At 44.1% G+C, this 72,089-nt stretch overlaps 1 protein-coding gene across 2 annotated transcripts; it reads left to right on the forward strand.

Annotated features, from left to right (window-relative positions):
* Window positions 1-10,425: 10,425 nt before the first annotated feature.
* SLC25A46 (solute carrier family 25 member 46) lies at window positions 10,426-29,208 on the forward strand. 2 transcript variants are annotated; one of them, XM_015419332.1, is made up of 8 exons: window positions 10,426-10,762; window positions 12,327-12,369; window positions 14,480-14,537; window positions 14,787-14,864; window positions 16,141-16,241; window positions 22,350-22,406; window positions 23,098-23,155; window positions 27,116-29,208. In XM_015419332.1, the coding sequence occupies exons 1-8, from the start codon at window positions 10,525-10,527 to the stop codon at window positions 27,692-27,694; spliced, it is 1,212 nt and encodes a 403-aa protein (XP_015274818.1). In that variant the 5' UTR covers window positions 10,426-10,524; the 3' UTR covers window positions 27,695-29,208. The 2 variants fall into 2 exon arrangements, with proteins under 2 accessions (XP_015274818.1, XP_015274820.1); XM_015419334.1 differs by having other exon boundaries at window positions 10,632-10,762; window positions 12,332-12,369.
* Window positions 29,209-72,089: the final 42,881 nt, after the last annotated feature.

The raw sequence follows: 72,089 nt of genomic DNA on the forward strand, positions 1-72,089 counted from the left end.
GTGCATTTATAGTAAGCATTTGCTCAGCTTCAGGCTTTAATGAAAACGGATTCCTTGAATACACAGGAAGTTTCACTGGAATGCACACGGGAAGAGAGCTAAACTCATAACCCCAATGGTGCCACTGTGGCTTTCATAACATTATGGGACAAGTTCAGCAGATGGCAAAGTGCTGCACCAGAAAAGCCTTACATGCCAAACGGTTCCTATTGCAGGTAGAAGAAAACAGATTGCTAAATTGCTGCTGAGGTGAAAGGTGTTGTTATCAGGGGTCTTTTGGGGCCGGAGTGCACCGGAGTGTTGCTCCAGGAGCCGGCAAAATGGCGGTGGCAGCAAACCCCGCCCTCAGCTCCCTCCCCCATTACGGCCTGTCGCTGGCATTCCAGGGCCCGCGCTGAAGCGCTGCGGCCCCAGGGAGGCCCTAGGAGGCCCATCACTGCCTTCCCAGGGCCCGCGCCGGAGCACTGCGGCCCCAGGGAGGCCCGTTGCTGCCTTCTTGGGGCCGCACCAGAGTGCTGCAGCCCGGAGGATGCCAGTAGAGCCCCCTCGGCACCTCCCTGGGCCAGCGGCGGAGTGCTGCGGCCCAGGAGGAGGCCAGGAGACCCCCCCCCCGCTGCTTCCCTGGGCCAACCCCAGAGTCCTGCGGCCAGAGAAGGCCAGGAGAGACCCCCCTGCTGCCTCCAGGGGTAAGTGAGGGATCCATGGGGGGGTGATGGAGGCTTGAGTGGGGGGTGGGAAAGCCTCCCCCTCCCCCATCTCTTTGCCCTCTTTCTTTCCCTTTTTCCTTCCCCTTTCCTTTTCTTTTCCTCCTTTTCTTTCTCTCTTTCTCTTCTCTTCCTTCCTTCCTCTTTTCCTTCTCCTTTCCTTCTCTCTCTCCCTCCTTATTCCCTTCTCGCTCTTTATTTCTTTCCCTCCTTTTTTCCCTCCTTTCAATCTTTCCTTTTCCTCCTCCTTTTCCTTCCTTCATTCCTTCTCTCTACTCTTTCTCTCTCTCTTTCCTTCCTTCTTTCCTCCTTCTGCGCCCAACTCTAGTGAGGGGGTTTAAACTTTAAACCCCTTTCTTTGCTTCCCCCCCCCCAGGGAAAGGGAGGCTTTTGAAGATGCCTCCTCCCCTTTTGCTTCACCTTCTGACATCACTTCCGGTAATGTCAGGAGGCGTTGCATATGCTAATGAGCTATTATGCTAATAGCCAATAGCTCGTTAGCATACCATATGCTAATGAGCTCCTGCAGCTCTTTTTCTACGAAAAGACCCCTGGCTGCTATGTATTACCTTGTTGCCCTGGAGCTTTTAGAACTACCATCAGGGAAGCTGAGCAAGGGCAACATCAGTTCCAGCCCACTATTTTAGGAATTGTACCTGTACAAATAATGAAGTTGATGACTAGCCCTATTGCATGCTGAATTTTGCATAACACAGGAACTATATACATCACCTTCCTCCCCAAAGGAGACCTGAAGTGGCTAACATTGTTCTCCTCTCACAACAACTCTTTCATGTAGCTTAGGGTGCCTAAAGGTAAAGGTTCCCTTGCTCGAAAGCCAGTCAAATCCGACTCTAGGGTTGCGGTGCTCATCTCCGTTTCAAAGCCGAAGAGCCAGCGCTGTCCAAAGACGTTTCCGTGGTCATGTGGCCGGCATGACTAAACACCAAGGCGCACGGAACGCTGTTACCTTCCCACCAAAGTGGTCCCTATTTATCTACTTGCAATTTCTTGCTTTCGAACTGCTAGGTTGGCAGGAGCTGGAACTAGAGACGGGAGCTCACTCCGTCATGCGGCACCCCTGGGTCTCGAACTGCTGAACTACTACAGCACAATTTGTCAGGGCATGAAATGAATATTTTAAACAAGCTTTTTTGATGATACCTGAGCCTCCTAACATATGCAGAGCAATCCTAATCATATTTACTCAGAGTTTAAGTAAACTCAGTGGGGGGGTTTCCCTAGTGAATATGCTTTGAATTGCAGCCATAACTGCATACACCAATAATCCCTGGTAGTGACAGTATTCAGATGTAGGTATCAGATGTTCAGTTTTATAAAATCACAAGTTTGAGACAGCGCTGAGCTATTTCACCATGAGTTGTCATGAGCAAATCAATTGTTGGCATTTCTTTTTTGGCCTGTAAAGGTTCCCTTGCTCGAAAGCCAGTCGAATCCAACTCTAGGGTTGCGGTGCTCATCTCCATTTCAAAGCCGAAGAGCCAGCGCTGTCCGAAAACGTTTCCGTGGTCATGTGGCCGGCATGACTAAACACCAAGGCGCACGAAACGCTGTTACCTTCCCACCGAAGTGGTACCTATTTATCTACTTGCAATTTCTTGCTTTCGAACTGCTAGGTTGGCAGGAGCTGGAACTAGAGACGGGAGCTCACCCCGTCTTGCGGCACCCGGGTCTCGAACAGCTGAACTACTGACCTTCCACAGCCTGCAGTTCAGCGTCTTAACCACTTGAGCCACCGCAGCTCCTTTTTGGCCTGACAGACCTAGAAATGATTATTTGTTTCATTTACGTTTTTAAACAAAGCATGAAAAGACATGGAAAATGTCAGAAAGAATATCAGTAATATTGCTGCTGCAGTAGAACTCATGCAATATTAATTAACAAATTATCTTTCCCTGAAAGCTGTTTGTCTTTGAGCATAACACACCAGGAAGTTCTCCTGCATGCAGTGAATAATCCAAGCAGGCTTGCAAAGAAGAACTTCCAGGGAAATTATGCCCTGTATCATTAGGTTCAAGGGGGGTGTTATGTCCTGGGCCCAGCACTGAATGACCAAGCTTGAAACCTAGAATAATAGATAGCTAGGATCATGGAAGGAATCTATAGACCAGGAGGTGCACTGTAAATAGCCTATCACGGGGAGTGTGTGTATGTGGGGTGTGGTGTTGTGCACGGATTTAAGCAGGGCTTCGGTCCTGCTAGAGTTGTCTTGTGTTTACTGGAATCACTAAGAAATTATGATCTGATCACTATACGTGTCTTGAACCCAGTATATTGATGGGCGAGCCAGCTCCAAAAAGCACCGCACCACGCAACGAGCCCATGAGCCCTGCGCCTTGCATCGCTCCAGAGACCATGGCTGCTGCATCAGGACATCTGCCAGAGTTCAACCCTGCACACCCAGAACTGTGGGAAACCTGGGTAGAACGGCTGAAGTACTTCATCTTGTTCCAGGGCATCACCAAGGCCGACAAGAAGAAGGACCTCCTGCTCAGCGCCTGTGGAATCACCACCCTACGGTTAGTCCAGGGCCTCGTCGCGCCAAAGACCTTAGAAGCGTCCACATTCGAGGACCTCCTAAAGGTACTCACCAGCCATTTTGCACCACAGCCCACTAAGATGGCGCGCCGCGTGGACTTCTTTTCACGCCAACAAAAGCCCAACGAAGCAGCCACCGACTTCATAGCCGACCTTCGCTGGCTAACCCTCAACTGTGGGTTTTCAAACCTCGACAAGGCCCTCCTCAACCAGTTCGTCATGGGCATCCAGGAACGGAAACTATGCTGCAAGCTCATTGGCCACGAGGAACTCACCCTGGTAATGGCACTACGCGAGGCCACTGCTTTCAAGAAAGCCCAGTGGGACCGCCAGATCTCCGCCGTGCACCAGGCCTCCGTACCCTCAACTTCGGATGCATCAGACGAGGAAGAGACACATCAGGTCCGCTGCCTGGCTCGCCATGACTCGTGACCTTCGCCCGCCACCACACATCCAGCAAAGGCCACCGCACCATCCCCCTGCGCCAGCTGTGATGAAGACTATGAATGCTGCTCCTGCCATTTCCGCAACACTACCTGCAGGGCCTGCGACAAGACCGGCCACATCACACGTGCCTGCCACTCCAAGGGAAACAGGAGATGCACGACAACGCACCAGGAGTCAGTGGAGCTGCACACCACCGCTGTCCACCAACATGAGGTACTGAAGTTGCCTCGGGACACCCCTGATAAAATCAAGGTAACAGTGTTGATAGAGAGTGTGCCATGTGAGATGGAACTAGACACCGGGTCCTCCATCTCCATCATATTGGAAGAGACTCTCCAGAGGCTCTGTCCACAGGGGGGCCCCCGCCTCAAACCCGCCAGCTTCACCCTCAGAGACTTTCAAAAGAACGAGGTGGCCATCAAAGGGTGGGGCAAGTTCCATGTCAAATACCGCCAATTTGAGGGATTGTTGGACTTGTTAGTGGTGAAAGGGTGGCTCACCAGCTTACTGGGACTATCTTGGTTCTTACCCTTGGGTTTCAAAGTAACGGGGGTGCACCACGTGGCCTCCAAAGACTTTCAGAGGGTGTGCAACGAGTTCTTAGTCGTCTTTGATGGGACACTCAGTCGCTACACAGGACCTCCGGTCTCCCTTCAACTCAACCTGGAGGTGCAGCCAATTCGGCTGAAGGCCAGGAGCATCCCCTTTACCCTGAAGCCTAAGATAGACAAGGAGCTGGATAGGTTGGTGGCCCAATGGGTTTTGGGACTGGTCCCGCATTCCTTATGGGAAACCCCCATCGTGACCCCGGTCAAGCCCAACAGAGACGTCCGCATCTGCGCAGACTATAAATGTACTATAAACAAGGCTCTACAGGATCATGCCTACCTGGTCCCCATAGTCAGCCATGTCCTGGCATCCCTAGCGGGTGCTAAGGTTTTTGGAAAACTGGACTTGGTGCAGGCCTACCAACAGCTCCCAGTAGACGATGCTACTGCAGAGGCCCAGATGACTATAATGCACAGGGGTGTGTTCCAGGTGTGGTGGCTACAGTTCAGGGTCAGTGTAGCCCTGGGAATCTTCCAAAATCCAATGGACTCTCTCCTTAAAAAAATTCCCAGGGTCCAGCCATTTTTCGACGATGTTTTAATCACCGCACCCATGGGCGAGGAACTCGCAAATTGACTGTGCAACATCCTACAGTGGTTCCAAGAAGCCGGCCTCAAAGTAAAGAGGGAAAAATTCCTCCCGGGGGTTCCGCGGGTCAATTTTCTGGGTTTCTCCATCGATGCACATGGCATCCATCCTGCTGCCGACAAGGTCCACGCCATCGCCAGCACCCCAACCCCCACATCCAAGCAGGAACTCCAAGCCTTCCTGGGCCTGCTGAATTTCTATCATTCATTCCTGCCCCACAAAGCAGTGATCGTGGAGCGCTGCACTGGCTTCTCGACAAAGGGGCCCCTTGGATCTGGGGCCAGAAGCAAGCCACAGCATTCCAGGCCATCAAGGAGCTGCTCACCTTGAACGCCATCCTGGCACACTTCGACGAAGCGCTGCCCGTCATCCCTGCCTGCGACGCGTCCCCGTACAGGGTAGGAGCTGTCTTCAGACACCAGTTACCTGATGGCAGAGAGGTTTCCGTGGCCTATTACTCCCGCACCTTGGCCCAGCATGGACAGTGAAATCGAGGACTGTGTTAAGCGCTGCCAGGCCTGCCAAGAAACCTGACTGGAGCTTCCCAGGGCACCGTTATGACAGTGGGAGTCCACCCAAAGACCATGGTCCCGGTTACATCTGGACTTTGCGGACCCTTCCAAGGGCAGATCTTCTTCATTTTGGTGGACTCCTACACCAAATGGCTAGAAATGGTACCGGTCCCTTCCACCTCGTCCAAAGCAGCCATCCACGCCCTCCAATGGATCTTCTGTACCCAAGGCCTACCCAACACCGTTGTGATGGACAACGGGACAGCCTTCACCTCAGGCAAGTTCCAAGACTTCATGAGCCATTATTTAATCAGACACATATGATCCGTGCCCTTCCACCCAGCCACCAATGGCCAGGCCAAAAGGATGGTGAGGACCACAAAGGAATCCCTCCAGTGGATCATCCATGGAGATTGGGATCACTGGCTCGCGGCCTTCCTTTTCGGTCAGTGGGTGACACCAAGCACCTCCACCAGCCACAGCCCAGCGGAACACCTCATGGGACGATGCCTCACCACCTGATTAGACTGAATGCACCCAGACTGTGCTTCGGAACACCATGCAGGCCCCGAGAACCAAGCAGCACCCCGTGGGTTCTTCCCGGGCGACCCCATCTACACCCGGAACTTTCCCAGCAGCCCTGCCTGGGTCCCAGCCAAGGTTATCCGAGTCACCGGGCCCCTGTCCGACAAGGTGTCGACTGACAGAGGTCAGGTACTTTAGAGGCACATTGACCAGCTCCGCCGCCATCTCCTCCCAGCCGAGCCAGGTCTGCCCTCAGTGACCCCATATGATGATGACACGGAGCTGCCAGACCTACAGGAACCAGAGGGCGAGAGGGGGATCCCAGCAGCCAGCACGCAACTCGCAGCTAGTGAACAACCAGAAGAAACATCGGAACAAGCAGCCATGGACAGCCCCAAGATTGCGCCGATGCCCACGAGCACCTCGGATGCTCCGTTGGGACCTGAGCCAGAAACCCCGACCCCTTGACAGAACCACGTTGCTCGAACTGCGAACGACGCAGAGTAGCCTACTTGAGAGACTATGTTTGTTAAGGGGGTTCTGAACTTTGGGGGGAGGGGTGTTATATCCTGGGCCCGGCATTGAATGACCAAGCTTTTTTTTTTTTTAATAAAGGTTTTATTGGCTCCCCTAAAAAGGGGAGGTATTTCGCTTAAAAGAAAAAAAGGGAGGGGTAGACAGTGGGAGAAAGAGAAAGCTGAGTGATATATAAACTGGTAAATTAAACTGTTAGTAGTGTCCAATTAATCTTATTGGGCTTCTTCTGTGTGTTGCCAAACTTCTTTTCTTAGTCCTGTTACATATATTCTCTGTTAGTATGTTAGTAATGTTCCTTTGAGATTCTGTTAATAAAAAGGGTCTCTTCTGTGCACATTCAGAACCGCATCTTGCGTGCTGGGTACTTTTACTATCGATAGTAAATGACCAAGCTTGAAACCTAGAACAATAGATAGCTAGGATCCGGGAAGGAACCTATAGACCAGGAGGCGCACTGTAAATAGCCTATCATGGGGAATGTGTGCACGAATTTAAGCAGGGCTTTGGTCCTGCTAGAGTTGTCTTGTTTTTGCTGAAATCACTAATAAACTATGAGCTGGTCACTATACGCGTCTCGAATCCAGTATATTTTAGGGGGGGGAGGTAGAAGAACCTTTTGAATTCATATTAAACTTAAAATATTCTAAAATTAATTACAAGGCCCAGCTTAAACCTTAAAACTATTACAAATGTTTTGTGCACTCATCACTGGGGGGGTGCTCTTAGTTATGTGCTTGAGCTCTGATTGTCTTGTCGTGTGCAACCAATATGTGCCACACACATAACTTCCAGGAATACCTTAGCCTTTGAGCATGTAAGGGGAAACATCAAACTCAATTTCCCATCCTCTCCATAAAGTACTTTTGTATGACATTTTCCACCTATCCCATATAAGTAAAATGTTGTCACATATTTAAAGGAGTAGAAGCAGCAATACACAGACATACTTGCTCCTTGTAGCACTTTCCCAGTACTTGTAATTGTAAATATTATACTTGACTAAAGGAAGTCCAATTTCCCCAAAAGTGCTTTTATGGATATTTTTATACCCCACTGACCTATGAAGGGGAAAATATTGGGAAGGTGTACACATATGTATTTGGGGACAGCAAAGATGTGCAAGCATGCACATGCCTGAAGCACATAACTTCAAGCAAACACCATAAATAGTAATAATCACTAATAAACTCTAATATTCATTAAATCAGATTGGTTGGGTGCTTTGAACTATGAAAGGTCTGAAGTGGCTTAGTTCCAAGGGACAACAGGATGAGGTATTCCTTTGCTTGGGAGGTTACAGCAGGATTTGGACCAAGATCCTCTTTATTTATTTATTCATATTTCCTGCAAGCAGGCTCAGGGCAGGTAACAACATCTCATCATTAAAATAAAAACGATATTTCATTAATACAATAAATAATTAAAATATTAAAATACTTCCCCGCACAATATCACCTTTTATACTCTACATTAATTAAAGACTGTTACATTAATTAAATTTATGAACAAGCACCCAGTTTTGTCATCACAATCATTACAGATCAGAGTAGTCACTTTTCCCATAACCATACACTGAAAGGAAAAGATTTGTTTGGTTTTGCATCAGTGTCCATAATCCCATTACATAACAACATATTGTTACTTTACAGTGTTCCTAAAACTAAGGTTGAGCTGAAGCCACAAACCCGCTGCCAACTACCGCTGCCAAGACCACGGTCCCTTTCGATCAACTCGAGATCGATCGCTCATCAGGGGAGTAAACACTACAATTTAACCGACGGTTGCTGTATCTAGCCTCTTTTCTCTGCTCTTCTGTACTCAGAGCCAGCGACCTCCCCTGTACCTACCCTCGGCCCGGCTCCGCTTCCTTCCTTTGGGGATCTAGCGCTGCTGAGATGGTTGCTAAGGACGCGGCCAGGCCAGGACTCCACCGGGAGAGGGAGGGAGGGACTGGCGGCTCTTCGCTGCTTGGCGAGGGCAGTCGCCCTCCGGGGAGAGCTGGTAAAGAAGGAGATGATTGACTTGGCTTTATTCGGGTCCCCTGACGACGAGTTACCCGGTAATGTTCGTTAACAGAGGTTTAAGGAGACAATAACATAAGCGGGAGAAGAGGACGTCCATACAGCACGTCACAGTCTCGACAGATGCAGTTTAACCCCCCTCCCCCCCGCCGCCCTCGTCACATTTTGCCCAGTTTTTATCAATGGGTGAACTCTTTGGCTCAGTTTTGTTGTGCCGGTTACCTCTTGATGCCTGATGTACTTTCTAGAGTTAAAGCAGGCGCTGAAGACTAGACAACCTTGTTGAGAGAAGCCAAATTTATCAGCAGTTGTGTGCTCCTGATAAACACTGATATATGGATCTGCTCACTCTAGTAATCCGTGGCCTGTAATGTGTTACAAAAATGGTATCTACTTAAAATAATAAAGGGGGGGGGCCTTTAACAGTATGAATACACCACAGCCCTGAAAGTGCTCCATCGGATCGTCTAGAAGTGTCGAGTTGGTCTGAACCTAAATAAATCCTAGTGGAGACCGAGCAAGATCAGAACTAAGAAAAGGAAATATCGAATGGGAAGTAGGGTTGCCAACCTCCAGGTGGTGGCTGGAGATCTCCTGAGAGATCAGTTCACCTGGAGAAAACAGGCACTTTGGAAGGCTGACTCTAGGCTTAATACCCCACTCCCCGCAACCCCAACCTTATCAGGCTCCACCCCCAAAATATCCAGATATTGCCCAACCTAAGGCTGGCAACCTTAGTGGAAAGACCAGACCGCCCATGGGCTGCATCAGCTGAACTGCCCTTTGCCACAGTCATTAAAGGTACAGTAGTCCCCTCCGCCTTGTACCCGGTCCCGGTGGAAGGTGCGTCTCTCAGTGCCATCTCTATGCATTGCGTACTGAGAAATAAGACCATTTTATTCACTGGAGTTTTCTTCCTGGTCACTGCTCAGAGTCTGTTTCCTATCACTCTTTTGCTCCGCTGAGTGAACAGATCAAATTCATTGCTTGTGGCGGGTGAAGCATGTACAAATGACTTCCTTTTATGGGGCACAGGGGGAACGATCAAAGCGACCAACACCTTTCACTGAGCCACAGGGTTACCAGATGTCCTCTTTTTAGAGGACATATCATCTTTTTTGTGGGCCTGTCCTCTTTTGGGCTCTTTTAAAAAAAAACTGGTGAAAATGTCCTCTTTTGGGGTTGGATGATTAAGAATATTCCTATTCAGTAGCAATTATCACAGCTTAAATCAATCGTAGGGGCATTTAAAATTAAATTTGTCATAGTGATCACTTGTTTGAAGTAGTCAGTCGGGGAGATAGGTCCTCTTTTTTGCTTTTCAAAATATGGTAACTAAGGCACTTTCCTACAGATTGCATTGTATCGTTTGTAAGAAGTTACCCTAAATTCTGATTTACCTTTGAGTGTTATCTATGTAAACCTTGAAAACCAGTACATTATTGCTCTGTTTTACAGTTAAAACAAATAAAACATTATGGTTAAAAAAAAAAACCTAAGACACTTTTCTGCAGATGTCAAATTTGGAAAATCGGAATTAGCGCGCCACTGTAGACGATACGTGTGTAACGGGGAGCAGATTTTGACAGCGGATTCCCTAAAAAATGTTCCGAGCCCTTCTTACGACGTCACCCCTAGAGGTGTACCCGAAATGCCAGACATAAATTAGGTTAACAATCTCATGGACCTCTGCCAACCACAAAGCGTTATTATATGTGCACCTTTTCCTCCAAGGCCGAAGGGCTATGAAGCGAGCCACGCCCTTACCAACTTTTCTACCGTCGCTGAACCCGGGTAAAAATCTCCCGGGGGGGGGGGGGGAAGGCCGGGGGGGGGGGGTTGGAGAAAGAGGGAGGCGCCTGCCTCCGGCCCTCATCATGTGACTCTGCTTGGCTACGGAAGGACTTCCGGATGATGGGGATTACTTCTGGTTGGAACCCGGAAGCGGAGTCCGAGGGCGCAGCTCTGGGTCTTTCGTCTTGCTGTCAATAGTTGGGGGTTCGGGTCTCTTTGCTCGGCTCGATGCATCCGCGGCGCCCTGAAGGCTTCGACGGCCTGGGCTACCGGGGTGGCCGCGAGGAGCAGGGGGGCTTCGCGGCCAAGCCGGACCTAGGCCACTGGGTCAGCACCCCGCCTGACATCCCCGGTAGCCGCAACCTGCACTGGGGGGAGAAAACCCCGCAGTTCCCCGCCGGGACCCCACTAGGGGCTACCGGGCTCAATGAAGACCCTCATTCTGGAGGCGCCGGCGCCAGTTCTGGTACGTAAAGGGAGGAGGGAGTGCTGAGTGTTGGGTAGGCATAGCTGCCCTGTGGCAGAAGTGGACAAAAAAGGCTTTGCGGTGGGGGATTGGCTTGAGGGCACCGGATGCCCCCCCTCCCGAGCCTCAGCATTGAGCTTGCCAGCGGACCCTGTTTTAGGGGACTTTTCCTGATAACCGTAAACCATTGTAGCTAGAAAAGCTGCAATGCGTTCTCTTCTTCTTTAGAGGGGTACAGATTGTTACTTCTGGAGCTTTTTGGTCAGGGGTGTGCATTCCCTACCCCACGTAGTGTTTGTTGTTTTTGAGTATTCTCCTTTGGATATGCTCCTTCTGGTTCAGGGCACTGGTATACAAGGAACTCCTGACATGCAGTGAGCCCTGGAACGTTCCAGGTAATTCAGTGAGTCCCTTGCCTTCTTCCCCTTCGTGTTCATGTATAGGTGTAGAGTTATTAAAATAATTTGTGTTAATTGTAGAAGAAATAAACTGAGCACTTCCATGCAACTTATTTTCTATGGGGGAAGCATTATCTTTGCTCCTGAATAGCATACACTTGTTTTATTGGAAGGCAGGAAAACGTTAAACAGTCCAGAGCAATGCTCCCTCTAAGCTGTGGAGACCTGTGAGCAAAAAATCTACTTTGTGAGCTACTCTCATTAAAGTTGTGAGCAAGCAATTTGGCTACTGCATAAATTAGTTTGCTCTGGAGCCCTCCTTCCTAAACTAAGACAAAAATGTTTGAGCCGGAGGCTAAAAAACTGAGCTAGCTCACACTAACTCAGCTTAGAGGGAACACTGGTCCGGAGCACCATGTTTGAACAATCTGGACTGTAAATATGAACATCTCTGAAATAGTTCTATGTGTTTTAAAATGGACTTGTAAGTTGGGCCTGGCTGAATAACTGTTCATTTTTAGGGGGTATCATTAACAGTGTTTCAGTAGATTGATTGTTTCTGTAAGAGAAGTTACCTTACCACATCTGAATGTAAATGCTACCTTCTTGGCATACATAAAGGTCTAGCTCATTTTCTAGTGGCTGACCAGTTGCTTCCGGGGAGGGAAACAAACCAGAATATGATGGCAATAGCTGTCTTCTGCTGCTTGTTGCCAGCTTCTCATGGTAGTGCTAGTACTAATAATAATGTCATTATTACATTTATATTCCTCTCTTCCTCCATGAAGTCTGGAGCACGGTAAAAGTGGGGTTAGGTTAGACTTACTGTGTGTGATTGGCTCAAGGTCACATAGTAAATTTCAAGACCAAGGAGAAATTATTATTCAAAAATATTTGCTCTAGTTTCTTATACATATGAAGTGTGAAGCTTCATCTAACACAAGAAATCTAAGGCATATCGGCTTCTCGATTTAAAATACCCTTATGGGTATGCATTTAGTAAGCTAATGCAAAGCCAAGCATAAACTACATGTATCTGTGCTCTATGGTATAATTTATGAAACCAAGCACTTAGTAAGATTTGTTTGTATTAGTATTTGATTTTTTTTTTAATTATTGGTGTTTCTTTTAAAATAAACATTAGCATTTATGTATATATTTTTCAGAACAGTTGAATAGGTTTGCAGGCTTTGGGATTGGTCTGGCAAGGTAAGATCTCTGTTGTCTATAAAAATGTTTCATTGATAATGTTGCATTTTCTGTAATCATTACTACATGCGTGTTAAAGAAGTACATACAATTACAGACTGAAATGAAATTCCTGAAGATTGAAACAGAGGAGTAATAATGTAGAACTGCTAAAATAAAAAACATAATAGCTCTAGTTATAACCAAAACTAACATGAATATACAATAGTTCATTTGAAATACAGCCAGCCAGAAAGATACAATATAGTGAAACTGTATCACAGAAGCCAGGGAGATGGTAGGAAATGGTAGAGTGGAACAAACAAGGCAATAGGCAGTCTAGCTCTTGGGTTTCAGGGGCCATGAATTGTGAAACAAACACCAACTGCCACAAACCTGAGGTGAGGACCTTTGCCACCTCTTCGTTGCTGCAGTAGGTAATTTCTGCTCAGTCTAACAAGCAGTTGACTGACATTGTGTCAGCATGGGTGTGTGTGTGTGTGTGTGTGTGTGTGTGCAATATACCAGTACAATGAAAGAAGCATTACATTTTGTAAAAAACCTGTGAGACACATAGCACTTTCCACAGCTAAACAGTTTCTGAATAAGGGGCCAGTAGGTTCTTATTTATTTCTGTGTCACAAATTAAACCAAGTTTCTGAGATTTCATTCACTGGAGCTAAGCTCAAGCTATGTATATTTGCTAGACATGCAATATGAATAGTGGGTTTGGTGAACTGTGGTCATTTTCCCTACCTAGCACACTTGCCACTAAAACCCCTTCCCCCAGGTGTTGTTCTCCAAGTCATGCTTCAAGACCAGATGCTTGCTGAAGGAGGACACAGATTTCTATTCTACTCTAAATGCCCTGCTACCATAGCCACCTCTACAGTTGTGCAATATGACCCACAATGTGAGACATGTCTTGCCCAGTGTTCCCTCTAAGCTGAGTTAGTGTGAGCTAGCTCACAGTTTTTTAGCCTCCAGCTCACACATTTTTGTCTCAGATCAGGAAGGATGGCTCCAGAGCAAACCAATTTATGCAGTAGCCAAATTGCTCGCTCACCACAGCAACTCACGAAGTAGAATTTTTGCTCACAAGACTCCACAGCTTAGAGGGAGCATTGGTCTTGCCACCATTGCATCTGGCCTTCATAGCTCCAATATAACTGTTCCTTGTTGGCCATCTCAGGCATGCTAAACTTTTGATTTGACTTACTGATCTAGCAGTAAGGGCAAATGTTTTCCTCTGTGCTGGCTAGGATATTATTCTGCCCCAAAAGAGAAGGTGTGACCCAGGAGTGTTGCTTGATCCTGTATTGCTGCTTGATGCTCAGGTGGCAGTAATGAGGAAGAGTGTCAGTGCTTTAGTACTGTACTGTTCATATTACTGTGACACATCCCAACTCCTTAAAATGGTTTGAAAACTATTGTTAATACAGGATTTTGCAGCTTTAAAAGGAGAGCTAAAAAGCAACACTGACTTGCCTGTGTTGGCATCTCGGCTCAATTCAAGATCTTGGTCTTGTATACTCCCACCACCAAGTTCCACCCTATGATCTAAGCAAGAGGCCCTACTTGTCTGTCCTTTGCCAAAATATCTGTCTGAAGCTGAAACAATGGCTTCCTCGTTCTTGAACTTATACAGTGGAATTTAGTTCCAAGAGGATTCACCTGGCTATAGCTTGGATTTTTCTGCTAGACAGCAAAGACATTTTCATTTAAAAATGCTGATTTTAGGTAGAATTTTATGAACCTGCTGTTCTCTGCTCATGTGGCTGCTATTAGTTGGGATGCTGCCTTTACTGTTAGCCATTTTGCCTTGCTTGTTATATTTTAGGTGTCTTTAATATTTTGCGGTATTAACTGCAGTGCTTCAATAAAGAGGCAACTCATAAGTATTAGAAATCATTATGAAGATGGCATTTAACATGAAGTGGTCTCTGAGTTGTTTTAATAGTTTGTAAAGCTTAACATTTTAATTCTTACTAGTGTGCAAGTTACTGTACTAAATAACTTTAATTTTGAGATGTCTAAAGCTTATTAAAATAGTGTAGTTTAGTAAAGGAAAAGATAGATTTGTGTAAGAATTAGTGAAATGTCAATAAATTTTGAAATCATTTTTCCGAAGTTTGTTTACAGAGAATGTGTTGGCCCATCCTTGTATTGTTCTGCGTCGGCAGTGCCAGGTAAGTAATTCAAATTACTGTATCACATTTGTCTATCACTTTTAATACTGAACTTTCATTACATTTAAAATACTGTATTGGTTTGACAACTGATATTCTTTATTGTAGTTAAAAGTGGTACAGTATCTGGATAGTACTTTGATGGTAATGATTTTTAGGGAAATGATCAGGGTGTTATTGATGAACAGTGGCAGAAATGATGATGTACGATGGTACAGCTTTTTATAATCTAGTATATTCTTTTTACAGGTTAATTATCATGCCAGGAACTATCATCTCACTCCGTTTACTATTATTAACATAATGTATAGCATCAATAAAGCCCAGGTTAGTGTTTCGTATCAAACAACAGTAATTTTCCTTACATAAAATACATGCATGGTGAAAGCATACTAGTTGTTCACTGCTCTAAGCCTGTTTTCTCCAATGGTTTTATGTTTTAACCCTTCCAAGATACTGGGGATATTTCACACCCCAGAAATCATTTTAAAAAATTGGTTTACCCATCTAAAGCTTTCTACAGACACCAAGCTCCTGTTATGCTTCCTCCCCAATGAACTGCAGCACCCTGAATTCCTTCTCTTCCCTCCCCACTGCCTTTTTTTTTAAGTTTGAGGTTTATCAAAAGGGTCAATGGGCCATTCTGGCTCCCAATAGACTTGGCTTGAAAATTAAAGTCCTATGCATAATCATAATTAGGGTTCTAATGACCCCAACAAATATTGAAAAATGATTTTAGCACTGTTCCCATGTATAAATAGATGGACCAACACCTATCATCTCCATTTTATAGGAAGGTGGAGCAAACAGCAAAAACTGAAATTTCTCTCCATAACTTATATCTATAGACATTTGTTGATTTGGGGGTTTTACACCACTTTTGGAATTGGGGGGTTAAAGTGACCCCCAAGGAAACCAGTGTTTGCAACCTGAATTGTTGTGTTATATTGTCGGAGCAGGCAAAAGCCCTGTGTTTGTGCTCTGTCAAAGCTTCCCATATGTTTATAGTCACATGGAAATACTCAAATTGAACTGTATTGCAATTTTGGAAATGGGTTCATATTCCATCCCCATGCAAGACAAGTCTGGACATGTTGGCAAACATTCTTTGAACCTCACATTTTTCAGACTTGAAGGATCCATTCAGCCTCAAACTGTAGATGCCCCCTAGCCATCACCAGAGCTAGGGCCTTCTCAGTGGTGGCTCCACACTAGTGGAATGAGCTCCCGGAAGACATCAGGGCCCTGCAGGACCTCTTGCAATTCCGCAGGGCCTGTAAAATGGAGCTCTTCCACCAGGCCTTCGATTAGGAGCCACCACTGATGAACGAGCATTAAGAACACTTACGGATGATGGCCTGTACAGCATCTATACTGATCTGCATTTTACTTGTATATTGTTTTATGTGGATTTTTTATTGGATTGCATTTATGCAGTGTGTTTTATTGTTTTTAATTGTACACCACCTTGAGCCTGCCTGTGCAGGCAAGGTGGGATATAAATCGAAAATAATAAATAATAAATAAATAAATTAACCCTTTAGAGAGGACTGAACTTAAGACCTGATTCAAGTTGCATATAACTGAATATCATACATTACAGGGCCCCAAAGCTCTTTGGAAAGGAATGGGAAGCACTTTCGTTGTTCAAGGCATAACCCTTGGAGCAGAAGGGATCCTCAGTGAATTCACACCATTGCCAAGGTATTCTCAGTTCACCTTTCTTATGCTTTTGTATTTGTTAGTATTCCTTTGAAAAGGTTTCAGAAGTGTACACAAAAAGCTTCACTGTGTATGAGTACGTATCTTGCATGTGTGTAAATACTCTATGATAGCGCTCTATATATGTTACCCTTGATGTTCTGTTCACACAATTTCACTGACCACATGCTTCAGAGTGCAGTATGTGTGATCTCCATTATCATGTGAAGAGGCCGATGCGTGGATTTTCCATACAGGTACAGCATCTGTTAACATAGAGAGGAGCCCTTCTGGTTGGCTCCTGCTCTGTGTGATTTGAACACCAGTGTATTTTCTGCAGAGGGTTTCAGTCTCTGACATATTGAAAGACTGTAGGCTCAGTGATAACAATGAGTAGGTTATGTAGATGACATCTTTAGAAGTTTTATGAAATGGTAGGGAAAGAAAAAGCTTCTATGATAATACGACACTGCCATATACAGAGCTAAACTACTGGCTTCCTATATAGCAAATGTGTTCTATATCACTGCCAGCTATTGATTTTATACACTTTTGGTTAGGTCACCTAGACCTCTTTGTTAGATGCATATTGGGTCCTGACATCTTCCAACACACTCTGTGAATAGCTTTATACTGCATGTTTGCATCCACTAGTACGTGGATCAAAAGTGATCTTACTTTTTTTTTGCACTATGTCATGTCACTTTCTTCAAAAACTAGTCACTATGGCAAAGCAATATATTGTAAAAGAAACTGTACAGGCAGCATGTCAATTATTGTAGAGGTAACAAAAACCAAAGATACTGAAATCAGATGCAAGATTTTTTTGGACTAAAAAGAAGAGTTTGCAGACCAGATTGGAGTATGTTTTGTGGCGTTCTTGCCCTTGCTTCCCCTATTTTCCAGTATTCTTTTGAGTCTTCCTCTATGATCATTATTATCTGTTAGTAAATTGGCAGGCCTTTATGACAAAAGCAGCACAAGAAGGTATCCACAGACTTCTTAACAAGTTAGGAGCCTCCGCATGCAGATAAATATGGTATAAATCCCGCCTCCCAATGTTATGATGACAGAAGGGAAAGAATGTTGATAGCAGCTGAGCATCTTTTAAAGGAAAAAAGGGGAGGGAAAACTAGCTTACTCAAACCCCTGAGACTTTAGACTGTCTTGGAGGTTTCCCAAAGTGTCCCTCTCCCCAGGTAATCCTTTGAAGCAGGGGTCCCCGATTTCTTGAGCCTATGGGCAGTTCTGGGCTTCTGACACTGGGTGATGGGGGCAACCATAAAATGCCCTCTGTTGGAGGTGGAGCCACACACAAAGAGGAAACCCAAGTGTAGCAGATAAAGAAGAATAATTAAAAATATACTGGAGAAAAAGGAGTGTGAAAAAATAAAACCAGTTGCTGCTGAAACAATGTTATTTTAATCTGCACAGCCCATCAGATCTCCAGTGGCCAATCAGAAGCCCCACCTGGTCCCACCCACTTTCTAAGAACACTTGGCAGGCACTACGAAAGGTGTCAGCGGACACCAGGTTGTGGAGCCCTGCTTTGAAGTTTACCAGCATTTATCCTTGAACGTTACGTAGTTATGCAGATGGACTACTGTGCTGATCACAAGATCAGTAAAATCTCCAGAGGAAGATTTCAGCATACCTGGCAAAAAACCCAGACAGGCAAGCAAATACCCATTCTTCCTCATTGTCACCATAGGATACAGACAGTAGATTGTGCAAGCACAAACTGACACTTTCTGTGGTGGCCATTAAGCTGAGGCTTCCTTACCTACAGCCTGGATGGGGGGAATCAAGATCCCCACTCATCTCTCAAACTGAGCGAAGAGTTAGAATCTCTACAGCCTTGGAAAGTTTTGCCAAGCAGTGAGATGTTAGGTCTGGGGTCAGGGTTCAGTGATAAAGCATTCAAGGTTCAATTCCTTGCTTCTCAAGTTAAAAGGATCAGGTTTAGGTGATGTCAAATATGTCTGTGACTTTCTGGACTGCTTCTGCCATTCAGTGTAAGCAGTACTGACCTTAATAGGCCAGCAGTCTGACTCAGTATAAGGCAGCTTCATGTGTGTCTTCATGTTCCCCAAACCTCCATGTCACTGAAAGAGACATTGTTCTTTGCTTCCTTGATTGTCAGGAGAAGGGAGAGGAAAGCTGTCTGCCTCGGATGGCTTTGCAGGGGCTTTTAAAATCCTATTGGGGCTCTGAGGCATCTTTATCTTTTCATTTATTTATTTATAAATTCAATTTATAGCCCGCCCTCCCCACAAACGCGGGCTCAGGGCGGCTCACAAATAGGCATAAGCCAACACATAAAACCATATAAAATAATTACTACAGTATTACAATATAATAAGTGCTCTAGATGTTCCAGAATGATCTTCCATAAAGATGACGTCTCAACTGGTCTCAAAGACCCAATCAATGCTGTCAGTTCCACGTGACACTGTCGATCTCTCTTCCCAGAGCCAGATGCGCATGATGGTAACATAGTGATGGTACAATAGTGGCGGCTCCTACTCAAACACCTTGTGGAAGAGCTCCATCTTGCAGGCCCTGCGGAACTGTGCAAGGTCCCGCAGGGCCCGGATCTTCTCCGGGAGCTCGTTCCACCAGGTAGGAGCCGCCACCGAAAAAGCTCTGGCCCTGGTAGCAGCCAGCCTGGCCTCCTTGGGGCCTGGCATCGTCAGAAGATGTTGCGTCCCCGGCCGTAGTGCTCGCAGGGAAACATATAGGAAAAGGTGGTCTCTTAGGTATGTTGGACCCAGGCTATATAGGGCTTTAAAGGTAAGAACCAGCACTTTGAAGCGAATCCGGTATGCTATCGGTAGCCAGTGCAGTGCTTTCAGCACAGGCCGGATGTGGTCCCGACTAGGAAGACCCATCAACAGCCTGGCCGCAGCATTCTACACCAGCTGCAGCTTCCAGATTTGCGACAAAGGCAGCCCCATGTAGAGAGCGTTGCAGTAGTCTAACCTCGAGGTGACTGTCGCATGGATCACTGTGGCCAAGTCGCCACGGTCGAGGAAGGGAACCAACTGCCACGCCAGCTGAGGGTATTTAATGAAGGGTATTTAATGAAGGGAAAGGAAAAAGGACACCTTTTTCATTTTTACCTTCAGGAAACCATCTTTATTCTCTACAGTGCTGTGATAAAAGGTTCAGTTCCAGTGCTGACTTCTGAGTCTAAGCTCTTTATAAACAGCAGGGAGGGATTAAATTCCTCACCCTACATTATTAAAGTAAGTATGGAGTAGCCAGCCCTTCCACCTGAGTGGTTTATCTTTGCAGTGCAGGGAAACATGCCGATTCCTGGCAGGAGGGCTTCCTTTATAATTTCACCTTTGAGACCTTCTGTCCACCCTTTGCCCATGGAGAAATATAGCACTCCCAAAACTCCTATTGTGGTCTAAAAGCAGGTCTACTCCCTGTTGCAGCCCCCCCCCCAATGTCACTATCACTGGCCCAGCAAGTAGTGTTTGATTCACAAAGGTAAGTCTTGTACATAACTAACCCATGCACAAACAGTGGTTTTTCCCTTTCCCAAAGAAAGCAGATTATCCCCCACCCAGCATCTGAGACATCTGCAAATACAACAGGAGCTGGGAAGGAGGAGCACAGTCCCAGTACCCTTTTTCTTCGGGATCATCACTTGCTAGGAGGAAGGCCTCACAATCATATGAATCTGCTGTATACCAAGTCGGACAGTTGTTCCATCTTCTTGTCTGTTTTCAGAACAGCTCTTCGAAAGATTTTGGAAAAAATCTACTATGCTTTAACTGAAATGTTCTACCAATTCAGCCCCCCCCCCCCGAGTTAGCAGAAGGGGAGAGGCAGTCTCATTAGCAAACCCTTCTTTTAAAGGGTATTTATCACTGATACCTATTGAAGCTAAATGACATTGTAATCTCAGTTTTAATCAGCTATCTACCTTGTGAACCATAACTGGCTGTGTGCAGAGGGAGTACCTATTGATGCACCTCCAAGTTTGATTTCTGTACTGCTGAAATTAACAACTGTTACGTCCCAGTGCTTCAGAGTGAAAACTTGGACCTTAAACAGCCAGTGTCTGTAGCCACTGTCTCTGACTATTAAGTTGAGACATTTTAGCCATTAAGTAGATCTCTAGTGATTACTAGATGTACTATTCAGGATTGCTAAAATATTTTGCCTGTTCTATTTTGAAAATATTCATTGACTTGGCAATGATACTTTGAGATCAGATGGTGGTAAGGGATGCATTTTCAGGTGGCAGCTAATCAAATAACTCCCCATTTTTAAACTAAGATTGTTATACTGAATCTGAATTAGTTGCTTGGTTCAGAAGGTGCTTACTCAGTATTCTACCACTTTACTGACTTCCAGTTTCAGAGAGAATAAGTCAGCAGGTGATGGGCACATTGACCAGTCAGAAGGGGGTTGTGACGGACTGTACTTTGAAAGCTCATAAGTGCTATAAACATGTGATGGACAGTGAAGGGTTAATGTTCCCAGAGCCAGAGACCCTTTGAGTGCCAGGTTGCTTAAACAGATTTCATTGGATAGTGTCAGTTGTACAGAAACAGTTGGGAACTGACTGTTTAGCACTGAGGACTGGGAAGGTTGGTGAGAAAGAGGAGGAAGCTATATAGAAACCTCACACTATTTCTCCCGAAAAACTCCACTCCCTACAGTTGGATAATACCAGAAGGACTTATCTTCAACTTTAAAGAGAAAAAAGAAAAGATTGACTTTGTCACAAAACCAAAAGCACTTTTGGAACAGCACCAAAGTTCAGCGGAAGAAAAAGGAAAAGCAGAGGACAATAACATTGTAGAAGATAACAGCGAACATGGATCCAGAAGCAGTAGTAGCTCATCGTTTAGTTCTTCAGAAGGAACTCTGGATTCTGAATCAGAATTAGGAGTAGCAGCTCCTAAACCTGTTAAAATTAAGCTGCCCTTTGATAAAAAACAAACGTAGAGGAAAGAAAACCGAAAAATAGTTTAACTCTGAATATATTGGGGTTTTTTATTAATATTTGAAGAAGAAGAAGAAGAAGAAGAGATTGGATTTATATCCCGCCCTTCACTACCCAAAGATGTCTCAGAGCGGCTTACAAACTCCTTTCCCTTCCCCTCCCCACAACCTGTGAGGTAGGTGGAGCTGAGAGAGCTCTGACAGAAACTGCTCTTTTTCAAGAACAGCTCTTATCAGAACTACGGCTTGCCCAAGGTCATCCAGCCAGGTGCAAGTGGAGGAGTGGGGAATCAAACCTGTTTCTCCAAGATTAGAGTCCATGCCCTTAACCACTACACCAATACTAAGATGCACTCACTATGGCTAATTATGCTTGTATTTGTTTGAATTTACAATATTAATAGCTAATCTCCATTTTAAAAACTAAATAATAGGGAATACCGAGAAATTGACGTATAGATTGTTATATGATCCTTGCTTACTCTGTATTTTAGTTTAGAATATCCCTTACCTTTATCCTTTGTAGTGTGTAGAGTTTAAAAGCAATAAAAAATGTTAAAAAACCCACCACCAAATACTAACCAGGGCCAGCCCTGCTTAGCCTTCGAGACCTGATGATATTGGGCTAGCCTGGGCTGTCCAGGTCAGGGCAAGAAACAAAATACCATTACTGAATTTTACTGAAACCATATTTCCTTCTTGTCCTCACTCCCTAATATCTCCTGGTTCTGAGGAATTTACAAGCCCATTTTGAAGCTGCACCATTTTATTAATACTCAACAACAGTGTGGACCAATAAAAATGCTACTATGGGTTTCAGCTTGGTCTTTTATCAAAGTACATTAAATTTTCTGAGCCAAAAGTTCTGAAGTGGTAGTCCATTAAAATGCTTCTTGCAAACAAAACAAGAAGGCTCATCATCTCTGTTCTCTTTTGTGCCTGGGGATATTACGTGCATGTAAATGCATTCCACAGTACTGAAGCAAAGTGTGTATAGGGGGAGGGAAATGTCCCTACTTTTCGACTGTAACTGCTCTACTGGAGTTTGTGTAAATTCCTGTTATAAGGTACAAAGCAGTGTCTTTTGTACTATTCTGGACTTTATTTTAGTGAAACTTGATAAGCAATTGCTGCTTTGATTTTCAGAGAGCTTTCATATAAATGGAGTCTTCGACAAATAGGAGGACATCTTTTGCTGAAAGGGTAGGTAAAGCTGGTGCACTCCTTTTATCCTACTTTCTGAAAATAGGTACCAAAAAACAACTGTTCATTATCTCTAACAGACAAAATTAAAGATTAAACACTTAAGAGATCTATAGCATAACATCTACACATTCGGCAAGCTTTTGTCTAATCCCCTTTCTTTTGTGCATAGAAATCTGTCATTGCTCCAGGTATTTAAGGGTTACATTTAAGCTATTGCATTTGTGTTAGAGCATTTGGCTTCTAGAACTGGGGCCTTTATAGCTGAATTCACAGTTCTGTATGACTTGTATTAATTAATTAATAGAACTGAATTTACTAAAATGTACATAAGCAGTGATTGTTTTAAAAAAAGAGCAGCCCATTTTGACATGTTTGGTAACACAGATTGAAAAGTAGTATTAAATTGAAAAGTAGTATTATAAGTATTTGTAAATAGTAAGGTATAATCTTGGGTGCTAATATAAATAACATTACTATCAGGAGTATTTTAGAAGTGGAATGCTAAGGAAACACAATCCTCACACTAATCCATACAATTTAGATGTAAACCAATTTAATTCAAAACAGGCTAAATTAGCTTAAATCAAAATATCTCTGCTTAATTGGCTCCTTGACTGCACTGTTTGATAACACAGTAAGTGGCCGATGTCATTGTCACAATCTGAACTGTACTTTCTTATTCCTTTAGAATGACTTGTGTGATAGCAATGCCTTTTTATTCTGCAAGTCTGATTGAAACGGTGCAGGTAAGTTTAATAATGCTTCTGTGTGCCATCGTGTCACTATTCAGGTTGAAAGTGTCCTAGCGTACAAAGTTGCAGCTTTGTATACTGTGTGGAATACATTGCCCCAGTTTGAAAGAGGAGGGTTGCTGCCATTTCCAAATTATTTAGGTAAACAGCATAATCATGAGTCTTATTACTGACCATTTTTACAAAAAAATTCTTATCTTAGCAATGAATGCCAGGTTGTATCATGAATCTAGAAAACTGATTTCACTAATATATTTAACTGGCTGTGCTTGGGACTTAAACATGAAGTTAGTCTATTTCAGGAAGGCTAAAAAAGAGTAACACAAGTTGTGTTTCACGGTGCAGCTGGTATTGTATTTTCCTGAAAGGAAAATAACCCTAAATGTAAGATGACCCTCATATAAATAATAATAATACACAAAAAGTTTATTACTATACATATCTGTAACTTTTATTTGAATTTAAGATGACCCCCTCTGTTTCTTAATGGCACTCCTAGGGGAAAAACCTAGTCTTTTATTTCAGGTAAATCTGCTGTATTTCAGTTTAAGCAATTGCAAACCACTTGGGGGCGCACATGACCCTTTAAAGTACTAACAAGATCAAAAGACACAATGCTAAGTAAAATCAGTGCCATGTTAAGGTTAAACAAACTGTTTTATGGCAGCATCCATAGTGAGTACTACTGTGCCCTGCATGACTTCATGCTTTTGAAATGTTCTGTGAGTTTTTCTGCTACATATATGAAAAATCATCCCATTTTAGTTTTGAACTTCATGGTTTCTTTTGGATCTTTCTCACATGAGGAGTGAAAAGATAAGGGGATAAAATGAAATATGCTGCCTACTTAGCAATATGGCATGGCTGCTGATATGAGAGTGTTTAAATAACCCATAGGAGGTTTTGTCGGAGAAGGCGGTGTATGTGATTTTCCATGCATATATACGTCAAAGTCTGCAATTTATATCTAATAGCCAGCCACAGATTTCTCTCCCCCTCCCTGTCCCTGTGCAGATGAAAAGTCCACAAAGCAGGGCAACAAAGGGATAGTTTATACATTTGCAGAAAAGTCCATAACATTTAGTAACTACAATGGGGAGGGGTTAAAAACTGTAAAAATGATGTCTCCGTATGAGCAGACCCCAAACTGCACTCAACAATAGGAGACAAAGGAGGGCCTCCAAAACTCATGTGTGTGGGGGGGTATCCCATCCCTCCCCATGGTTGAGTTGTCATGTCCAAGCCTCACCTTGGAGCCCAGTCGTGGTGGCAGTGGTATCTAAGAGCCACTCTGAAGCTGGAGCAGCTTCCAGCATCTGCTGCCGCCATGGCACCACTGCCATAACCAAGCCTGGGGCAGCTTCTGATGTACACTGTGGCAGCCAGGCCTGGCGTGGCTCCCAGCATCTACTCCAGCTGGAGTCAGTGAGGATGCTGACCTCCACCATCGGGCTGGGCTGAGGTGGCTTTTTCTGGGATCAGCAGGGCCTTGGGCTGTGCGACCCCCTTGGGCCACCACGGCTGAACCCAGAGCCACCACAGCTGCAGCTGGAGGCAAGTGTGTTCTCTGTGCATGCACAGAGAATGCTGTTTTACTTTGCAGGGGATTTAAACCCCCCTGTGTATTTTTTTTTTAAATCAGATTTTTCTGCAAACCTGGGGAGTGCCCCGAGTGTGCAGGAAAATCTCTTTCGCCTCCATGGTGCCCCGATCCATGGATTTAGATATCCACAGATGGTGGCCACGGGTGGCTAATAGTGTATAGATAAGAAGGGGGAGAAGCAGGAAGGAAAGGAGAAGTCATGGAGGTAGCAAGGGGCTTGTGAGGGAGAACAGGCTGCTGTGACAAACGGAGTCAAGTCTGTCCCTGTTTTCCCATCTGCCAATCCCCTTTGTACCCTGGTGGTCTGGTAGAGAAAGCCAGCATCAGCCAATCAAGGCCTTTGGAACAATTGTGATGGGGGAATGGGCAGAGGGAAAAAAGCTGTTTAGAAGTCCATTAGGTTAGGGCTTTATTTCTGCCTTCGTGGGAAGATGACTGTTTAGTGTGATAGCCTGGCGTGGCCCACACTGGTTTAAGGTTCTTGTACGTAGTGTTTCTGGTATATTTGAAGACTAAGGTCTGCATTTAAAAGGCTCCAAAAAGTTAAGAAACCTGTGGGAAAACTTAACAGCTCTTACAGTCAGAAGCAGTCTGACAATTACTATCATTCTCTCCATTCATAAATACGTTTTGTTACAGATACCTGTACACATTTCATTTTCTGCATAAGTGACATTTATCTAAAATTGATCTTAAAACATCCATAGTTTACTTTCCCTTCCCACAGTAATAAAACTGGTTTTTGTTTTAAAAATCTGTTTTCCTTCATGGTTAATCCAGGGCAAACAACATTAACCAGGGGTGTTACCAAGGAAAGGAACTAATGGAACTAATGTATGCCTCCAAAGTTCCATCATTGTTTTCCTCAGGGGATGGCTAGTTGTAAATAGCACCAAGTACTGACAGGCCAGTAGATAAATATTTTTGGCCTCTTTTGCAGCCGTGTTTGGTGTAGCAGGGAAGTGTGGTATGGGTGGTAGTCCTCAATTAATCCCAAACCAGTACACCCTAACTTCAAGAGGACAGTGGCACTGCACTGAGTGGAGGATTTTCCCACCAAAAATATATATTGGTGCCTTCTCACACCACCCCAGTCTTCCACAGCTGCCAGGGGTGGAGGTGTGAGGAAGCATGAACCATGAGGAGTGGTGGGGAAAACTGGGAGCTGAAGACAGCAGGCACGGGGAAACATAACTGAGCAAGTGAACAAGCAGGACAGGTAGATCAAGCAGCAGAAAGATAAGTGGGGAGAGACAGAGTGGGGTGTGTGTGAAAACTGGAGATACAGCAAAAGGATGGAAGTGAGGACTTGCAAGGTAGGACATTTCTCTTCCCTGCAGGTCCTTTTATTGTATGTATAACAGCCACAGATAGTGATGGGAAATGAAATGAGTTCGGCAGTTTTTATGGGACTATTAGATGGCCAATGTGGTTTAGGGGCTACAGTGTTGGCCTAAAATGTAGCAGCCTAGAGGTGACAGACTGATTTATCTACAATCTGTCCACCAGTTAGCCTAAGTTCCCCGCTTCCATTATTTTTTAAAAGTCTCTAGCCCTCTTCATTGTAGAGATACATCTTTACAACAAGGGGAGCTAGAGGCTGATCTTCTTAAAGTGAAAAATGGGAGCTCAGAGGAACTAGTATCTAAATGGTTGTTGCATAATAACAATAAGTAAATACCCTTTTTTAATCTTCCAAAAAGCCCTCCAGGGGGATGGTGGCCACAGGGGGGTGATGCATGGAAAGTACCAGAAAACTGCTGCATAGATTATCTGTTGCCACTGTAAATGCCTCTGCATTCACAATGGCAATGAAAGCTACACGGAGAATTATCGCTGTGTGGAGGCAGCTAGGATTGTTGTGTGAGGATAAAAGAAGGAAGGTCCATGTAAGCTGCTCTGAGCTCTCAGGAAGAAGGGCGAAGTAAGGATATACTAGACACATGAATGTGAAAATTGTTTTCTAAAATGGTTACTTGTAACCAATGTTCCCTCTAAGCTGTGGAGTCTTGTGAGCAAAAATTCTATTTTGTGAGCTACTGGCATTAAAGTTGGGAGCAAGCGATTTGGTTACTGCATAGATTAGACTGCTCTGGAGCCATCCTCCCCGAGCTAAGACAAAAATGTGTGAGCAGGAGGCTAAAGAACTGTGAGCTAGCTCACACTAACTCAGCTTAGCGAGAACACTGCTTGTAACTGCTCTACAGGCTTGATTGGTTTTGTTAGGATTTGGTTATATAAGTACATATAATGTTCACTATAGATAATCAAACTAAATTTGTTTAAATATCTCATGGTTATCACACCAATGTGTATGAATGCCTACTGATTGTAAATATTCTTTCTTGCAGAGTGAAATAATTCGGGATAATCCTGGAATTTTAGATTGCCTAAAAGAGGGCATAGGCCGAGCAATGGGTTTTGGAGTGCCCCATAGCAAACGGCTGCTCCCTCTTCTGGCACTGACCTTTCCTACTGTTCTGCATGGAATTATGCATTACATCATTAGTTCCATTGTCCAGAAAATAGTCCTTGTGCTTCTGAAAAAGGAAAATTCTTCTAGCCTCACAACAGAGGGCACCAGTTCTGTACAAAACATGCTGGATGCTTATTTTCCAGAACTTATTGCTAGCTTTGCTGCTAGCCTTTGTGCTGATGTCATGCTGTACCCATTGGAGACAGTCTTACACCGCCTTCACATTCAAGGGACCCGCACCATCATTGACAATACAGACCTTGGGTATGAAGTTCTCCCCATCAATACCCAGTATGAAGGAATGAGAGACTGCATCAATACAATAAAGTGTGAAGAAGGCATATTGGGATTTTACAAAGGGTTTGGGGCTGTGGTTGTACAGTATACATTACATGTAGCTTTGTTACAACTCACTAAAATTATTTATTCCACACTGCTTCAGAATGTTTCTTAAGGGCTAATAGATAATGCCCCTTGAAAATTCACATTGAACCGATAAGCAAATGAAATCTGAGAGATTAGAATTCACAGTGATAGTTTTGTAAATAGAGACACAAGTTCTCCTATGTCCTTTACACAGTACCTAATCAGAGGAAAATGAAAGATGGCTTTTGAAATGTTGAAATATCTGATGAGAAAATATTTTAAAATCTCTATTGTGTAGAAGGTATGATTTGTAGATGGTTACTGATATAGCTTCAAACAATCGTACCAGCAGTTTTGTCAGCATAAATTCCATTTGAAATGAATGGTACCTATACAAAAGTACAGCTGTACGTCCCCCAAAATGCCTTTTCTGAGGCAGTTGCACAATTGATTACTATTTAGTTTCTGCCTGTGGCTTCAAATGAGAATTACTTTGACTGTATGTGGATGCTTTCAAAAACTGGGTAGAATGAATTTTGTCAATGCTTACCCGTGTGTTGTTTGTTTTTTCATGTAGCTGCTGTCCAAAAGGATTAAAGTCCCAGTATTTTTTTTAACATTGTTATAGTCAAGAACATCAATATTGGATTTCTATTGGTATAGCAGCATGATAATGATTTCACATTTTTCTGAAGAACACCATGTGAAGTCAAAAAGCAGCTAAATTGCTGTGTCACTTTTTCTAAAGGAAAATGTCAGTGATTAAACTTAATAAGAAAAAAGGGATAAGAATCTTAGGTACAGATGCTCCCCAAGTTTAGCGTTAGGAGGGGAACATTAACAGAAATGCAAGGCTTAAGCAAAATGGCATAAAGAGTAAAAATTGAGCAAAAATTGAGCAATTGGTCCCTTAGAATATGTGGTGGGAAGTACTGTTGAAATCTAATGGACTTGCTTTCATGTAAATGTGTCCTAAAATAGCTGCATTCTCACAAGAAATACTGTATGGTCTGTGTATACAGTCATAGGCCTTTCATTAGAGTTTATTTCCAAATTTCACTGAATTATAAAAGGACTCACTAGCCTCTCATGTGGTCGATTTTTTAAACTACCAATGCTGAAGTTCCTCTGAAAGACCCGTGACTGAATTTGGTGACATTTCACTTACTAGCACAGCCTTGATTTGTGGTTTTAGTCATTAATATCCTTTCTTTATTTTTCTAGAGCAGGTGGGCTATAGAGCAGAGCTCTGCTGCCTGTTTTAATGTAAAACACTGGACTTTATTCGCTGTCTAAAAACCAAGGATTAGGCTTTGTAAGTACTAATTCTGATCACTAAATGTCCTGTTTTGCTTCTGTGTCAATGCTTGATATAATGGAGGTGTTTAGAAAGATGTGTTTACAATACACTAGCATGCTAAAACAACCTTTGGGAAGCTCCTGGCTTTCTTATAAATGAACATGTATTATATAAGAGACTTGGTGTATCTGTGTGAATCCAGTAAATTAATGTGCAAATTCAGACTTCATGTACAGAAGCTTTTGTTTACAAATGGCTGTAAACAAAGTCATTGACCAGTTTTGTCACAAATCAAACGTGTGCCCGAGTTGCATTAAAGAACAATTGCTTTGCTTATACTTTGTGTGAATGTTATAAACACTTAGATGTTGGAACTGAGAATACAAGAGCCAAAACTTACGTGGAAGTAAACTCAAAGGTGCCACTTAATTTCAGTTTTACTTTGCTACAGCAGACTAATGTGTGCAAGTATTAGCCAGCTAAATAAAACAGAGGACGTGATGAGACCTGTTCCATCAAACCTCTACAGAGTTGAAAACTGATACAAGGGACTTTTTGGCATACCATGCAAGTGGTTGTGCTCATGACGTGCTGATCACCTGGAAGCCATTGCATACTTTTGCAAATTAATATTTTATTGACTTTATTTGTAGCTTGCCCTTTTCACTGACTCAGGAATGCTGTGTGTATTGCAGGTAGCCAAGGTACATTCCATAAGATGAAAATAGTGTGTGCAACATGGTCTAAAAATGCGATATGGCACATTTGTCTGTCGCTGATTTAAGTACACAGAACAGGCAGGTTCCTACTAACTTTGAAATGCAAAGGAATGCTGAGTAGTCTACCAGGATGTAAACTACTGCTGAGCCTATGACAGAAAACAGAATTTGGAGTTAGACTGATCAATTAATTCTCAGTTCTGGACAAGTTCTTCTGAGATACCAGCCCTGTTGACTGGTGTGCTTCAAGAATTTCCTTTTGTTACTTAGCATTTAAGAGTGCCAATTTGCTATAGAACAAATAATGCAATAAAACAAAAAGATATAATGCTCAAAGAGCTAGGATTTCATGTAGCTTCAACTTAAGTTATCTATCTCTGTCTAGTACTGCTCATACGGCTATCACCTTAAGCAGAAATTCAACTTAAATTAGAAGTAACCATGAAGATTTGACATACTAAATTTTAATACACTGTCGCCTCGTGGTAGCATGAACTAAACTATTGTTAGTTCCTTAGACAAAAGCAGATCTTTAGATGATACCACAAAAGGTAATGCTGGGAAAGAGTGAAGGTCAAAGAAGACGGGGACGGCAAAGAATGAGATGGTTAGATAGTGTCATAGATGCAACGAACATGAAATTGAGCAAACTTCCGAGGATGGCGGAAGACAAGAGGGCCTGGCGAGATCTGGTCCATGGGGTCGCAAAGAGTCGGACTCGACTGTGCGACTCAACAACAACAAAAGGTAATATCCAGAATTGTTCCAAAAGCACACAATTAGTGTCTTTGTTAGCATCAGGTTTTAGCCTCTTAATGTAATCTTAGTTCTGCCCTGGTGTTGATGGATAAGCAACAAACAGTTGAGAAAGAAGTATAACCACTGGGTTATTTCATAGAAACTAAGATGTAGAAAAATACATCCTGTGTTGTGCTGGATCTGTGTTTTAATTGTGAGTTTGGTCATTCATTCAAATACTGTACTATCCAGGGTTTCCATGTTCTGCTTACTTAAGCCTGAGTAACAATTGATCTCAGGCCTGAATATTAGGAGATGATGTTTAGCTTTGTAGAATAAGCAGTCATTTCCAGCACTAGACAATAGTTGCCCATCCATTCCTTGTGAAATACAAAGTTATGTTCTGTAATTAAGATGGATCTCTGGCAGGTAAGTTGTCCTTGCGGGGTAGGTTGTGTGTGTGTGTGTGTGTAGTGTCTTCAAGTCGCTTCCGACTTATGGAGACCCAATGAATTAATGTTCTCCAAAATATCCTATTGTTAACAGCCATTCTCAAGTCTTGCAAACTGAAAGCCAAGACTTGTTGGGGCTTCTTTTCCTGCTGCCTTCAACTTTTCCTAGCATTATCATTTCTAGAAGAAGAAGAGATTGGATTTATACCCCGCCCTTCACTTGGAGTCTCAGAGCGGCTTACAAACCCCTTTCCCTTCCCCTCCCCACAACAGACACCCTGTGAGGTAGGTGGGGCTGAGAGAACTCTTGACAGAAAGTGCTCTTTTTCAAGAACAGCTGTGCCAGTTATGGCTTGCCCAAGGTCATCCAGCCAGGTGTAAGTGGAGGAGTGGGGAATCAAACCCGGTTCTCCCAGATTAGAGTCCAGGCACTTAACCACTACACCAGTGCAGGCTGTGATGGTAAATTGCCGCTCTCTGCAGCTTCAGAGGGGCCGGCTGTGGGTTCGGCTGGAGCTGGCAATGGCCCTTCCTCAGCACCCATGACACCTTGCCCCTTGGGACAGTCCTTGTTTTCCTGCACTTTTTGGCCTTGGGGCAGCTGGGAACTGTAGACCAGCAGATGTGGAACCCCAATTCAACCCAGCGAGTGATACCCCTGCAAATCCCTCTCTGGAACTACAGCTCAATTAAACCTTATGGGGGAACATTTTAAACAACCAACCACAGACAGCAGCCATCTTACAAACACAGGTAACTGCCATTTCGTTACACCTGCCAACAGCCACTGAGGGAAGAGTTAGTTCCACACAGGAGGCAAGCAGGAGAAGTGTCTTCGTCAAGAGAGAAAGCCATTTGCCAGTAATTCTGATGGCACAGTGGCTGAAGGGGGAGTCGGCAGGGAAGAGGAGCAGACCCAGCACTTGGCTAATGGCACATGAGTACTCTTGAGTGGCGGCTGATGGGCCAATGAATGAGGGAGGGCATGGAACGTTGCCACTCAAAAACAGAATTATTATATAGGAGAGATGCCATTTTGAGAATATGGAATAAATACAAGCCTAGGTTGTGTCCAAAAACACCTCTATGGATGTTAACACAAGAAGCCTTTTTTAGAGAGGAAATGGTAGCTAAACAAAAGTGGTTAACATATTGGAATATATTAGATTTCCCACAAGGGGATTGTGAAATTAAAGCAAGAGAGGATTGAATAACACAAGGATATAGTTGTCAGTGGTTTTTCTGTGCACAATTACTAGAAAGGTTTAAAGTTGATAAAAAGGTTCTATGGCTTTGATCAACCTATGACTGTATTCAAAACAATTATGTATGAATGATGAACATGTTATTGCTGAAATGTATAAACTTTTGCTGAAATTGGAGACAGAAGAAGAACAGGTGAATGAATTTATGATAAAATGGTCAAAAACCTTTGGACATAATATACTAATTGAGCAATGGGAAAATTTGTGGTCAAAGGGGCTTAAAACAAATGAAGCCAGAAGCTGTTTTGCTTGGACTAATGGATAAACGATTAGAAAATACTCATGGAACTGTATATGACAATGCCAGTAAGACTGTTATATGCTCAAAAATGGAAAACTTCAACATTACCTACAATAGAGGAATAGTTAGTGAAGATGATGGAGCTTGCAGAGATGGCCAAACTTACTTCTTCGATAAAGGAAAAGACATTGGATGATTTCCCACAAGCACTGCTCCGCTCTCACTCTTCTCTTTGGCCCGATGGTACGTATCAATTTCACACAAGCTGCTGTGTGACCGCATTTTGCCCCACAGCTTCGTGTGATTTTCCCCGCGTCTACTCAATCCTGTTTTTTGAGGATTGAGTAGACGCGGGAAAATCTCACGAAGCTGCAGGGCAAAATGCAGTTGCGCAGCAGCTTGTGTGAAATTGACACGTACCATGGGGCAAAAGGCAGGAGTGAGCGAGGAGCAGCGCTTGTGGGAAATCACCCATTATCTAAATCTATGGCTATTTGGAAACCCCTTATAGACTTCTTGCATGAGATGGAAAAAAATGAACTGATGATTTGTAGTTTTGAAGATGAAGAGGAAAAAATAATAAACTTACAGGGAAAGGAGATGTACTTCTTGTGATTTCAGAGTAACATGTAAATGTGTATTTTTCTGTCACATAGAAAATTGGAAATTATTATTTCCTGCTTTTTCACAATTGTTATAGCTTGGTTTCTTTGTTTTTTCTTTTTTCTCTTTTTCTGTTTAAAAACCAATAAAATCCATTTTTAAAAAGATCTGGGGTTGTGGGACCAGGAGACTGATCCATAATCTGATTTCAATAAGAGTATGAACTGAAGGAAAAGCAATAGTTTGATTTTGGTATATTAGATTAGGCAGATGGTTTAATGTTTAGTAGATTGCCTCCCCTTTTTGCACAGGCCAAACCAAAGCAAGCTGAATGAATAAACATCCCTCTTTTATCTGTGCCTGTGAATGAGGCAGCTGCCCTGACAGGTTAATAGCCTTGGAAGTAGTTAAGCAGAAATTTAGAAACGGGAGTATGAGCCATTTGTGCATCTTTAGATCTCAGCTCTACCTCTGGTAAGGAATTTATGGCTTTACAGCCCAGCCTCAATGAAGAAAGATGGTGTTGTGTAGTGGGTTCGATGCATTGAAGAATCAGGAAGCAGCATGATTATCAGCACATAGTTTACTGGTACACAACAGAACGGAAAGTACTGGCCAGATGGCCAACTATATACAGTCCCCATGGACCACCCACAGGTCCCATTGGTGGGTTTAAACTTCCCGCCAAGGTTCCTGTTGGTGACCGCTTGAGGTTTCAGGATCCTAGTCCCTATTGTCTCTTGAGAGCCAAGCTCTGGTAATGTCGCTGTTGCCTAGTGGCAGTCAGTGGACATAACAGATGGGCTCTACATCCTTTGGTGAGATATACGTATATGTTGTGATAACAGGCTCCAAAGAGTCTGACTGGGGCACAGGATTATTGAGTGATTCACACCTCTTATCTAGGATGCTTCCTTTGCCTATATATGAAAAGCCCTTGATAATTGCCAGAGAAGACCTTTGTGTTTCTTGTCATATAAACAATTGGAATTGAATGTAATATAACCCCAAATTGAGGCTCACCGACTCATATGGTGCCCCTCTACCTGTAACCAATGAGGTCTACCATATATCATAAACTGCACCTATGTCATCTTGGGTATATAATCCTCTACCCATCTGGCTGGTGGGCAGAGAACAGCTTGGTTTGCAGGTACCCTGTTGCCTCACACTGTTTCTCTTTATTTCAGTAAACACTTTATAGCTTTCTTCCTCACTTGGACTTCTCTCATGTGTTTCTTCATCAGGCCTTGGGACACGTGAGCCACAATTTGTGGAACAGGGTAGAGCTTGGGGAGGGGGGCGGGCCTCAGTGGGGTATACTTCCATACAGTCCACTCTCCAAAGCAGCCATTTTTTTTTCTTCGGGGGACCTGATCTCTCTAGTCTGGAGATCAGTTGTAATTCTGGGAGATCTCTAGCTGTCATTTCTGGTAGCAGGCAAGGTGAGTGAGCTAGGTATGTCCTGTGACTGGACAAATGTGAAGTGGTGCTCTTCCTGGGTCTTAGGAGTATTTCCAAGTAAAGAAATGGAGAGGGGATTTCCAACTGGAGAGACTGTGTTTGGGGGCAATCCCAGTGTAACTAGTGACATGTGCTCCTGGCATGCAATTCCAAATAACCTTACAAACTTTGCTGGAATGGTTTTGAACCTATTTCCAGGAAATATGAAGCATTTTCTGGCAAAATACTAATACATCAGGTTGTTTTTATAATTAAAGGGCACACAGATTAATCACTGGGGTCTTTGATAAGGGATCTGATAGTTATATATTCAGAGAGGCTGACCTTTTGTCTGGAATTCCTCAGTAGGAGGAGATTGGATGCAATCCTGTTTACTGTGCTGGCTCTGTTCTTGTTGTAGTGATGAGTCACATGATACCCCATCGTTAGAAGTCTGCTTATGGATCCCAGGATGTCTCAAATGCAAGAAAGGGCCATGTTTTGATATTAAAGACAGAATTGAGAACAGGCTACAGGGGATTAAGACTGTTGTAATAAGAAACAGTCTAGTTTTCATGAGAACTCTGACTAGGACCATCATCATCATCATTATTTATTACGGTCAAAGACCCATCAAACAGCATACAGGATCAAAAAAGCAAACCCAGGTTACCAAAACATTACAGAGAGGAGACATCATAAAGAGTATTAAGGAGGAGCTTGCGCTTTGCAAATGCAAATGCAAACATTCCTTGATATTGCAATGGATTTGTCCTCCAATAGATATTTCAGCACAAGTTCCTCAGAATGGTTTGCTAGTTGTCCTTGGACCCTAAGTGACCTTAATATAGGTGTAATTAAGAGGGCTCTTTCTTCTGCATAATAAGAGCAATAAAATAAAATATGGGGGAGGGTCTCTATTGACTCAGAGGAGCATGAACAAAGTCTCAAATGCCTCTGACTAGGACCGATTTTGCACATGTTACTTACCTCTGTTTACCAGCAGGGCATTTTTTGCCAGACTGTTTAAACTGATTTCGCATTAGAGCTCTTAGCACGTGGCTGTTTTTAATCAGCTCCCAGAGTTTTATTTCCTTAGCAAGGTTTCCGGTGGCTTCCTGCATCCTCCCTCCTCCCACTCCCCTGTCTTTGCCCTCTTAAACCCAGGGCTGGCCCCAGCTTATTTTGCACCCTAGGCGAGGATCCCTTCTGGTGCACCCCCATGTGCCCCCCTCCCCCCATGCGCCGCCCCCCTGAAATGCAGTAGCTCAGAAATGCCAGTAGCTCCCGTGCCCAAGCACCTTGCAAATGCAGAGTGCTCAGGGGAGAGCCCCCCGGGGGCTGGTGAGGGAGGGCTCCCTGCAGAGTAGAGTCAGGCTGGCCAGGGTCTCCTCGCCTCAGGCGAGTATTAGATGGAAATGTTTTGTGTCTGAGAGAGAGAGAGCTACACTGATGACATGTAAACAATAATAAAACATAAATAATCTTGGCGGGGCAGGCACACCTGTAGGCATAGTGGGCGAGGAAGAGGGCCAGCAGGATGCGGTTGGGCCAGCGGTGGAGCTGGGCACCGTTGCTGCGGAGGACAAGGAGTGGTGGCAGCAGGAAGGAGGGCGCCTCCTGCACCACCCAGGCCAGGCGGGCCAGCCCCGAGTCGCCCAGCAGTGCCGACGAGTAGCACCCGTAGGGTATGCGGAAGATGCGCCCCAGCACCACCACCACCATGCAGCCCGCCAGCCCATAGCTCAGCAACTCCAGCGCCCACTCCTCCTCCGGCCTGGAGAGCCGCCGCCCACACCAGCCCACTCAGCGTCGCCACCGCCGACTCCATCGCCACTCACCTGCTCACCTGCCCACAGACCCGCCGCAGGCCTTCCACCCAAGAGCACAGCAGCCATGCCTTGGGTGGGGCCAACGGCCACTCTGCTCGCAGGGGGGGATGGAGGGAGGGAGTTGGCAGCCACGAGGCACTGTCCATCTGGCACCGCCTCCAAGCCCTGAAGGCGGGCAGGCAGTTTTTTCCATGAGGCCCCCAACGGCCCCGCCTTGCCACCACCTCAGGCTTGGGCGGCCTCCTCCGGTGGCAGCGGCGGTCAGCGGTCACCCAGTTAGGGAGAGGGCTTTTGGCAGGGGGGGCTTTTGGTGCCCCTAAAGGCCGGTGCTCTCTAGGCGAATGCCTAGTTCGCCTTGTGAGTGAGCCAGCCCAAACCCCTTCCCCCTCCCACTTTTTCTCCACGTCTTGGAAATCAAGGATTGAGATGTGCCAGAGCAAAACGGAGGAAGCTGTGGGTCAAATGGTGTGAAATTGACCAGAAGAAGCGGAGGGAAAGGAGGAGCGAGCTGGGACAAAGGCTAGTGTGAAATCGGTCTAGGTTTGCCAACAGGCCAGGAGGGAGATGTTCTGTCCTTGTAACAAGAGCTCAGTGTATGGAAACTGGCAGCTAAAGATTTTCATAGCTTGGAGGTATTAACTATTGGGATATTTGGTTAATATAGAAGAGTTTGTCCAGTCATGGAAGCATGATACTGAGTGTAGTAAATAAATCTCCCAAGAAGTATATTGCAAAAAAAAAAAAAAAAAATCCAAAAAACCGTAAACTTACATTTATACAAGTAGATCCAGTTCACATTCAGGTTGCAGTCAAAAGAAGAGAGAGAAGCCTAAGAAGCCTAATCTAAGGAGTACTTTCCCTATCACAAATGGCCAGCTAATCTGGTATCATGTGTGCAGGAATATCAAGTCTTTGTATCTACAGAAGAGACCTGCAGAGACGTGTGTCTCCACAGAAGTGCAGTGAGAGGCCAAAGTGAGAGAGAGGAGGGTCAGAGGGCGGTTCCCAGGTTAAGACAGACAGAGGCATCCCATTCAAAGAGATAACACCTGTACACATTTAGAGTGATGTAGTGCTACCCAATGTCCTGGCATGCTGAGTTGCTTACTCCAGCATTAACATCACCTGGTTAATAACATCCCATAAAGTCTCCATTGAAGGAGCAGGACATTCCCCAACCTCACCCCGGGCAGGTAGCAGCACTAATTCTGATCCATCCTATTCAGTGGGGGTTTTCTGTACCCCTTCAAGAGTTATCGAATTTTGGGCCATGATTAATAACTGGAGTTTGCAAGATGAGTGTTAAATCCCACTCAGGGGAAAAGGCAGATGTTTATAAAATGTTGACTTTTTTATTTCTTAAGAATGTTGGAAGTGAGGGATTTTGTACTATCTCTTAGTCTCAGACTTCAGAGGGGGACTTTATGAGAGTCAAAGAGATAGACAGGCCAGGATCATCCTTCCCTTCTCTGATACTATCCCTTTGATGTGTAGATTGCTACTCTCAGGGAACCTTCCTTCCAGTCTGACACCTTCTCTCCACACTGTGCCAGCCTTCTCCATCTTGGCACCATGAGAGCAGGACATGCTTCTTGCATCTCTATCCATCCTAGTTAGTTAGACTAGATTAGAATCCTATCTCTACTCTATCCTGTCTAGAATAGAGTTCCTTACAATAAAGGACTCATATTAGATTTGCAAAGATAAAGACCTCCATTTCTCCCAGAATGTCACATGGTTCAGTCTTACTATTACTCTCTGTCACAGTAACACAGCTCCCCCCCAATACCTCTCAAGACTCTCCCTCACAACACAGACTTATCTGGAAACCTAATCAAATGCATGGTTAAGACTGATCCCGCATTGAGCAGGGAGTTTGACTAGATGGCCTGTTCAGCCCCTTCCAACTCTGTGATTCTATGATTTTATGACCATCTACTCACCTCCTGACTCACTGTGACAGGGATTAGTCATATCTGTCACACAGGTAGTTCAGTCATTTCAGCCAGACCTGTCTACCCCACCTAGACACACCCCTTTATATTTAGTTCTTTACTTCATTTATACCTTACTTTTATCCCCAAGGACCCAAAGGGCTTACAACATTTACCCCTTCTCCATTTAATCCTCACAACAACCCTGTGAGTTAGGCTATGCTGAAAGCATTTGACTGGCCCAAGGTCACCCAGCAAGCCTCCATGGTAGAATAGAGATTTGAACCTGGGTCCTAGTCTGATGCTCTAAGCACTACATCATATTAGTAGCATCTCTCACAAAGAAAAGTCTATCTTCCACTGAAAGCTATGAATTTGACTGATAATCTCTGCCAGGTAAGTGATAGGGGAAGTGCATCCCTGTTGAGTCTCTTGGACCTCCAGTCAGCTTGCAGTACTATCAACCAAGGTACCCTTCTGGAGAGTTTGGCTAGGCTGGTTGGGGGTACCATGCTTCGGTGGTTACACTTTTACTTGCCTGACCGATTCCAGAAAGTTCTGCTAGGAAACTGCTGCTCAGCCCTGTGGCCCTTATGCTATGGGTCCTGCAGAGATCTATCTTGTCCACAGGACTATTTATCATCTTCATGAAACCACTGAGAGAGATCATCCAGAGATTTGGAGTGAGGTGTTACCAGTGTGCAGATGACATCGAGCTCTATTTCTCTTTAACAGCTGAGCTAACAGGGTCCGTGGAAGTTCTTAACAGGTACCTGGAGATTGTAATGGAATAGAGGAGGGACAATAATTTGAAGCTAGTCCAGAGAAGACGGAGATGGTCAACAGCAAAGCCACTTGAGTACTGAGGAGTCAGCTTGTCCTGGAAAGGTTTGCACTCCCCCTGAAGGAACTAACTTAGAGGTGCTACTGGAACCTGCCTACAGCTGGAGGCTCAAGTCTCCGCTGTGCCAAAGCCTTTTGTCAGCTTTGGATGATAATGCCAGCCAGCCACACTTCCTCCCATAACGAGTTGAGATCCTCTTCTCAGGCTCTGCTCTTTGTGCCCCTGCCTGCAAAGGTAAGGCAGGTGGTGACCAGAGCAGAGTTTGCCGGGGGGGGGGGGTGTTATGGAATGCCCCTACCTCTTGAGGCTCACCTGGATCCTGCTTTTCTCTCTTTTAGGCCTAAAAGAGAGAAAAGCAGGATCCAGGTGAGCCTCAAGAGGTAGGGGCATTCCATAACACCCCCCCCCCCCGGCAAAATCTCTTCTGGACACACCCTGCTTTGTCAGGAACAAGACACTTTGGCCGGCTCACAGGCCGGCTTATATTCCCTCAGAACCCACCACCACAACACACACCCCACGTCCCGATAGGCTATTTACAGTGACTGAGAGACCTATTGGCCTCACAATCTGGGACCTAGCCCTCTGATTGGGCGGTGAGAACCCATTCCCTTAGGGGCTTGGGAATGACCACCCGGCTTCCCCACAGTATGCAGCCCCTGTGGGCTGACAGTTCGTCCTTCCGGGAAGCGAAGGGTGCCAATTCGGGGTCCCCTCTAGTCACTGGCCACCCCCTCACCCCAGTCCAAGGCCCGACAGAGAGGTTTGTCCTTGGAGGTGCAGCGGGCCACCTCTGTAACGTGGATGGGCTGCTCCGGAAGGGACTCCAGCATCGCTACCTGGAGTGCGGGAGCCGGGTCTGGGTCGCAGGCGGGTAGCGGAAGGCGGCTCAGGGCGTCGGCATGACCCATCGCCTTTCCCGGGCGGTGGACCAGGGTGTAGGAATACCCTGCCAGGAAAATGGACCAGCGCAGCACCCGGGGCGAGACCATCTGGGGAGTTTGGCAATCGGGGGCTAGGAGACCCAATAGCAGCTTGTGGTCCGTGAGAACCGTGAACGGGCATCCATACAGGTAGTGGTGAAATTTTTTCACCCCTGCTACAATGGCCAAGGCCTCTTTATCTATTTGCACCTAGTTGCACTCAGTAGCCGACAAGGTCCGCAACTAGTAGGCAACCAGGACCTCGCGTCCGTCTGGCAGCCGATGGCCCAGAACCGCCCCGACCCCATACGGCGAAGTGTCGCAAGCCAGCACCACGGGGAGAGCCTTGTTTAAGTGCGCCAGGACCGAGTTCGACACTAGCAAGTCCTTAACTGCTTGGAATGCCGCGGCTTGCGGCGAGCCCCAGACCCACAGTGCCGACTTGTCCAGGAGGCGGTGGAGCGGCTCTGCAACTGCAGCTTTGAGGGGCAAAAAGGAGTGGTAAACAGGGGTCATTACGTAGAAAAAGAGCTAGGGGGACTCATTAGCATAACTCATTAGCATATGCCACACCCCCTGACATCACTGGAAGTGTGTCATAAGGCCACACCCCCTGACATCCGCCCCCCGTACCTCACCCGGGGGAACTGCGATCCCCCGCGATCCCCCCCGAAATGACCTTTGGTGGTAAAAGTTCAATAGCCCAAGGAATGCCTGCAGCTCCGGTTTGGATTTCGGGGGCAAGTCCGGACATGCCCGGCCATGTCAAGGCTGGATACACTACAGTTTTCTTCCTCCCTTGTCCCCTGCTGATCCCATCCCTTTGTTGGAAAATCACCACTCCGCACACCTGCTCTCGCCACCCCCTCACAGTCACCATTTAGTGTGGCAGTGGCAGTGCCAGCTGCTCGGCTCTGTCCTTCCATGAAGTAGCTTTGCCAATCCTCACTGAGCTGTAGTCCGAGGAGGTAGGAGGGAAAAAACACCATGCCTCCTCTTTCTCTGCCTTTGCTGCCATTCCCTCCACACTTTTACTCAACCTCATAGTCCTGCCCCCTAGCAATTTCCTTTCTATTTCTTAACAGCTTCAACCACATACACCTCACCGTGTGCACCTGCTCACCCCACCCTCAGCACCCTCCGGTCTTCCCTCCCTTGGCTCTTTTTGTAGCAGGAACTCCTTTGCATATTAGGTGACACACTCCTAATGTAGCCAATCCTCCAAGAGCTTACAGTAGCCTCTGTAAGAAGAGCTCTGTAAGCTATTGGAGGATTGGCTACATTAGGGGTGTGTCGCCTAATATGCAAAGGAGTTCCTGCTATAAAAAGAGCCCATTGGCAAGGCGATCCTGGATTTGATTCCAAGTACCACCCAAGACCTGGTGAGAGATGTAAAAGCAATTGCACTGCTTGGGAACAGTGACCATAATGTTATTGAGTTCAACATCTGAATGAATAGAGAGTTGCCCAAAAAGACCGACACAACCACTTTTAACTTTAAAAGGGATAACTTCTCTGAAATGAGGGGACATGTGAACAGGAAACGGAACGGAAAAGTAAAAAGGGTCAAAACCATTGGAGAAGCTTGGAGACTATTTAAAACTACAGTGCTGGAAGCTCAGATAAAATATATACCGCAGGTTAGGAAAGGCAGAAATATGTACAGAAAAAGGCATGCATGATTAACAAACAAAGAAATGGAAGCTATAAAAGGTAAGAAGGATTCCTTTAAGTGGTAGAAGGCTTGATAAAAGGGAACACAGGCTGTGGCAAAAAAAAATGCAAGTCTGATTAGGCAGACAAAAAGGGAATATGAGGAACATATTGCAAAATACATAAAGACCAATAATAAAACTTTCTTCAAATACATTAGGAGTAGGAAACCAGCCAGGGAGGCAGTGGGGCCCTTGGATGACCAGGGGGTAAAAGAATTACTGAAGGACAATAGGGAAATGGCTGAGAAGCTGAATTAGTAGGCACATTAATGAACAAAAACTATTGAGGTAGACTCAGCATGGGTTCTGTAATGGAAGATCTTGTCTCACTAACCTGTTAGTGTTCTTTGAGGGAGTGAACAAACATGTGGACAAGGGGGACCCAATAGATGTTGTCTACCTTGACTTCCAGAAATCTTTTGATAAAATTCCTCATCAAAGGCTCCTAAGTAAGCTCAATAGTCACGGGATAAAAGGACAAGTCCTCTTGTGGATCTAAAACTGGCTAATTAATAGGAAACATAGAGTGAATATAAATGGGCAATCTTCACAGTGGAGGGTGGTAAGCAGTGGGGTAACGCAGGGCTCAGTACTGAGTTTGATTATTTTTATCTTGTTCATTAATGATTTGGAGTTGGCAGTAAGCAGTGAAGTGGTTAAATTTGCAGATGACACAAAATTGTTCAGAGTGATGAGAACCAGACAGGATTGTGAGGCACTCCAAAGGGATCTGTTGAGGATGGGCAAGTGGGTATCAATGTGGCACATGGGGTTCAATGTGGCCAAGTGCAAAGCGATGCACACTGGGGCCAAAAATCCTAACTATAAATACACGTTGATGGGGTCCGAACTGGCGGAGACTGACCAAGAGAGAGATCCTGGAGTTGTAGTAGATAATTTACTGAAAAGGTCGAGACAGTGTGTAACTGCAATAAAAAAGGCCAACACTATTATTATTAGGAAGGGAATTGAAAACAAATCAGCCTGTATCATAATGCCCCTGTATAAATCGATGGTGCAACCGCATTTGGAATACTGTGTGCAATTCTGGTCACCACACCTCAAAAGGATATTATAGCATTGGGGAAAGTGCAGAAAAGGGCAACTAGAATGATAAAAAGGTTGGAACACTTCCCCTATGAAGAAAGGTTAAAGCGCTTGGGGTTCTTTAGCTTGGAGAAATGACGACTGAGGGGTGACATGATCGAGGTTTATAAGTTTATGCATGGGACAGAGCAGGTAGAGAAAGAAGTACTTTTCTCCCTTTCTCACAAGACAAGAACTTGTGGGCACTCATTGAAATTACTGAGCAGACAGGTTAGAACTGATAAAAGGAAGTACTTCTTCACCCAAAGAGTGATTGACACATGGAATTCACTGCCACAAGAGGTGGCAGCGGCTACAAGCATGGATGGCTTCAAGAGGGAATTGGATGAATATATGGAGCAGAGGTCCATCGGTGGCTATTAGCCACAAGATATAGATAGGAACTCTCAGTCTGGCGCAAGTGATGCTCTGTATTCTTGGTGCTTGGGGGGGGGGCAACAGTGGGAAGGCTTCTAGTGTCCTGGCCCCACTGGTGGACCTCCTGATGGCGCCTGGTATTTTTGGCCACTGTGTGACAGAGTGTTAAACTTGGATGGGCCATTGGCCTGATCCAATGCTGGCTGTTCTTATGGTCTTGCCAGTTGCTCATGGGCCAGATAAGAGCCCTCCCCTGGCCCGTATGTCACCCCTTCTAAAGAATCCCTCTGGCCCCCGTTTAAGTTGTAAGGACCTGAAGAAAACTTTAATATATCACTTTAATATATCAATTTGTGTCATGTATGAATTAATTAGAGGAGTCTCTAACTCCTTTTTGAAAGTATATCAATATTTAACAGGGAGTCCAACTTATCCTGTTTAAAGGAATGTTATCCTCTAAAATTTCACTGATAAGTTGAACTAAATAATGCCAAAAGATTGGATTTGGGAACATGACCAGCAACTATTATCTTGAGTATTTCTGCATATAATCTCCAAGCCATGAGGAGGTAAATACTATTGAAATAAAATGTTTAAGAAGTTTTATTTTCAAGGCCGAAGATAGATCTGAAACTGATGTTAAGCAGCAATTTAGGTAACCAAGGCATTGGAAAAGGAGGACAGGACTTATTTAAAGCAATGGTGTTAGCTGGAAAAGCCATAATAAGCAAGGTGACAATATATATCCTTGTCGTACTCCTTTTCCTAAGCTAAACGAATCAGTTGTTCCATATCCGGTTCTGACTGTTGCTTCTTGGCCCTTATACAGGTTTCTCAAGAGACATGTGAGGTGGTCTGGTACTCCCATCTCTTTAAGAACCTGCCATAGTTTGTTGTGATCCACACAGTCAAAAGCTTTAGCATAGTCAATGAAGCAGAAGTAGATGTTTTTCTGGTACTCTCTTGCTTTCTCCATAATCCAGCGAATGTTGGCAATTTGATCTCTCGTTCCTCTACCTCTTCGAAACCCAGCTTGTACTTCTGGCAGTTCTCTATCCACGTACTGTTGAAGCCTAGCTTGTAGGATCTTGAGCATGACCTTGCTAGCGTGTGATATGAGTGCAATTGTGCGATAGTTTGAGCATTCCTTGGCATTGCCCTTCTTTGGGATTGGAATGTATACTGACCTTTTCCAATCCTGTGGCCACTGTTGCGTTTTCCAAATTTGCTGGCAAATTGAGTGCAGCACTTTAACAGCATCATCTTCTAAGACTTTGAATAGCTCAGCTGGAATACCATCACCTCCACTAGCTTTGTTGTTAGTAATGCTTTCTAAGGCCCATTTAACTTCACCTTCCAGGATGTCTGGCTCGAGGTCAGTTATTATACCGTCGTGGTTGTCAAGGACATCGAGGTCTTTCTTGTATAGTTCTTCTGTGTATTCTTGCCATCTTTTCCTAATCTCTTCTGCTTCTGTTAGGTCCCTACCGTTTTTGTCCTTTATCATGGCCAGCTTTGCATGGAACGCTCCCTTGATTTCTCCAATTTTCTTGAAGAGATCTCTAGTCCTTCCCATTCTATTGTTTTCTTCTATTACTTTGCACTGTTCATTCAGGAAGGCCTCCTTATCTCTCCTTGCTGTTCTCTGGAAATCTGCGTTCAGTTGGGTAAATCTTTCCTTTTCGCCTTTGCCTTTCGCTTTCCTTCTTTCCTCTGCTATTTGTAAAGCCTCATCAGAAAGCCACTTTGCTTTCTTACATTTCTTTTTCTTTGGGATGGTGGTGATTGCTGCTTCCTGTACAATGTCACGAACCTCTGTCCATAGTTCTTCAGGCACTCTATCTATCAAATCCAGACCCTTGAATCTATTCTTCACCTCTACTGTATATTCATCAGGGATGCGATCTAGGTCAAACCTGAATGGCCTCGTGGTTTTCCCAATTTTCTTCAGTTTAAGTCTGAATTTTGCAATGAGTAGCTCATGATCTGAACCACAGTCAGCTCCAGGTCTTGTTTTTACTGACTGGATAGAGCTTCTCCATCTTTGACTGCAAATTATATAGTCAATCTGATTTCGGTGTTGCCCATCTGGTGATGTCCATGTGTAGAGTCGCCTCTTAGGTTGTTGGAAAAGGGTGTTCGCTATGACCAGTGTGTTCTCTTGACAAAACTCTGTTAACCTTTGCCCTGCTTCATTTTGCTTTCCAAGGCCAAACTTGTCTGTTATTCCAGTTACCTTTTGACTTCCTACTTTAGCATTCCAGTCCCCTATGATGATGAGGACATCATTTTTTGGTGTTAGTTCTAGGAGGTGTTGTAGGTCTTCATAGAACCGGTCCACTTCAGCCTCTTCTGCATCAGTGGTTGGGGCATAGACTTGGATTACTGTGATGTTGAATGGTTTGCCTTGGAATCGGACAGAAATCATTCTGTCATTTTTGAGATTGTATCCCAGTACTGCCTTTTGCACTCTCTTGTTGACTATAAAGGCCACACCATTTTTTCTACGAGATTCCTGGCCACAGTAGTAGATATAATGGTCTTCTGAGTTAAATTCGCCCATTCCTGTCCACTTTAGTTCACTGATTCCTAGGATATCGATGTTCAGTCTTGCCATCTCATTTTTGACCACGTCAAGCTTACCTTGATTCATAGATCTTACATTCCAGGTTCCTATGTAGTATTGTTCTTTGCAGCATTGGACTTTCCTTTCACCATCAGACACATCCACAACTGAGCGTCCTTTCGGCTTTGGCCCAGCCGCTTCACTCTTTCTGGGGTTACTTGTACTTGCCCTCTGCTCTTCCTCAGTAGCATATTGGACACCTTCCGACCTGAGGGGCTCATCTTCCGGCGTCATATCTTTTAGCCTTTTGTTACTGTCCATGGGGTTTTCTTGGCAAAGATACTGGAGTGGGTTGCCATTTCCTTCTCCAGGGGGATCACTCTTGGTCTGAGTTCTCTGCTGTGGCCTGTCTGTCTTGGGTAGCCCTTCACGGCATAGCCCACAGCTTCATCGAATCGCGCAAGCCCCCTCGCCACGACAAGGCAGTGATACTCCATACGCATAATTATACACCACACACACACATTGAAAACAAGACGTGCACTCTTTAGAGATGGGCAAAAATGTACCTTATTGCTCAACCACATGTAACCCATCCAAGTACCGATTAAGGAGAAAGATGGAAAGGTTAGCCATAGGTTGGAAGCTCAAGAGGACAGCTAAATCAGAGTACTGGCTTGTAAAACTGCTACCAAACTAAATCAGAGTCACCAAAAGAAATCAAGCAGCAATCCACAAGCAAAGAAGGTCCTGTCAGTTGCTCTTATGAAGAAGATCATATCCTCTTTGATACAGAAATGTATCTTGGATTTGAGTGATGCATAAGTTCTTAGTATACATAGGAGATACTCCCTAATGTCATAGATTGTCTTACATGAAATTATTCATACTATACCTTTTGGGAGAACAAGATGCTGTTTTAAAAGCATTTCACTCATTCCAAATGGGAAAATATTCCAGAGGAGAAGGCTTTTTGGTTTTGTTTTGTTTGCAGCGCTCTTCAAAGTTTCCATTTTTTTTTCCATTTGAAGAATGGAGTGGGGGAACACTTTGGGGGTGGGAGTCTGCCCCTTTTTTCACACACTGAAGGTGCTGAACCTCCCCCTATTCATGGCCCCTCCCCTTCAGGAGGAGCTCACTTTCGGCTTCCACAGAAAAGACCCTGAAGTGGCTGGGTGAGGGTCAAGCATTCACAGCTCTCATTTCCCTTAAAACTGCATGCCAGTCTCCACTTGTGAATAGGGCAGACCCAGGTTTAAAGATGCACGCTGCTGGTATCTGGCACCCTATAGATTATCTTGGATATACCCTGGATCCCAGGACTTAGGTCAGAATTGTCACTCAAGTCAGGGAAATTTATTACACATTCTTTGTGGTTGTTCTAAAGTAGAACCTTTTGGGCACCAAATCTTTGTACATTTTGTAATTAACATGGCAGCTGATCCTGTGGTTGCTTTACCTTATATCCCAGGGGTCTTGTTGTAGAAAAAGAGCTGCCGGAGCTCATTAGCATAACTCATTAGCATAACTTATTTGCATATGCCACGCCCCCTGACATCACCGGAAGTGACAGAAGGCCACACCCCCTGACATCACCGGAAGTGTGTCAGAAGGCCCGGCTACTTACCCTCCTGCTTCATCCTCATTCCCAAACGGAATGAGGATCGAAGCAGAGGGCGGGGTAAAGAAGGGGGCGGGGCTTCACCACGTGACCGCCCCGCCCCCTAGAGGTTCTCTTCCGGAGCTCCGTACCTGAGAGCTCCCCCCCGACTAGAGCCCTGTTATATCCTAATAGCTGAAGGTGGCCCTCATCTGCGAATAGCTAAATCTGTGGATCAGGGCCATATGGAGGCTAAATGTATTTTTCTGCAAACTTGTTATAGTCCCCAGGTTTGCAGAAAAATCTGAAACTTTTTTAAAAAATACACTGGGGATTTAAATTCCCCCCAATTTTTTTTTAAAAAACATGTCTGTGCATACGCACAGTGGCCACCATAAGTTTCAACTCCAAGCCCAGCAGACATGGCAGAGGTCGGCAGGAGCAGCTATGGGTCTGGCAGACACTGGGGAGGACATCAGGAGAGGCTCCACATGCAGTAGCAGCAAACACAGGAAGAGGCTGCAAGTCCAGCCATGGCAGCAAACACAGGGAGAGGCTGCTGCCTGACCCTGCCGACAGAGCACTCTGGGAGCCACTCCCTGCCAGGCTGCCATGGCAGAGCACTTGGGGAACCACTCCGGGCCCGGCTGCGTGGCAGAGGACTCCAGGAGAGCCTCTGGGGCCAGCTGCATTGATGGAGGATGCTGGGAGTTGATCTGGACTTGGAGCAGGTCCCACGTACTGTCGTTGAGGTGGGTGGTGGGGCCTGGAGTTGCAATGGGGAGGAGAGAGATTGGATTCTCCCCCTGGAAGTCTCATGGGCCTCCCACTTGTCTATATACTATTAGTGACATATGGCCCCCCATCTCCAGATATTTAAATCTGTGTATTGGGGCCACATGGACACTAAAAAAAATTCTACAAACTTGGGGAAACCCCTAGGTTTGCAGAAAAATCTGACCTTTTCACGGTCAGAGTGGTTCAAAGGTGGAATCAGGAGGTGGTTAGTTCCCCTTCACTGACAGCTTTCAAGCAAAGGCTGGATGAATATTTGTCAGAGATGCTTTAGCATGGTCCTGCATTGGGCAGTGGGTTGGACTAGATGGTCTATATGGCCCCTTCCAACTCTATGATTCTATGACTTTTAAAAAAAAACAGTGGGGGGTTAAATTACCCCCCAAATTAAAAAAACACAAACACCATTCTCTGTGCAAGTGCAGAGAACACACCTACCTCCAGCAATGCAGAGCAACACTCAGCCTGGTGGTGGAGTGGCAGGCCAGGAGCCATGCTGCACCAAGTGTTGGCAGCCTGGGAGCCATGCTGAGCCGGGTGGTGGAAGCACAGCAGCCCAGGAGCCATGCTCAGCCTGGTGTTGGTGGCGCAGCAGCTTGGGAGCTGAGCTGGGCCCAGTGGCAGAGGAGGAGGATGCCAGGTTCATGTTATGCCAACTTCTCCAGGAAATTCCTGGAGACCCAATCCAAGTTATCTACCAAGGAAAATTGGGTGTTTGTGGCTGTGCGTAAGTTCTATACCAGTCTATACAGAGGTCGGATGGCGAATGAGACGCTCGCTATATCCCAGGAAGTGAGACAACACGCTAGTCCTTAAATAAATGTTGTCTTTACTAAAGGTTTTTCATCAGGCATACAAAATCGGAATCACACAAATTCATACAAGCTCCTTAGTTACAATAGTACATCAGAACAATTACAGCATAGAAAATAACAAAAGCATCAAAATGGGGAAGACACAATGGGGCACGGCTATACTCATCTGAGGTCCAGCTGAGGAAGAACTCCCCTCCTTGGAACGCTGGGCAGCCGAAAGCAGCAGCTTGTGAACTCCAAGGCACACAGGTAGGACCAGCCAAACCACGTGTGAGCTCTCTGGGTCGCGACTCCGGAGAACTTAAGTAGTAGAGTCACTTGTAGCACCTTAGTGCACTGCTATGGGAAGGGTGGGTTAACCAGAGAGACAAAGGAGAGTTTCTCCTTAAATAAACTCTTTTTGGGGCATGTGCTATCCAGCCATAAACTATCAAACCCGTCCTCTAAACTATCACTACTGGATGAAGAGGGGGTGACGAGGGGATGACGAAGGGGATGACGCTCTCCTAAGGGGTGGTGGCAATATGCAGATCCTACTCCTACATCAAAGGTGCCTTTTGGCAAGGTGTGAATCTTCCGTTCCCATGGACACCTCTTGATTTGCAGATCTGGTTCCTGCTCCAAAGCCATAAACGCTATTGTCTTTAGATCTCCAAACCAGATTAAGGGAGTAGGGTCACTTGCTCTTTCCATTCCAGGAATGCCGGGGATCGCTGGGGATTTTCCACAGCTCTCCAAGTGGGTGCAATGGCGCGGTGTCTTCTCCATCCCAAAGAGTCATGGGATACATTCCAGGGACGCACATGGTCCGTATGTGCAACGGCAGGCCCAGGCCAGCCTATTTCTAGGCAAGCATGAGATGCAGAACAAAGCAACACACAACATACAGCAATCCCTGAATACACAATGCATAGGTATTCATGCTAGAGACACACATAAGCAGCATCACCACTATACAGAAATACAAACATAAGCTCATATCGTTACATCATGACCGATGCCAGGATCCGCCCCTCCACTGAACCATAAGAGGAATCACCAGTGATGGGGAGAGGACTTCCCCCCCCCTTGCAAGTTTCAGGATTCCTCTCCCTCCACAAGTATTGCAGGTCCCCACTTGTTATGTTATATTAAATATTGTTTACCTGCCTCAGATAGAGAGCTTATCATGAGCTTGTTAACTGCTCTAAGACATCCTGCAATGTCTTGTTGGAATTCCTTTGTAGCCTCAAATATTAATGAACGGGTCATAAGAACATCATTGTCATGTTTAAAATGACATATCAAAGAAAAAGATGTTTTTAGGACTGATAAGTTTATGGAAACCAGAATCATCACAATGTAGAGGTTAAGAGTAGCAGACTCTAATATGGAGAGCCAGGTTGGATTCCCCACTCCTCCACATGAAGCCTGCGGGGTGACCTTGGGCCAGTCAACAGTTCTCTCAGAACTCTCTCAGCCCCACCTACCTCACAAGGTGCCTGTTGTGGGGAGAGGAAGGGAAGGAGATTGTAAGCCACTTTGATACTCCTTGTTGTTGTTGTTCAGTCGCACAGTCGAGTCTGACTCTTTGCAACCCCATGGACCACATCACGCCAGGCCCTCCTGTATTCCGTTGTCCTCTGGAGTTTGCTTAATTGCTTAATGTTTGTTGCATCGATAATTGATACTCCTTAGGATGTAGCAAAGCAGGGTATAAAAACCAACTCTTCTTTTTCCTATTTTGGGAAGATGGGCTTTGTTTATAATGTCATGGAATGGTACAGTTATAAATGGTTTCTTCCCTTCGGTGTTTTTTAAAACTTTGTAATGAGTGTTCTTGCATTTTTTCTATTTTTGTCCCCTTTCCCACCTCTTGTTAACAATAAAATCAAAATTTTAAAGATGCAGTCTGCTGTAGTCACCTGTAGTTTGAGTATATATTAGATGGAACCTCTGTGGAACCACTGTAGTTGACATAGTTTCAAAACATGCTTACTCAGTTCCATTGGAATGTATAACTATGGCCAATTTAAGGATAAAGGCAAATACAGTATTACAAAACGGCATTGAAAAAGACAGATCTTCGGGGGGGGGGGAACAATGTTGGGAAGTTAGGGGAAGACCTGACATTTTACTAAATAACAGATACATTAAATCTTTTAAAATAGCAACAAACTAAAAACAAAAACAAACTGAAATGAAAAGGCATTTGAAGTACATTACCTTCTGATAACCCCAGCCCAGAAAATATGAAAGAGCAGATATTTTTAAAAAATGTATGTGCCAATTTTTAGCCGTTCATGCTATTTTCAGGTTGCCAGGCTCCAGGTGGGGCCTGGAGATCTCCCGCTTTTACAACTGATCTCCAGCTGACAGAGATCAGCTCCCTGGAGAAACTGGCTGCTTTGAAGGGTGGGCTCTATGGCATTGTACCATGCTGAGGCCCCTCCCCTCCCCAAACTCCGCCCTCTCCTGGATCCACCCCCAAAGTCTCCAGGTATTTTCCAACCCAGGGCTGAAGAGTATACATTCTTTGAGTTGCAAGAACAGCTATACCACAGAGCTGGAGAGGCAAGCACCCGACCTGGAATTAAAGAGGAGAAGAAATACTTACAATACGTCAAGGCTATTGCAGCTTTTGTGTAGTGGAGCAAACAACTAACATCAGTTCCGCTTGGCTGAAGGCCTCTTTATTAACAGTAACTTAGCCATTGGGATAAGAAGTAACAATGCTTAACTAAGCTGTTTTTAGAGCTCTAGGCCAGGCCTGGTTCTGCAGATTCTTAGTAGGCCCTGCACTCCTGCTGACTACTAGTGTAACCCCTAGCTAGAAATGGAATGAGCCAGGAATGGGTAGAGCCTCTAGATAAGTGATGGCAAACCTTTTAGAGACCGAGTGCCCAAACTGCAATCCAAAACCCACTTATTTATGGCAAAGTGCCAACACGGCAATTTAACCTGAATACTGAGGTTTTAGTTTAGAAAAAACAACAACTCATACATTAACATAAGATGATCCAAACAAAGTAAGGAAAGCAATCCCAAATGCTTTCATTTACTTTGGCAGAGAATTCCACACTTTAATGACTGTCTGGGCCTGGCTGGGGCGATGGCACGCGTGCCCACAGAGAGGGCTCTGAGTGCTGCCTCTGGCACGCGTGCCATAGGTTCGCCACCACTGTTCTAGATGCAGAAACGAGAAAGTGTGGAATGCAGGAGAGGGAAAGAAGACTGCCTCGCTGGGGAGCTAGAAACTTGATCATAGGCTCTTAGCGCCTTGTTTAAGGTAACTATGATTTATTAATGGAAACTGGTAAGGGAGGGAGACTTGTGTTAAATTGTACATGTTCTAGAACTGGAATGACAGGCCCCAGAGTGGAATGACAGCCCCCGGATGCAGTAGGAGTGGTCTGGGACTGGAATGACAGGCTCCAGAGTGGAATGACAGCCACTGGGGTATCAGCAGTATTCTGGGACTGGAATGACAGGCCCCAGTGTGCAATGACTACCCCTTGGTGTAGCCGGAGTGTTCAGGGACTGGGATGAGAGACCACAGAGTGGAATGTCAGCCCCTGGGGGTAGTAGGAATGTTCTGGAACTGGAATGACAGGCCCTGGGTATAGTAGTAGTGGTCTGTGACTAGAATGAGAGACCACGGAGTGGAATGACAGCCTGGGGGTAGCAGATGTGTTCTCTGCATCAGAATATATCACTTTATTTAATTTTGACATGCAATTGATAGACGTATATTGTAGGACAAAGTGGACAGCTCCCCTAATGCTAACTTGAAAGCAGAGGCGCAGCAGTTCTAAACCACATGGGATACCAGCGGCACCAAGCTGATTCTAAAATGCATATGTAGATTCGGCCTAAGAAGGGAAGCCTAATAACGCTAGCTGAGCTTCAGATGTGGTGGAGAATCCTGCATGCACAGAGGTAGTCCAGTAATTAAAGTAGTGATAGTTATACCTTACATTAATGTATATGTATATTTGGAGGGGTGATGCACAAAGTATACAGTAGTGGCTGATGGTAATTGTGAATGTGGCTCTACACAGGCTGCAGAATGAGTCCCATTGTTTTAGAAGAAAATCTGGAAACCAGGGAGATGGTGAAAAAGAGCCACTTCCCTTTAAAGAAAGGCCAGAGAAAGCCCTGTGGAAAAAACGGCATAGGATCAGTCTCCAAGACTTCTTTATTTAACGAAACAGGGCTAAAGGGGTCATGAAAAATATACCATTAGAGACAGTGTAGGGAGATGTGCTAGTTTCCCCCGAGAAGGTTCTTCCAAGAGCAACAGCTGACTGTTCCTCTCGATTGTTTGTTTGCAGGAAGCTAAGAAGCCAGTTACTCAGATAGCCTCCCTAGCGTGACTCAGAGCCCGGCCAAATCCCGGGTCTCACCGTTTGTAAGGTTATGGGTGAATCAGTCCCAGGGGCTGAGTCGCTCCGTTGCGATCTGCAAAGTAAACAGATGCCGCCGTCAAAGAAACCGAGAGTGCCCCGACGATTGACCCCTTTCGGCTGCTAATGGTAAGTGACGCCTCTGGAGAGATCCAAAGGGCCCCTTTCCTGTGGCAAACTCACTTTCGCTTCCTTCGCTGGACTAGCGAAGAATAGCGTCGTAGTCCTAAACAAGATTGCTAAACAAACAAACAACCCCCCCCCATAGCATTCAAATATACAGTAAATACAATCCAATCTATATGGTCAATTGGTCTTATAAGAAACGGAAAATAAAAATGGACGGACCAACAGCTTATGTATAGTTGGTGGAAAGTGCCGTCAAGTCCCAGCTGAGTTATGGCGACCCCGCAGGGCTTCCAAGGCAAGAGAAGTTCTGAGGTGGTTTGCCACTGCCTGGCTCTGCCGACTGCCCTGGATAGTCTTGAGATCTCCCGTACAAATACTAGCCAGGGTCGACCCTGCTTACTTAGCTTCCCAGATATGAGGAGATGGGGCTAGCCGGGTCAGGACTAGCATGTTTTATATTAATTCCGATTTCTGTTTCTTCACACACACCCCACCCCCAGCCAGGAGAGGGAACTGCAGAAGGAGCGGAGGAAGAAAGGGTTAAATGCTCCCATTCCCCGGCATTGCGTCCTTCTACCAAATCAGAAATCCCACGTCGGTCGTTTAAATTTTTTCAAGGGGGAAATAATTTGGTTATCTCCCGCACATCGCCCCTGGTCTTTATAGAATTAATAATGCCTGTATTATTCGTAGGGAATACTCGCTCTAGATTACCATTTCAAGTGATTTCAAGGATACTAACTTTTAAATAGCTCTCATTAGGGTCGCAATGATTTTTTGGCAAATGCCAGTGAGTTCACTTCATTTATCCCCGAGCAGGTGTCTGTGGGGATTGCCCCGATGGATTTAAATCCCAAAACAGATCTCTTTCCTTAGCAGACTTACTCGGAAGCAAAGGGCTGCAGAGCCAACTTTGCTTCAAAGACTATTCTGGGGGTGGGGGTGGGGAGACACAAGGAACTGCCAGTAGGAAGTTTAGAAAATTCCATCTGGAATTATATCTCACGTTAGGGTGAAAGCACAATTTCAAAGTAAGAACGCTAACTGACGGTTCCTATTTCTATCAAAGGTTTTTAAAAGGTAGAGGAATGTTAATGGCCTAATCCAGCAGCAATCCCAGGATTATAAATCTTCAAGGCTGAGCTAGAGGTCCAAATTTCTAAGAGATCCTGACAGATTAAACGGAAGTGGAGACGTTGATCTTAGTCGTAATAGATGCCTTGCAGGGTCAACTTCCAATACGCATGGGCACGACTCTATGGGTGTCTTGCGCAGGGCTTTGTTGACTGACGCAATCCAGGCAATCAGCCCTTGCAAGCTCCGTGCAAATAGCCAAGAATTTTGGAAGAAAGAACCAGAGGGAAGGATGAGATTCCAGCAGCTGCATTTGTACAGTCATCGGGCCCAACTCCGATGACTGTACAAATGCAGCTGTGCACTGACACAGCAGACAGCACAGGGTTGCCAGAAATGTTATCACTTTGCAACATGTAGGAGGAGCACAGGCCAAGAAATCACATTGAGAGAATGGAAGATTTGGCTTTGCACCCGAACACTAATCCTCAGAGGGAAGAAGATGAAGAGAAGAAATTGGATGTATACCCTGCCCTTCACTACCCACCCTGCCCTTCACTACCCGAAGGAGTCTCAGAGCAGCTTAGAATCCCTTTCCCTTCCCCTCCCCACAACAGACACCCTATGAGGTAGGTGGGGCTGAGAGAGCTCTCTGGAGAACTGTTCTTGAGAGAACAGCTCTGAAAGAATTTATAAACTGACCCAAGGTCACACCAGCAGCTGCATGTGGAGGAGTGGGGAATCACTGCACAAAACTGGCAGCCCGTCCTTCAACTGTTTAAAATTATAAACCACTTTGGGGGCCTGTAGGGTCTCTATGATGTCTGGAATGCCTACTTCCATAGAGCCCCACCTCCTTGTCCCCCACCCCACAGCAACACCAGAGGTGTAGACTTCTCAATTTTGGGGGGAGAGGACGGGCTGAACCTGATCCAGGCCCACACTTAATAATCAATATTAAACTATTTAAATATTTATATATTTATTAAATTGGATTTACTAGGCTGCCCTTCCCTACAAGCAGGGCTCATGGCGGCTTACAACAAAATATGAAATTATTTATATCTAAACAAAACATATGCAATTAACAAAATCATGTGGTTTAATATATATATATATATATTCACTCATCACAGCCCGAACCTCAGTCAAAGAAAGTTGTGTTCTGACCGAAATTCAGTGTCAAAAGATTTGGAACTTGCCTGTCAGTTCCTCAAACAACTTGAATGTCCATCTCCAATCGTTCAAATTAATAACTCGCTGGCATTATACTCCAGAAACACTCAAGAAGATAAACATCATGTTATAAGAAGGACTGTCTTTGAGACATGGATTAAATACAAAAGATTTTTTTTTTATGAGAGACCAATGTGGATTGTACTGGCAGAAGTGATTAACCCATACTCAAGACATATGGGAAATGACTGGTTACCCTATAGGGACCTTTTGAAGAAACAAGAAAAAAACTTTGTGATAAAAGGAAGGGACGAAGTGAGGTTTGATTATGACTGGTTAAACTATAGACAAATATATGATTTGTTTAATGTTCATAAAAAAAGATTCGGCTTTAGGGAAAAGAATAATGAGATGGAATGTATATGGGAAGGAAAAGGGGAAAAAATGATATCCAAATTGTATAAAGTCCTGTTAAAATGGTATACAGAGGAGGAAATGGTTAAAGGGCAAATGATTAAGTGGGCTATTAACATGAATAAGGAAATAACTATGCAAACTTGGGAATATTTGTGGAAAAACTCAATGAAGATATCAACATGTACTAATATAAAAGAAAATTGTTTTAAAATGATGTATAGATGGTATATGACCCCCCCAAAATTGCAAATATGAATATTAATATGTCTAATAAGTGTTGGAAATGTAAAAATCATGAAGGTTCCTTTTATCATATGTGGTGGACGTGTGACAAAGCAGCGGCTTTTTGGACAGAGGTCCATGCCGAAATGCAAAATTTTTTAAAAGGTACATTTAAAAAAGACCCAGAAATTTTGTTGCTGGGTCTTAAGATGGAAGAATTTAATGTTAAGAAAAAAACACTGTTATGGTATTTGATAACAACTGCAAGAATGACGTTTGCACAGTACTGGAAACAAGATAATACACCAGAAATCTGGGACTGGATAAAAAAAAATGCTCTTTATGGCAGAAATGGATAAACTGACAAAGAAACTTAATGGTAATGAAGATGAAGAATTTTATGAAGAATGGAAAGACTTCAGAGAATACGTAGAAACAAAATGGAATGTTAAAAATACTTTGATAAGTTTTGATAGTTATTAGAGTGACCAGAAAATGAATGATAAGCTATGAAATTGATAAGTGGAAGTGATGTTACCGGAAAGATTAACTTGTATATTGTAAAACTTAGAGTTTAAGATTAAGACGGAATTTTAAAGGGGGAAAATGCACTGCGGGAAGCCAAGTAACAGGGGGTAGGGAGAAAATAGAAAAAGAGATATAAAAAGAGTGAAATGTTATGCAAAATTTTTTATTTGTTTTTTTAAATATCTGTACAATAAAATGTTTTTTTTAAAAAAAAAAAAAGAAGAAGAAGAGGAAGAAGATAAACTCATCAATTAGCCCTCTATGCTGGAAAAACTGTGGTCCTGTTGAGTCATATTTCCACTGTTGGTGGAACTATCCTCTATCTATGGGTTTTGGTGCAATGTCATCAAGCAAATCAATGAGATTACCTCACAAAATATCCCTATTTGTCCGGAAATCGCTTTGCTTAACCTGATGGATCTTGCCTCAGTGAAGACATCACAAACAGAACTTACCTCAATTCTTCTCACAGCTGCAAGACTGTCTATTGCTTCAGTATGGAAAATGGCTTCTCCATCTTTAAACCTCTGGTATGATAAGGTGTGGGACCAATTGATTTTAGCAAAACTTATAAATATTACGCACTCAGCTAATGGTAACTTATCTGCCTCAACCTTACATTTTTCACCCACATGGTCACGTGTTCTTCAGTATATGTCTACTAAAGATATTCTCCCATCTAATAAAACTTATCACTCCTGGCCTCATTTTTAATTATCTCGAATATCACTCCTCAAAATATTGACAGCGTTTAGCTTGGACTTCCCATTTCTGTACATCATTCCTAAAGTTTAGCAACAAATGGTTGAACACAGGTATTTTTGTATTTTCTTTGTTAGGGTGTTGAACAATGTAATCTGCTTAGTTAATGCGCCAGTGTATGTTCATTAAGTTCTTTAGGGTCATGTAACTAGTCACAATTGGAAATATGTTGGTTATTATGTTTTGTCAATGTTTGAATGTTTCTAATAAAAGTTTAATTAAAAAAGAAAGTTGTGTTCTTAATGCTTGGTATCACAATAAGGGAGCAGTATGATTTCAAACAGAAGCACAGTTTAATAAGTCCAGTTCTTTCTCTGTCTAGATCTACAGTGAGTGCAACTTCCTTTCTCCCTGTTGCTGTGAATACCAATTCCTGGAGTGGACTGTGGCAGTCTAAAACACTGGCCTGAAGGAACAGAGTTGTCAACAACACTACAGAAAGAGGACTCTGTGAGAGGAAAGATGTCATGAACTCGTTCCCTGAGGCAATTTGAGTAAATATTTCATTTGTCTATGAAAGGAAATACTTCCTCCCCACCCTCTTTTCCTCACAACTTAGACAGATTGTGTGAGTGACTCAAGGTCACATCGTGTGTTTCATTGCTAAGTGGGGATTTGAACTCTGGTTTCCCCAATCTTAGACTAAGGCTGTGATCACATGGCAAGCTTATCGGGATTTGTTCCCACTACAGATTTGATTGGGAGGTGGTGGCGCAGCGTGAGTTTTTTTTTAATTTTGCTTTTTGTATATGCACATGGCTGAATCACCGCTCCCACTTGGACTCTTTGTACTCCCCCTTTTTTGCAGTTTTTTCTCCTCCCGAACAGTGAACAAGATGAACCGCTGACGTACAACCGAGCGCTGGAGTCTGTATGTGCACTTGAACATTTATGCATTGAATGTATTCAGTGCAGGATTGCCCATGGGCACAACGGCAGAAGCTGGGGGGGGGGGAAGTCATTGCGAGAAGGATGTTCAGACGACCTAATCGCAATCATAGCAAGAGATGGCTGTCCAGATCGGCAAAATTGCAGATTCACCATGCAAATATTTGGAAAGTACTTGATTTTCCAGGTGTCTGAAAACTTGGTAGGAAACCGGGAGGACTGCGTGAGTGAGCCCACTTCGATAAGGGAGACGGATGCAGCCATCTGATTGGCAGTTTTAAATGCAATAGGGGAAAGTGGTGAAACCTGATCAAAATGACTGTGTGACCACGGCCTAACACTCTAACAACTACAGCACCCGCATATTCGATACTCAACAATCCAAATGCATCTCAGAATCAACAGTAAATCCACAGTAAATACTGTCTTCTAAGATACACTTACCTGAAATTTGGGAGCATTTGTTTGGTTGAAGTAGGGTCCAGGACAGCAGAATTGCCTTGCTTACTATATTTGGGGAACTGTCTTTGCCTACCCCTCCTCATGTACAGAGACCAAAAAATGGCTATTTCCATATCTTAAGCTTCTTTTTCTTTAAAGCTGCAATTCTCAGGAAACCAATATCTCATTAACTTCCAGCATTTAAACCACAGGCATCTTTTCTCCCTGCTCTCCAACATACATGGCTAAAGACTGAAACATTCCCATGTCCTCCATTTCTTTATCTCTAAAGCTGCAAGACCCAGGATACCCAAATCAAGGCTTAACTTCCAGCATTTGAGCCACGGACGTCTGTCCCCGTCCCCGTCCCCTCACTCAAGCTGCAGGACCCAAGATACCAACATCACCTTAACTTCCAGTAGGTTGTCTGTTTCAATAATCCACAGGTTGGAAGTTGGAGCTTTAGGCACAACTTCCAAAGATCCCAAGGAAAAATAAGGTAAGGCAGTGGAGGGGGGCTCCTGCATAGCAAGTAAATGTCCCAAAGTACCAGAAAAACAAAGTGGAATTGGCAGCCTCTGTATGAGTGGAGATGATGAGACTGCACAGTTTAAGCCTAAGCAGCTTCATGATGCTACCTGACAGTCCCTTCTCAAAACCCCCATGGAGGTATTAACCCCAATCCCCCCCTACCCAGTTTGCACCTCTGGCAACAATATGCAGCCATGGTTTCTTGTCATGTTGTCCATTTCCAGTTTATGCCCCTATCCTGTCTGTGATTTTGGCAACTGTTGCCTGGTATAGATGCCATCTGGCCTGGAAAAAAATGGTATTTCCTCTTTAATAGAGGCTTAATTGAAAGTTAGTTGTCCAACTATATTTACTTCAGTGAAAAGCTCCTTCCATCCATTTCTACATGTTAAGCCTCTGTTAAAGGGACAGGATATTCTCTTCCAGGCCAGTGGGCAAGCCAGCGTTTCCTTTCGGCAGAGGTCCTATCACTTTAAGGAGCAGGCCTGTAGCCAATGAGACAAAAGAGCACTCTTGTGGGTCTTTGTGCTGCCACAGCATCTTGTTTACACTGTGTCCTGCTTTTACTTCAGCCAGAAGTTACATTTCAGATTACTTCTGGCAGGCAAGGTGTAGAATGCTAACTGTAGGTTAAATACCCCCTTCACAGACGTTGGGTGATGCAAGTGGTATTTGACCATCTCTTTTGCTGCTGAGGGCATTGCAGAGATATGCATGAGTGTGGCTGAAGTCCTAAGAACACTTTTCTGGGAGTAAGCCCCATTGAATAAAATGAGTTTGAATTTATTTCCAAACAGCTTAGGCTTGCCCTGTAAGAACATAAGAGAAGCCAATGTTGGATCAGGCCAATGGCCCATCCAGTCTAACTCTCTGTCACATAGTGGTCAAAAATACCAGGTGCCACCAGTGGGGCCAGGACACTAGAAGCCCTCCCATTGTTGCCCCCCCAATCACCAAGAATACAGAGCATCACTTGCACCAGACTGAGAGTTCCTATCTATATCTTGTAGCTAATAGCTACTGATGGACCTCTGTTCCATATATTTATCCAATTCCCTCTTGAAGTCATCCATGCTTGTAGCCACCATCACGTCCTGTGGCAGTGAATTCCATGTGTTAATCATTCTTTGGGTGAAGAAGTACTTCCTTTTATCCATTCTGACCTGACTGCTCAGCAATTTCATTGAGTGCCCACGAGTTCTTGTCTTGTGAGAAAGGGAGAAAAGTACTTCTTTCTCTACCTGCTCTATCCCATGCATAATCTTATAAACCCCTCAGCTGTCATTTCTTCAAGCTAAAGAGCCCCAAGCGCTTTAACCTTTCTTCATAGGGAAAGTGTTCCAACCCTTTTATAATTCGAGTTGCCCTTTTCTGCACTTTTTCCAATGCTATAATATCCTTTCTGAGGTGTGGTATATCTGCAGCATGATGGCATTCCCAATCAAGGCAGATGTGTCTCTTCCTTGCTTAACATTCGAACTCTCTGTAATGTGGGAGTTCCCTGACCTGGGAAACTCCTATTCACCCTGAGGGCTACAAAAAATGTTCCATTGCATCTGATAGGGCTCTGGGAAAGGTGCCAAGTATCTCACAGCTGTGCATTTTAGATCCACCCAAGATAGCTTGTCCAGAAGTCAGGATATGCCTTCATGTCAATAAAATATCTGACTACAACTCAAAGGCTGAAAGAGCCTTCCTTTCTTGCTCTTTAAAAATAAAAGGGGAGGGGGTGGTCTAGTTAACCCCTTGTCTTTTCAAAATCACACTGTTGTTTTCCTACTGGTGTTTGTATGTGTGTGTGGAAGGAGCCAGATGTAGGGGCAGAATGGTTCACCCCAGGGAGGGCTAGTTATATATTGTGCACGTTAATAAATATGGCAGGATGGAATATTAACATTTGGAACATGACTACTTTCATTTAGAAAATGTGAACTTCAGTAATGGTTTATTTAAAAAACAACTGCCTGTGGGATGGATAGATGGTGTCCTGCAAAAGTGGTAGTTCTACAGGCTCCCCCCATCTTAGCCTCTCTCTTCCCACCTAAGATTCCCCTTGACTCAAAGTGGATGGTCAAGATTACTGGTGCCTTTATTATGCTTAAGTGGGCCTGGGTGAAACAAGCAAACAAATTACCTTTTTGCTACTGAGTTAAAGTGTTACAGAGTTATCTGAAAGATCCCTGTCAGTAAGGGAGCAGACTGTGTGTGATACACCAAGCAATTGTTCATTATTTACACATCAATAGTTACATTGTTCTACCCTTTTATTTATGAATTATTTCAATAAATCCTCTTTTATTCAAGTATACCAGCTCTGAAAGAAATACTTCCCAGGACCACATAGTCCCTCGTAAGCCTTGAACTCGGTCTACCTAACCAGTAAGAGCAGAAGTAAAAGTATAAAGGTTTGGAAATCCTTAAAAATTTCCTGTTGGCAGCCGGATATACCCAGTAGAACAAAATAAAAAGAACACGTTTAAAGTGAAACCAGTCCTCCCCAATAAGGAGGACGTCACAGCTTCCCTGGAAGAAATCTCAGCTTTAGGAGGGTGGATTCTATGGCATTAGACCCCACTGAACTCCCTCCACTCCACAAACTCTGCCTTCCTCAGGCTCCACTCCCAAGTCTCCAGGGATTTTTGAACCCAGAGTTGGCAACTCTACATTTTTCAAGTAAAGCTGTATTTTGCTTCCATACAGGACGGTTAAGTTTTGTTTCTCTACCTAAGGAAGACAATCATCTAATGCCATGTCTGAATGGCAACTGTGTATAATTAGAACTGTTAAGTAGCTTTTCTGGGACAAAATGAATGAATTAAAAATTGTATCAGTAAATAAATATTAATAGCCTGAACTCTCCCATGAAACGTACGAAAACTTTCAACCAGCGTAAAAAGCAAAACCCAGATATTTTATGCCTACAAGAAACATAAAGAAAAAACATGAACAGGTAAAAAACAGGTAAAGTATATCTTGCTTCAGCTGTAAACAAAATTGCAGAGTAGCTATTTATGTAAACAACCCAAAATTAGATGTATTAGAAGAATTAAGAGATCCAGAAGGCAGATATCTAATCTTACAAAGGAGACTCCCAGAAGGCAAGGTATGCATGCTAGCAACAATACATGCACCAAACAATGCTAAAGTTTTTCAGTGTTTCCCCCCAAAGTATGCTAGAATTTCAAGATGAAGATATAATGGTTTTTGGAGACACAAATGGAGTACTAGATCCAAAGAAGGATAGATCTAGGAATTCCAAACGTAGGAAATTACCCAACAACATATTCCAATATTTGGAAATCCTGAAATCAGAAGATACCTGGAGGATCAAGCATCCAAAGGACAGAGATTTTACATTTTTTTTCCTGATAGCCAAGCATACTCAAGAATAGATATGTACTGGATATTTAAAAAGTCTAACAATAAATCTTAATAAAGACACGTTAGCAGAGATTAGACAATTAAAAACCCAATTAGACATGTAAGAAATGGAAGAGGTACAGAAAAAACTAAAATTTCTAAAACAGGCATTTTGAACATGCGAACACCCGGCAGGTATTTGGCATAATGTCTTAGGAAGGAGAAAGAAAAAAGAATAATAACAGCTGTAAAGAAAGGAGATCAAATTATATATTCAGAAAAAGAGATCATAGAATCATAGAGTTGGAAGGGACCTCCAGGGCAATCTAGTCCAACCCCCTTGTACAGTGCAGGAAGTTCACAACTACCTCCCCTCCACACATACACACCCAGTGACCTCTGCTCAATGCCCAGAAGATGACAAACCCCACAAAAAACCTCCAGGATCCCTGGCCAATCTGGACTGGAATACACTGCTTCCTGACTCCAAAGTGGCAATCGGCATTTCCCTGGGCCTGTGAGAAGGGACAATGAGAACTAAGCACATAAGGCAACCCTTGTTATGATCTGCCTAAGTTCACACAATCAGCATTTCTGTCAGATGGCCATCTAGCCTCTGTTTTAAAACCTCCAAAGAAGGAGAACCCACCACTCCTCAAAGAAGCCTGTTCACTGAGGCTTATGGTTCAACCTTCTGGGGCAACAGAAAACAACTCCGCACCATCCTCTACATGACAGCCCTTCATATCTCCTCTCATTAATCTCCTATCTAGGCTAAACATATCAAGCTCCTTCAACCTTTCCTCATAGGACTTGGTCTCCTGACCCCTCACCATGTTCCAGCTTCTCTATATCCTTCGTAAATTGTGGTGCCCAAAACTGAACACTATACTCTAGGTGAGGACTAACCAGAGCAGAGTAAAGCAATACAACCACTCTGCATGATGTGGACACTATACTTCTGTTGATATAGCCCAAAATCACATTTGCCTTTTTAGCTACTGCATCACACTGCTGACTCATGTTAAGTATATGGTCTACTAAGACCCCCTAGATCCTTTTTGCACATACTACTGCCAAGACAAGTCTCCCCCATCCTATAATTATGCATTTGATTTTTCCTACCTAAATACTAGAACAACTTATCAGTGTTCTTTCAGGATTACATAAAAAGAAGTCTGTCTCAGAAAAAGGAATAAGAGACTATCTAAAAGACCACAAAGTTCATGCCAGAACACAGAAAAATTTTAAACCACACAATGACAATTCAAAAAATCTCCCAGGCAATAAAAAATATGAAAAAGGACAAAGATCTAGGCCTGGATGGGCTAACAGCAATGTATTACAAACATTCTGAAGAAGTCTTAATGATACCATTACAAAAAGTTATGAATGAAATAAAAGAAGGTAAGACAATACCTCTGACATGGCAAGGGACGTACATAACGTTAATATAAAAAGGCAATGATGAAATGCTACCACAGTCATAAAGACTTATTTGAACGTAGATTATAAAATCTTTGCCACAGTATTGGCAGAAAGACTAAGAGAATGTATACCAAATTTAATTCACACCTACCAAACAGCCTTTGTATGAAAGAGGTGTGTGAAAGACAATATATGATTTATTAAAGATGAAATCAAATTTGTGAACAAGAAGGAAAAGAAGGCAGTGTTTCTATTTCTGGATGTGGAGAAAGCATTTGATAATTTAATATCACCTTTTTTTACTGAATGTACTTCAAAATTTGGGCTCTGGCCCTGAATTCAGGAAATGGATGCAAGGTATATTCAAGTGACAAGCAAATATTTTAATAAATGGGAAATTAACAGAAACAATCGCAATCTAAATGGAACATGCCAGGGATGTCCTTTGTCACTTCTACATAGGGCAAACAGGGCAAACCCTACGCCAAAGGATAAGTGGACACAAATATGACATCAAGAATCATAAGACTAGGAAACCTGTAGGAGAACACTTCAGCCTTCCAGGACATTCAATGGGTGACCTCAGAGTATCTGTTTTATTACAAAAGAACTTCAGGAACAGACTAGAAAGGGAAATTGTTCAGGTTGCAAGTTACTACAGCACTCAGAACAGTGGAATTCCCAGGACTTAAAAGGGATATTAGTTTCTTATCTCACTACATATGCTAACCTCATCCAGTCCATATAGCTATATTCTAAATCTCACCAATCCCCCAGAAGGGCTATACACTTCTTTATTTTATTTCTTATTTGGAATAGTAGATTGTAATGTAGTGTAATTAATAGTACAATGCAATGCTCCCTCTAAACTGTGGAGTCTCAGGTTGCAAGTTACTACAGCACTCAGAACAGTGGAATTCCCAGGACTTAAAAGGGATATTAGTTTCTTATCTCACTACATATGCTAACCTCATCCAGTCCATATAGCTATATTCTAAATCTCACCAATCCCCCAGAAGGGCTATACACTTCTTTATTTTATTTCTTATTTGGAATAGTAGATTGTAATGTAGTGTAATTAATAGTACAATGCAATGCTCCCTCTAAACTGTGGAGTCTTGTGAGCAAAAATTCTACCTTGTGAGCTACTGGCATTAAAGTTGTGAGCAAGCGATTTGGCTACAGCATTAATTAGTTTGCTCTGGAGCCATCCTTCCTGAGCTAAGATAAAAATGTGTGAGCCGGAGGCTAAAAAACTGTGAGCTAGCTCACATTAACTCAGCTTAGAGGGAACACTGGAATGTAATGATTGATTGTTTGATTCACTCTATAAACCGCCCTCCCCCAGAGGGCTCAGGGTGATGTACAACATATAAAAGCATATCAATAAATAAAACAGTTTAAACAAATTCAGTAAAACAATACAATGCAACAATATGTTCGTCTGAAGGCATCTGATGTCACTCCCCATGGAGTGGGGGGGGAGGGCAAGAGATGGAGGGCAGGCTTGATGGTGGACTGTTGCAGTCCTCAACTGTAGGCCTGGCGGAACATCTCCATCTTGCAGGCCCTGCAGAGCTGTCCCAGGTCCTGCACAGCACAGATGTCACCAGGCAGAGAGTTCCACTAGGCAGGGGCCAGGGCTGAAAAGGCCCTAGCCCTGGTTGAGGACAGCCGGAGATCTTTCAGGCCAGGGATGTAATTTGGAATGGTCTGGGAACAGGGGAGATACTCTACACAGTCAATCACCCCACTTCCAAGAAGAGGATGCTGTAAGGTTGCCTCCACACTTGAGAGGAGACGGATGGCAGGGTCTCAGTTAATTACTCTCAGCATTCCACAATTAAAGAGTATATCTGCCCATCAATCTCCAATTTTGATATATTTATTTCCTTCAATGTTGTCCCCTGGAGTTAAACCCAAACAAATGCTAACCATATAAACCAAGCTTGCTATTCCTGTTTGGTCCTTGAATCTGTTAAAACATCTTCATTATGTTGAATGCTAAATGCAAGTCTCCATCTAGTGGAGATTGCTAGCACTGGCTTCCACTCCAGCTGACTTCCTTTAAAAGGTGTGGTATGGGCCACATGCTTGCATACAAAATGTCTAGATGCAGAATCAGGTACTCCACTGAAGTGGTTTGGTGATAAAATCACACTCACACCCAAAATCTATGAGACTTCAAAAAACAGCTTCCTGGATCCCATTTTTGAAGGCAGGGAGCACGTGAGCAAAATCAGCTTGCCAAAATCAGCACAGCTTTCCAGATACAGAATTTCAAGTGCTATTAATAACTTGTACAGCCAGACAAAGAATGTTTGTTTTTTCAATACTGTAGATGTCACTATTGTGCAATTATACTTTTTTTTTTTTAATGACATTTCATCATCATTATGTAAAGTCCTGGGGGAAAATTCTCACTTGCTCTAATTCCCTAATCTAAACACTTGCAAAGTTTTTTTAACATTTGTTTCCCTGGAAATTGGTAATGGGACATCCTTGCTTTTGAATTACTTACAGCTAGGGAATGAGCCATCCCAGTCAGAACAAGATCTTGGAATTATGGGAAACACCCATAGGTGAAAAGGTACAATATATAGGGGAGTCACCAAGGCAAGAAACTCAGAAGTGAAAATCAATTCCTAAGGGACACCATGGGTAAATATATGGATTTACTTTTCTAGCAATTTATTTTCAGGAGCAAGAGTTAATTAATTGATTTCTAACGAACATTAGAGCTTAGTATTTCAGATAACTTTAATGTAACATTGGAGAATGACAGTTGTTTTTATGTTATTTTATTTTGCCACACAGCCTTCTTCACGTTGATTTTTCTTCTTCATTGTGTTGGCTTGGTACAGTTGTCTTCTTATGGTGGAGCTAACAGTTTCAGTAGATGTAACCATACAAATATCATAAAAGCATACACACGTCTGCTACAGGTATTATATTGCATTACCTTCCATTATATGGACACAGGATTGTGCGGGGAAGGAAGTATATTGGGAGGGGATTGGTTTTCTGAAAGCATCAAGGTGACACTGGTAGAATAGCTGTGTTGTGCTGATTCTGTAATAGTAAATGAAAAAATATAAACAATATTGTTGACTTAAAAGTATGCAAAGTTCAAATCACATATAAAACTTTCAAGAGGAGAACTCTGCATGCAGCATCCAAACAGATAAGCCAAAACTGTATTTCCTAATATAAAGTGACACTGTTCTATAGTTGCTATAGAAAAGTTTAAGTTATTCAGTTTGCTTAGTGGCATAGACAAAAATCAGGTGGTTGAATGATTCCCCCCCCCCCCAGGATGTTTACAACCTAATGCCATATTTGTTCACTTAGAAGTGAACCCCACTGTGGCTTTAGGACCAATGTGACAGCCTGAAGCTCTGACTGTTTACTTGAAAGGAAGTCCCACTGAGTTCAGCAAGGCTTACTCCCATATGAATGGGCAAAAGATTGCACCTATGCAGCTCAACCTTGTGCAGGTTGATGCAGAAACAAGTTCCACAGAATGCAATGAGGTAAATGGGCATGGAGGACTGCAGCCTTAAGATGATAACATTTTATGACTGGGGTGCAAGATAAGGAAGAACCATACATAGCCATTAATTTAACCTCTATAAATACTTATAGGAATGAAAGAGTTAGAGACAGATATTGATAAAACTTCTAGAGAGAGGTTATGTGAACACACCTTCTTAACTGTATCTCTCTTCTTGTAGAAGCACATTAATCCATCTTCAATCATGGCTACTTCTGAATTCCATCGTGAGGTTGGTTTTGTTTTTGTTTTTTAGCAAACTGGATCAAATTGATACGGGACAGTGGGGTGGCATCTGGTTGCAACTGTGCTTAGCTGAACATTTACTTTTGTGCAGTGGCACTTTTAAGGCCAACAAAGTTTTATTCAAGCTTCATACCTTGAATAAAACTTTGTTGGTTTTAAAGGTGCCACTGGACTCACAACTTTGTTCTGCTACTTCAGACCAACATGGCTACCCACCTGAATCTATTTTGAATAAACCTTCATTGTACACATACAATTATCTCTCTCCTTGCCTCAATTATGTTGTAAGTTAATTTATGCACTAAACTGTTCTATCATTTCTCTCTAGAGAGAAAATGTGATTAACTGCTGCCCAAGGACTAAGGTATTGTTTCATATATTACATGCAGCTTACTAATATCTCTCCTTATATATAATTGAATAGTGGGTGCCAAAGTTCTAATTCTAAAATGCACTCCCTTAGTGTATGGCTGATGGCACTGCTCCTCAGCATATATCACCACCAATCAGAAGGCAAAGCCTGGGTCCCGCCCACACCACAACTGCTGCGACAACCTGGTCTTTTGCATATGGAAGCTGATTGGACTTCACTCCATTCCACACCTCAAACCCCCCCCCCCCGCAAGGCAGTTGGAATGTCAGTTGCATATGGAACCTGCTGTATTCTGGTGGTGTGCAGGTCCCAGGTTCATGTTTTAAAAGCAGACTGACACTGTTTGCCCAAAGCCAGAGCACTCTCCCAGAGCCTCTTTCTAGATCTCGTTGTATTTATTTCCACAACGGGCCTTATTTCTAGTAAATAAATAAATAAAAACTGACACTGTTTGTCCAAAGCCAGAGCACTCTCCCAGAGCCTCTTTCTAGATCCCGTTGTATTTATTTCCGCAACGGGCATTATTTCTAGTACTTGTATAAAGGGGTATATATCCCTGATGCCCTGGAGCAGTTGAGGCCAATGGTAGCTCTTCCTCCTCCTTGTATATTTTTTTCCTTTTTCTTCCAACTATGTCTACAAGCAAAGTTTAAATTATTGTAATTCATTTTTCATTCAGTGGGCAGAAAAGCCTGTCTGTTTGCTACAGAGATTGACTTTTCTGGGGTGGCTTCTTGTGTATGGAATACTCTTCCAGCAACCACCTGCCTGGTGTCTGATCTTCTTACTTTCAGGTGCCAGATTAACAGTTTTTGTTTTTGTTACATGTGCATTTGGCTTATTTGACTCAGTTGTTTGGTTTTTGTTATGCTGGATTTTCCCCCCTTTTGTCCCATTTTCCTTAGAGTAGTTACTGTGTGTTGTTGGTTTCAGCTACTGATTTTTTTGGCATATTGTTAGGTATTTTATATCTAGATGCCATGATTTTAACATGTTTTATATTTATGATGTTTTAACCTTGTTGTTGACCATCCCGAGAGCCTAAATATAAATTCTGTAAACATATATACAGCAGGTTTCAGATGGTACAAAAGGTGGGGATTGTACTGTCTTTGTGTCTACTTTGCACAAAAGAAATAAATGCATCACAATATTGGCTTGAATTCATGAGACTTTAGAATTTATAAGCAATGGGTCTCTTTCTTTTCCTTTTTCTTTTTGTTATGTCTTGGGACTGAACCATTCCAGGTATGTCGCACACCAGAGACTAGCTGAGAGGACTTCATTTCCTCGATGTACCACCGCAATGACATTTGCTTTTTTAGGAGATCCTTGTTCAAAAGCCTCTCGTTTCAGTGGGCAATGAAATCCCACAGGCAATCTTTTTTTAAAAAAAAATTATCCACAACACACTCATAGCTCCCACGGCGGCTGACACGCGGATTCAAACATTAAAAAAGAAAAAGAGAATCGTTCTAAGTGCCATTCATCAGCCTTGTGCCGTACCATGTTGGGACTCTTTTTTTTGGACGTCAAGTCGCAGCCGGCTAAGTTAGGGCAACCCCGTAGAGTTTTCAAGGCAAGAGACATTCAGAGGTGGCTTTGCCCTTGCCTGCCTCTGCATAGCAACCCTGGGCTTCCTCGGTGTGCTCCCATCCAAGGACAAACCAGGACCCACCCTGCTTAGCTTCCGAGAATCCAAAGTACATGAATAGAAGATGCAGATAACGGGAAACGAAGAGGATCCCTTTGTCCGCCTTCGCCTCCACCTCTGGTCTCCTTACATGACAGCCATTCCTCCATCGCACCGATGCCTCCATCGGAGGCTGTGCTCATGTGCCGAGAACCTACCGAGAGCCGCCCGACCCGAGCTCCTCCGGCACAGCCCAGGAAGACATCCGCTCAGCAGCCCCCCCTGCCGCTTCCCTGCCGCTCTCACCCCGCCCTACTTTCCTTTTAAACCGGCGCCCGGCCCCCAGGGAACTGCGAGCCGCTGGCGGAGACTTGGCGCGAAGGCATCTGTGGGGGGGGGAAAGGAGCGGCCCTCCCTCGGCGTCGCTTTGCTAACCGTTATCTCTCCCCCTCCCTTGCCGCCATAGGAGACCGGGAAGCGAGAGGCGTTGTTGTCTTGCATTCACAACTTTACCGGGGTGTGCATCGCTTCGGAGTACCCGAATGTCTGGGCGCACACTGCGAGCCTTCTGGAGGCCAACTGCAGCGGTTACGTCGGTCCCAAGGTGGGCAGCGCTGAGTCGTTCTCTGACATTTCTGTTGTGTCCCAGCGGGCTTTGTGGGGTAGGTGTGGTCATTTACTGCATCACATCTCCATTCTTAGGACGGTGAAGGCATATGGGGCCACGCCAGTTCTATGCTTTTCCTTTCGCATACGGCAGAAGCAGATTTAACGCAGTATTTACCCTGTCATAGGAGTACCTGAAGCTGACATATCAGATCTGGGGTTGTCAGCCTCCCGGAATTACAACCGATCTGCAGATTACACTGTAATCTGTCGACAGAGATCAGTTCCCCTGCGGAAAGGGCTGCTGTGGAGGTTGGACTCTAGTATTAAACCCTGTTGAAATCCCTCTCCTCTCCAACTGCACCCTCCTCAGGCTCCACCTTCAAATCTCCCCAGGAATTTCCCATGCAGGGGCGCTGGGAACCCTAATTTTTGACCACAAGAAACTGCCCAAGACCATACACTGTTTTCATCCCCCCACCACCACCATGAGTCCTATCAGTCAGACATGTGCAGGGAGTTCCATGCTCTGCATTGAATCTGCAGCCTTGTAGGGCTTATTCAGATGCAACAACTGAGCACAGGGGAAGAGACTTAAGCCTCTCCCTCTCTCTCTCCCTCTCCCCCCCCCCTCTCTCACACACACTTTTGTATTTGGCCCACTGAGGAAAGTTACATGCACTGATCAGTTACACATTACTCATGGGCTATATTTAAATTTTCTGAAGAGAGCAAGGAAGGTGGCATGGTGTACCCAGATCTAGTTAAACTTCAGAAACTAAGCAGGGTCGGTACTTGGATGGGAGACCCCCCAAGAAAGGCTGTGCAGAGCAAGGCAATGGCAAACCACCTCTGCTTCTCACTTGGCTTGCAAGATAAACAGCAAGGGGGGGTGACTGTCCAGGAGCTCAGGTCGAGGTCTTTTGCAACACCTGCATTTAGTTAATTTTATTTATTTACATTATTTGTGGTCCCCTTGCTCACTGGGACTCAAGGCAGATTACAGTGAGTCAATATAATCAACAGGGACATCCAATAAACAAAGCAACAGGATTTGGGTTGAAATCTATATGATCCTTTTAACTGGAGATGGCAGGCTATCTAGCTCAGTTTTGACTACTCTGCCTGTCAGCAGCTGTCCCGCATCTCTTTCTCAACTCTTGTTACCATACATGGCAGAACTGCACATTACATTTAGTTCTGTTATCATTTTGAAAGACTTTGAAGGAGGGAGAACAGCATGGGGAGATACAGGTATTTAATTCCTGCCATCCTATGGTGATTGTATCTCTACAAAATGGGAAAGGGTTATGGCTCAGTGGAAGAACATGTACTTTGCAATGCAGAAGGTGCCAGGCTCAAGGCATCTACAGTTAAAAGGATCAGATAGTGGAGGATGCTAAAGATCTCTGCCTGAGACCACTCCAACCGCTTTTACTGCTGCTGGGATAAAACCTGCAAATTTCCCCCAGAGGGCATAAA

This window comes from Gekko japonicus, unplaced genomic scaffold (genome assembly GCF_001447785.1).
Source record: "Gekko japonicus isolate JY-2015 unplaced genomic scaffold, Gekko_japonicus_V1.1 scaffold257, whole genome shotgun sequence".
Lineage (NCBI taxonomy): Eukaryota > Metazoa > Chordata > Lepidosauria > Squamata > Gekkonidae > Gekko > Gekko japonicus.

Bases quoted from the DNA above. Each gene is read 5' to 3' on its own strand.
- SLC25A46 (XM_015419332.1), top strand. From the start codon at position 10,525: ATGCATCCGCGGCGCCCTGAAGGCTTCGACGGCCTGGGCTACCGGGGT. The intron at 14,865-16,140 runs GTTAGTGTTTCG...CATACATTACAG, and splicing joins ATAGCATCAATAAAGCCCAG to GGCCCCAAAGCTCTTTGGAA. The intron at 23,156-27,115 runs GTAAGTTTAATA...TCTTTCTTGCAG, and splicing joins GTCTGATTGAAACGGTGCAG to AGTGAAATAATTCGGGATAA.